Source organism: Rhipicephalus microplus, unplaced genomic scaffold, assembly GCF_043290135.1.
Source record: "Rhipicephalus microplus isolate Deutch F79 unplaced genomic scaffold, USDA_Rmic scaffold_16, whole genome shotgun sequence".
Taxonomy (NCBI): domain Eukaryota; kingdom Metazoa; phylum Arthropoda; class Arachnida; order Ixodida; family Ixodidae; genus Rhipicephalus; species Rhipicephalus microplus.
In genome coordinates, this window is record NW_027464589.1 from 10,081,204 (window position 1) to 10,152,500 (window position 71,297).

A 71,297-nucleotide genomic window follows, 5' to 3' on the forward strand; every position below is an offset into this window, starting at 1 on the left:
TGCAATGGAGTGATACTAATAATCGGCAGCTAAGGAAATTTAGTCTCGCTACTTCTCGCGCTAAAAAAGCCGGTCTCGTGGTCAATTAAATTGTGTGTTTGCCGAAAACACGATGTGCTTCACCGCAGCACAGTGTTGACGCGCGGGCAGCAAACTTCATGTCTCTCGCAATGTCAGTGCGTCGTGATTTACTCATTCTTTCTAAGATTCTAAAAAAATAATGAAAGGCAGTTTGACATAATTCGTGATGTATGGGAACCTGCGAATGCCGGTTGCCCCAGCAATTGGCGCACTTGCTCTGCTGTCGGAGTTCTTGCCTGCAAAACCTACTCCCAAAACCAAGTTCGAAAGCTTCAGTGGTCATGTTTTTCGGCCTAAATGCATCGCGAGTTTCGTGACACTGGCCATTATTGTCTTCTTTATTTTATCAGAAACAATGGTCGCATGGTGACGTGCTGACGCAGCGAGATGCTGGCGACATGCCACCGGCGTGTCACTACCGTTTTGCAGTGAAGATGTCTTGTTTTCCGCAGGTGCGCAATTCAATTGATCAAAACAGCGTCCTCTTTTTGTTTTCTCAGTGGCAGCTGGGAGGCCCATCATTCCCCCGTGTTTGCGACAAAATTTAGACCAGGTATTGCTGGAAAATATAACACTTGGAGCTGCAAACTAGCCTGCAGAGCAAACAACCTTTGTTTCCAACTTATTTGTACATTCTGTTAATTCTAAAACCCACTTAAATCGAAGGCTTTTTGTGGTTACAGTCACTTCAAATTAGGGAGAATTTACTGTATAGCGTCGATCTATATATTACAGGTATTGTATGCCAATAATCTGTTCTTCATTGTGGAAGATTCAAGCTTTCTTTTAAGAACCTACAGTTTCCGAATTGGATTCATGCATATGCTTGCAATGTCACCTGACCGCGTAAATGTTTTTGTCAACGTGTCTTCTAAAATTTTTGTATTTTTCTACATCTTTGAGGAGGGTGATCCAAATACACTAAGTGCAAAAACTGGGAGCTTGCTTTCTTATTATCTTCATAAGAAATGTTTGTCACTATTAAATTGAATACCCCAGTTCTGACACCATTTGTCTGTGATTGTGAGAGATTGCTTAAGTAACATCTGCTGATTTACAAAACATATTTCCTTGAAATAGACACAATCGTCAGCGAATGATCTAATAGATATGTGCTTATGTATGACATTCACTAAATCATTGATCATATTAAGAATATTGAGGGACCTAACACACTACCTTGTGGCATACCGGAAGAAACACGTAGAGAACCACAACCTCTGGCCTTAAGAAATTAGCCTAATGTTTTTAATACGCATGAATCCAACAAACAATACTTCAAGAAAGCGCAATATATTTTATCATGAACAAGCTAGATATAGAGGTCTTTATCAGGTACCTAGTGCAGAGCCTTACCAAAAGCTCAAAGGAATAAGTCAGTGTGCCCAGATATATCTAGAAAATGCGCGGATCCATGCACTTCAGACACGAAGTTGAGTTACTAGCTGAGTTAGTAGACATATTTTTCAGAAAATATGTTGATATGACGACAAAAGGTTTTTTTCTGATAAAATGTGTGGACATATTTGGCAAAAACCTACTCTAATATTTTACAGCAGGTACTAGTGATAGAAACACGACATTTGACATGGAATGGCGAACACTTTTTTAAAATATCGGCACAACACGAGCTGTATGCCGATGAGCTGATATCTCACCAAATTGGAGTGATGCATTGAAAAGGGTGAAAAGGAAGTCGAGGGCCAGGGACCCTCCAGAAATGACTCTAATTTCCCGTGAAATCCGCAACCTTATCACGATCACTCCCATTCCACGAAATGTACACCCCGAGTACAACAGAGGTAGGCGCTTTGCGCAGCCGACCGGCCTTCTCAAGCGCATTGACACGGAAGCGGACAACGTCTCGTTCGTGGACGCCGCTGCCTATCACAACCGAGCCTTCGCCGCAGTCGCGGTATCATCCGGGCAGCAGACTCTTAACTCTGCCACAATCCTCACCCGAAACCCCGAAGTAGCAGAGCAAGTAGCTATAGCCATAGCTATGCTCGACAGAAAGGGGAATTCAACTACATCGACTCCAGGCCGGCCATCAAAGCCTTCGAACGCGGAGTCATCTCCGACCAGGCGTTACGTATCCTGCGCCAAGCGGACCCGAGTGCCCTGAAGCACCACACTGTCATCTGGTTCCCCGCGCATCTCGGCCAGGTGCCGGGTGCCCTATCCAACCTCAACGAGATCACCAATAATGCAGCACGCGCTTTTACAGACCGCACCGCCACAGGCCAACCCCATCTTGCTGAGTTAGATACCAATCGGGATGCACCCATTACGTACAATGACATAACAAAGCACTTTTACCTGGAATGCCGCATTTTCCACCCCCACATCCAAAACTTAACAAACCGCAGGCATTAACACTACGCCTATTACAGACACACACGTACCCAAACTTTGCCACGCTTTACGTTTATTATCCTCATGCGTACCCCAGCGACACATGCCCATCATGTGGACACACAGCGACACTGGCACACATGCTCTGGGAGTGTAGAACAACTCCTCCCGACTCTACCGCAAGCAAGTGGGAGAGGTCCCTCAGGAGGTCACTTCTCGCCGACCAGCAATGGGCCGGGCCGTCCAGCAGACCCAGGAAGCGGCCGCCAGGTACTCCCTGTCGGTCCCTACGTGGGAGACGCCCGCTACGCGCAACGCGCGTCCTGCAGGACTGAAATAAAGTTTTTTTCATTCCATTCCAAAAGGAACTCAGCAGTTTGTGCAGCACAGCATTGTAGGAATGAATTACTAATACCGTCAGGCCCTCACGATTTACATTACGTAACATTTGTATAACACCTTCACGAGTTATCAGGACATATCTGGGATTGCAGGTATCGGGCCACACAGTTCGTAATACTGTGGTTTAAAAACACTTTGAAAGTATTTAATAAATTAGTAGCAGTTTGTGCCAAAGCTGTTATCATGACCTTCTCAACTAGTATTCTATGAACGTTTTGATTACTTTGTTTAAGGTATTGCCAAAATTTATCTGGATTGGACTTAATGAACTTAGGTAGTGTGTCGTTAAAAATTGATGGCTAGCAATACTAACACTCTCTAACAATTTTTTGGGTACGTAAAATGTTATGCACTTGTCTTGTATTTTTCTTCTTAATTTGCATAATCTCACGATTTATGTATGGGTTATGATACCGCTCGTATATTCTCTTAAGAGCCACAAGCTGTGCCTCTTAACAAAATATGCGAGCGTTTTTGTGCTGAAGTTCACAATACCACAAACTGTTGCTAAGTGCGGTCAACATCACTAACAGAAGTGGTTAGATGTGTTTTAAATTATCAGGTACTGCAACATCATCCTCTCGACTCAAATCTTTTACTACACTTTCCACTGGCGTTGTCACTAATTTACATTGACCAGACCTATCCCAAACAAATTATATTATATTATGGTCAGAAATACCGGTTTCAACAGCGATAGTGGTTCTGGTAAAGAGTTACACTGTCAATAGCAGATCAAGTATCGGACTCCTCATTGTGAGGTGTCTTTATTATGTTCTCGAGATCCAAATAAAAAAATATGTGTAGAAGTGTGTCAGATGAAGAAGTACCATATCATCTCAAATAATGGCTGGAAAGAAAAGTTGAGACTGCCATGAAAATAGGTTTTCTTCACAGACATAGCAGTTCATCATTCCAGGTACTCACAAAATAATTCTCAACATTGAGACATCAATATACCACAAAGAGAAAAAAATGGCGTAAAAATGACATCTTTAAAAGCACACTTTACTCTCAATGGAAAATGCTTAGCAAGAGATATATCAATGCTATGCTTAATAATGAAAGCCAATTCACCACCACGAGAACTGTAATCCCATCGAAAGAGTTGATAGTTAAGTAGAACTAACTCAAACCTCGATATAAAGAGTATGAATATAACAAAATATCGGTTATCACAAACTATACAAAAAAGAGCCTTGCAATAGATGTGGTCTTAGGAATATACCTTTGTAACGTATTTTAGATATAACGAATTTATTTTTGTGTAAGATGCAACTTTGTTGTAGTGAGCTTTGAGTGTATGTCTTTCACCAATGGCTCGTACTATGCTCCAACAAATCAATTCTTTTTCCTCTAAAACCTAAGCTGTGTCTTCTTCTCTCCATGCCCTCTCACAGCAAATGTACTCAAAAATATTTCTGCAGAGTCTTACAGCAAAAGCTGTTATGAGATCACAATAAGAGTCGCGTGTGCAGCAGCCCGCCACTGCCAGTGTCCATGACCCCTATCACGCAAAAAAAATCTAAGTAAACGAAAAACGCCAAAGACACAGTGGAACTGCAAACAGGGTCTCCTGCGTACCAGCCCAGTATTCTACGACTAAACCACGCCAGTGCTTGAAACTCCGTTGTGAGGGGACCTTAGACAGGCTTGATGTCGGGAAATTGGATTGGATTGGATTGGATAAACTTCTATTTGGTCCTCCAAAACACAGATCACTGTGCTGCGGGCAGCTCCCACGCGGGGACTGAGATGCCAAGCTCCTCAGCCGCCTCGCGGGCTTGGTGGACAGCCCAGAGCTGATCTGCCAAGGATGAGCTGCGGATTGCCGCCTCCCATCTGGCAGAGGTGATGTTCGATATATGAGCAAATTTGGTACACTGCCAGAGCATGTGTTCTAATGAAGCTATTTCCCCACAATGTGGACAAAGATTGCTTGGGTATAGGTCAGGGTACATGATGTGCAACATTTTTAAAGTAGGGTACATCCGCGTTTGCAAAAGCCTTAATGTAAGTGCTTGGGGCCGGGTTAGATTTTTGTGAGGTGGAGGGAAAATCCTTCTAGACAGGTAGAAATGTTTAGTGAGCTCGTTATATGTTGTAAGAATTTCCCGGTTATCCCCTTCACCGGTAGAACGCATCCCCGGGGAGGCGCGGTTGGAGAGTTCTCGCGCCGCCTCGTGTGCTGCTTGATTGAGATTGGGAGGGGAATCGTTGATTTGCCCAAGGTGAGCTGGGAACCAACTCAGAAGATGATGCGTTATGTTCTTGCCTTGCAGTATTCTCAGCGTTTGTTCAGAGACCGTCCCCTTGGCGAACGCCCGTAGTGCTGCCATGTAATCACTGTAGACGACTTCAATGTTATCCATCTTGAGTGCTAAGGCGATGGCCACCTGTTCCGCAATGATTGGGCCCTTCGTCTTGACCGTCGCTGAGTTGACGACATGGCCAGCCCCATCGACCACCACTGCCACAAATGCTTTCCCATTGGCGTAGGAAGCTGCGTCAACAAATACGACCCCTCGTTCCTCGTTTGAGACTTGACGAAGTATAGTCCTGGCCCTGGCTACTCTTCTTCCGACGTTGTGTTCTGGATGCATGTTTCTTGGTATAGGAGACACCTTGATATTCTCCCTGATGTTGTCGGGGATATCATTGTAATTGTGCCTGATTGCCATTGGGTGTTGGCCCAGCTCCTGCAGGATCATTCTACCCGACCTTGTGGTAGACAACCTTGCAAACTGTGCTTTCTCTTAGGCTTCTGCTATTTCTTCGAGCGTGTTGTGAATGCCAAGCTCAAGCAGACGCTCGGTGCTGGTATGTATGGGTAGGCCCAGGACCTTCTTGATAACTTTCCTGAGGAGCACATTCAGTGTCTCGGACTCTGCTCTTGACCAGTTGTGCATTGCTGCCTCGTACGTGAAGTGGCTTAGAACAAACGCATGCATCAACCTGATGAGGTTGTCTTCCTTAATCCCATTTCTTTTGTTGGCCACTCTGCGTATGAGGTGCACCGCACTGTCTGTTTTCCAAGTTAACTTGGCTATAGATTTGCTGTTGGTGCCGGTAGACTCTATCAGCATGCCCAGGACTTTGATGGAGTCGACCCTCTGGATGGAATCCCCTTGATTTGTACGGAGGTGGATGTCTATCTGGTTTAACGGCTTCCAACCCCTGGGTTTTGGTCCCCGGCGTGCAGTCCTATACAGTAAAAGTTCTGACTTACTCGAGGAGCACTTGAGCCCAGAAGGACGAAGGTACTCTTCTACGGTGTCAATCGCCTCTTGCAGGGCGCTCTCTATCTGCCCCTCGCTTCCACCTGCGCACCAGATGGTAATGTCATCTGCGTAGATGCTGTGCTTCAATCCTTCAATGCTCGATTATTTCTTTGACAGTGCAATCATGGCAATGTTGAACAGCATTGGTGAAATCACTGCCCCTTGCGGCGTGCCCCTTGCTTCTAGTTCGATTGCTGCGGTCTTGATATCTGCAATCTTCATCACGGCTTTCCGATCTGTAAGAAAGGACCATACGTAGTCATAGAAGGTTTTCCCCAGACCAAGCTTGGAAATTGCTTCGAGTATGAAGGAGTGATGGATGTTGTCAAACGCTTTTTCTAGATCTAGGCACAGAATGGCTCTCACGTCTCTCGTTTCGTTGTCGATGACCTGGTGTTTGATAAGCTTCAATGCATCTTGTGTGGATAGCCCTGCCCTGAATCCAACCATATTGTGTGTATATATGTCGTTATCTTCCAAGTACTTGTTTATCCTGTGCAGTATGGCATGTTCTGTAACCTTGCCGATACATGATGTCAAGGATATTGGACTCATGTTGTCCAAGTTAGGGGGCTTTCCTGGCTTAGGAATAAAGATCGTCGTGGCCAGCCTCCACTGCTCTGGCACCCTGCCTTCTTTCCATGCTGCATTGATCATATCCTTCAGGGTTTCAATTGAATCATCATCAAGGTTACGAAGGGCCTTGTTTTATATACCGTCCGGGCCAGGGGCCGACCTGTCGTTGAGATCATGCAAGGCTCTTCTGATCTCCTCGATGTTGAAGTCACCCTCAAGACCTGGATTGGGCCTGCCCTGGTACTGTCTACTTGGTGGTGCCAATCCTCTTTTGATTGGGAGGTACTTATGCACGAGCCGCTGCACAACTTGCTGTTCTGTAATGCGCCCTATCTCTTTGTGCAAAATTTGAGCGATAACATGCTTTTGATTTGTTTTGGTGGTGTTTTCGTTGAGGAGATGCTTTAACATATTCCATGTCTTTCCATTGCGCATCTGACCATCGACAGAGTTGCAAATTTCGTCTCATTGCTGCCTGGATAGTGCGCGACAATGTTCCTCGACTGATCTGTCTACCTCAGCTATCTTCTTCCTCAGTCTTCGGTTCAGGCGCTGACCCTTCCAATGGTTCAGTAGTGCTTGCTTTGCCTCAAGAAGATGAGCGAGCCGGCTATCCATTCTTTCAACCGGAAAATCTGTGGTAATGGTGGAGGAGACGGATTTGATGTCATCTTTAATCTGTTTGACCCACTGCTCCAAGCCTTGTCTGTGGCCATCTTGTTCCCTTTCCATCCTTATCTTCCTGATTTTATCCCAGTCTGTGAAGTGGAATTCTCTCTGCTTTTTACGCTCCACGGAGAAGGTAGTGGCAAGAATGCAGTGGTCACTCCCTAGGTCTACAGCAAGGTTCATCCACTGGGCCTTCTTGATGTTCCTTACAAATGTAAGGTCCGGGGTGGAATTCCTGCAGCAAGATGTACCAAGCCTTGTTGGTAGGCTGGGGTCTGTGATTAGGGTGAGATCAAGTTCACTGGCACTTTGCCAAAGTCGATTTCCTTTCCCAGTGTTGTACTTGTAACCCCATGTATGATGAGGGGCGTTGAAATCACCTGCTATGACGAGTGGACATTCCCCGGCGATATTAACAGTTTTCTTTAGAACCGTCTTGAACCCTTGCTTTTGTTCTTTTGGACTGCTGTATATATTAAGAATGAAAATGCTCTGACGGTTGCTGGTACCTGGCACGATCTCTACCATGACGTGTTCCAACCGGCCTGCTTCTATCTTGAGGTCGTGGGTTACGTGCGTTAGTTTGTTGCATACGAAGGTGCAGACTCCCCTCCCTTCAGTATCCCCTATTGCAGGCCGGAACCCAGGCAACGTTGCTTGCGGTGAAAGGGTTTCTTGTAATATTATAATATGAGGCTTTTCTTGGCTGCTCCTGATATACTGCTGTAGGGCTGCCTTCTTTTTAAGGTAACCTCTACAGTTCCATTGCCAGATACGAAATGATTCACGTAGCGCTGTCATCATGGTTATTACATGAGCGGCCAGAGCCTGATGCTGCACCTGTCGACAGGCTTGGTACCACTAGTATTGGTGGCCGAAGGGGTGAGTTTGGTGCATGAGGAGGCCTTGCTGTATTGTGCATATATGCTTCGACCTTTGTAATGCGCAAAGTCATATGCTCTTCCAGTGCCGCCACGCTTGACTGTAGCCTACCCATCTGCTCGCTAAGATTGGCTACTACTTTGCTGAGCGTGTTAAGGACCTCCTTCATATCTGACATGCTCGTTTGGCTGGCTTCCACGTGTTCTGCCATGACTGCCCTCATTTTTGTGGTTCTCGAGTCCCCCATGTTTTCAGCCACAGGGACATCGACTGGCTGAGGCATTGGCTGTGAAGACTGCGCGCTGGTTAGCTTAGTGAGAAGAATTTTCATTTCCTTTAACTCAGCTGATAGCCTCTCATTCGATTTTGTAGGTCTCGCGTTTTCTTGCTCTAGCTGTGCAATTCTATCATGCTCTGGCAGCTTACCTGTCATCACCTCTGCCGCGCCGTTGCGCACTCGCTCAGCCCAGCTGCCTTTCGATGCAACTGCAGGCGTCCTCCCCGGGTGTGAAGCCGTGATCTCGAACTGAACGCCAGGTAGCTGGCCATTCGGGTGCCGCCCAGGCTGATCTCGACCCTGATGGTGACCTTGAGAACTCGAGCGCTCCCGTGATTGGGAGCGGGCCTTGGGTCTAGAAGGCTATTTGGGTTCTTGATCTCGCAGCCACTGCAGATCGTTTCAGCTGGGTTCGGACAGACGTCAGACCGATGTCCCAGCTTTCCACAGACGTAACAAATATCGATGTTCTTGCGGTAAAGGAAGCACTGCAATAGTGAAGGTCCATATCGCACGAATCTGGGCACCTTGTGTCCTTCGAACGCTATGATGATTGTCCCGGTGTCCTTGATTCTCTTAACCTGCAGCGCGAGCGGGTTGTTCGCGTTCACAATCTTTCGGGTCAAAATGTCCAGAGTATCGCTTACGGGGATCCCGCGAATCACTCCTTTACAAGTATCGTGGGGTGCCGTGGCGTACGCGCTAACCTCGAAAACTTTGCTTCCAATGTCAATTTGCTTGACCTTGAGGTATCTTGAAGCTCTCTCTTGGTCCGGAGTGCTCGCCACCATAATGTTCTGCTGCAAGTTGGAACAGATGATGTCCTGCATGGCCTCCTCCTCTTTGATGCCGGCCGCCAGTACTATCGCGTCTGCCATGGCTCCAGTGCCAATTCTCGAGATATTTAATCCTCCACAGGGTCGTAGCACAATTTTGCTGAAGTCCTTGGGTAGTGGCGGCATGCGTCCAGCTCGCACGATTGTATGCTTGGTATCATACCTACTACGACTGGTTCGAGCGTCTCCCGCAACGCTAGCCTCGGTCGAACCCTTGGCCGCAGGAACGCTGACCGTGGCTTGCTTATTCCTTGAGCGTCTCGTTTCGGCTTCCTTCCCGCCCATGTCTTCCGTGCAATCCTCTGGAGAGATGTCCTCTCCCTCTACTTGGTATTCCATTCTCAGTTGCAGGTTCTGGAACGCGCAGAGCGTTGCGTCACGTTGGCGCCGGGTCGGTGCATTGGCGACAATCGCCTCCTTGGTTGTTAGGCTTAAATTTCCCGGTGACGTTCCCGTGTAGAAATGCCCCAAAAACGGTTTAAAAGTCCACTCACCAGCACAAAGATGGTATCTGCTGAGTTCTTGAGAACTTCGGCACACGATGGGCTGAAAACTCGGCGACAAATTCGTGAATACCACAGGAAGGCATTCTTGAAAGCAGGAGCCGATCTTCGCGCGTCCACACTGGTCGGCACCTAGAGCGTCTCCTGATGTCGGGAAAAGTATCGTGTTAATATGGGTCATAAAGCGCTTTATAACAGCAAAGAAAACACCAGAATTTACACAATGCGAATTGCATAACGAGTGGGTCATTTAATGCTCCAAATCGTTTCGAAAACTTGAGGGAATATAATTCTTCATCGTTCTCAGCTACAGCATCAAAATGCACAAAATTTTTTACAAGTGGGTAGCAGGTACCATGATTCTTCAAAAAATGACAAAGGATGGCATGGTGAATGCCTCCTTACTACACAAAAATTATGATGAATAGTGGGTGCAGTGCAAGTGCGCTTGTAGAAGATACCCCAAGACTGTTTAAAAAAGACTCTAAAGATCCGCTTTTACAGCTTTCGCAGTGACTGTGCTGTGCGTTCAGTGCAGGCCTCGCAGCTTTTCTTTTATTTAATTACCCCATAAAAATAAACCAATTGTCGAGCCACTGTTTTTCTCGCCACATGCACGCATAAAAATGTTTATGACTGAAAAGAGTGAGCAAATAAGGATGATCACTTCATGTTTTGTTTGAAAGGTTGAAATCACCCTGGAGTCAGATGGGTTATAATAAAAATCACATGTGAACAATGTTTAATACTATCGTGCAAGTAATTAAAAAGTTGGCGTTGTTGATAGTGCACAATAACACGCGATAGTATAATATAACACTTTTTGAACGAAAGCAAGGGCAAAGTAATTGATTACATTTCTGTTATTGCTCATTTATTGCGCTGAGGCTGTATATGATCTGTAATCGGTTACAATTTAAAGTAAATGTAATAGCAATCGGTTACTTATATTTAGTGACGTATACCTGTCTGATTTGAACAGTTCATGAATACTAGTGATAGAATCGAGCATGCTTTCATGATTTGAGTAGGATGTCTATCTTTAAATTGAGTTTGGAAATCACAGCGAATCATTTTATTGTTGTATCTTGTTTGCTGCCAATCAGACAACCAATAATGAGGCTTAAATTATGGTTGGTATACAAAAGCGCATCGCCAATTTTTCTTTGCTTTTTGCGCAGTAATGCGAGTTGTCACTGGGAATTAAGTAGCTCTTCCTTCACGAAAACTTAAAACCTCATTTAACCGCGATTGCATACATACAAAGCCTCTCAAGTGTTTCATGCTTGTGCTCAGTTACGCCAGAGTCAGGCGCTAACACACCCATTGTTTATATGCTACTGTTTCAGCATGTGATCCTGTGTATAAGCAGAGTCCTTCTATAAGACTTGATTGGCAACAAGTTTTGACATAGTGAAATGTTTCAGCGCCTTTTCGGTGCTGCTTGTATGGTTTCCAGTGCAATAAAAAAACAAGTAGAATAAGTCGGTTGTAGGACTCAGGAAGGTACAGCAAAAGACTCCTAGACATTTTAAAAGCAGAAGTACATCATTTGAAAGAAATAAGGAGGTCCTTTAAAATCTCAGAACTCTTAAGACAGGGTAACTAGTTATTGTACAGTTAGGAAAGAATTTTTTCTCGAGTAAAAGAGTCAGCTGCGCACTACATGAGCTTTCATGTCTTTTCTGATAACGCGCTAGCTCGGATGGAATGTATCATACTGTTGAATGAGCTTTCTGTTTATTTCAGAGCACTTAACATTTTGAAACATCAGTGAACAATTAAATTTTTTCAGTTTTACGAATAATCTTTACTGATTAGAATACATCAGTATTCAATTCGATATGCTTCATTGGTGAATATTTGCACATCCTAAAATATATGCCATGTTGAAATTTTCCTAGTGCATATAAATCTCGACGTTGCTTCACATTTTTCAGAGAAGGCTGCTGTGTCATGGTCACAAAATATTTTAACAAGGCCTTCATACAAAGCCATTGTAAGATTTATGTGTATTCATGTTTGACAACTATAGTTGTGTGGATGCGCGATTAATATAATAGCTCACATCGGCCTTATGATCGATGGTAGGGTGGAGAGGGGTTCTAAAGAGTGAATTTACAGTCGGTTTGGAGTGGCTGAAAAAATCTAGCTTATTGCTGCGTGAGTAGCGCAGCATGTCAGTTGAGATCAATACCAAGTATGGGATAAGGATTCCAGCCCTGGGTTTTGTGTATCTTGGTGACACATTTGTTGGCAGAAATGTTTGTTCAGCATTGGTTCGTGATGTTTTGATGTTAAATTATTCCAACATTGCATCTTGACATATTGTGAATGCGTCTGGTTGCTTACATACCTGCTATAAAGCCACAAATGAAAAATTTGGACAGATGGGAGTTGACTATTGTCCTGGGTTTTTTGTTTTATGTGAGTCACTTCTGCACATGATTCTCGCTCTGAAGCTGTACCATCTTGTGAAGCGATAAGCTTTGTGAAACTATTGAATGGTATGTGGCATCATTGACACAAGATGACAACAGAGCATATACTAAAGCTCGTGCAAGATGACAGGCCGAGTATAGCAATCAGTTTACCTTTATCAGGACTAAAACTACTGAAGTGCCGAATAACAATCCAATAATATCATGTAAGGGCGTCAGTGCAGTCTTGTGAACTTAAAAATGTGCTGCTCCTAAAAGGAATTTCTAATCCAGCAATTTGTACAATCCTACCTAATTCACAGCTCTCTGTATTCCCACCAATTATTAATTTACGAGGTGTTTCAAAAAGTGACCAGCTAATTTAAGGTAGCTGCAAGCCTTAGTGGTAACCTTACTATATGGAAGCTTAAATAAGTACTGCTGTGTGCTAAGCCTGTCAAGAAATTTTGAGCTTGGCCCTTCATAGCAATGTTTTTAAGACTTGATGACCAAGAATTGAATGCGTCTCCACACCTGATGGCAGACACTTCCCTAATGACTACCCCATTTCGGCAATAAGCAGCCCCTGTAACATGCATGAACATGGTCACCATAGATTTGCTGAAACAATCTTGCTTTTAGCTCTGGCAGAATGTGGTTTTCAGAAACCAATTTCTTGCAAAGGTCATCCTGCTTCATTGACAAACTGCACATATTATTTTGACCACTCTTCAGTAGTTATTTTTATTACTGGAAATGACATCATAAAGCGAACCACGAGCTGCTACACTTAAAAGAAAGTTCATAAAACACGGATGGTTATCTTACATACTAAGCTTGAGTGCATATATGCTTGATAATCATTTCCTATTCATAGCATATATGCGAAAGCAGCAAATGTGGAGTACCACTAAATTATATCACAGGTTCTAGCACTTCTTTAGAGATGCCATGCAACAATTTTGAATTAATTTTGCAATTAACTAGCAGTGTATTGCCTTACAAACTGCTGTCACAAATTGTTTTAGCAGGGTAAATTTATATGGGCTGGTTACAAAGGCTGAAATCGGTGGCGATGCTGTCTATCGTATCACCAATAATTAGACAGGAGACGACGAGTGTATATTTAGGGCACACACACGAGGCCTAATGACAGTGCTTCATTTCCATTTTACCAACACGTGCGCGCGCCTATGTATGTTGTACCTCAGTACACTGCTACATACACCTCATCGCACAACATAACTGCGTTGCGGCAATGTTGACCAAGAGAGAGATAAAGAGAGAGAGAGAGAGAGAAAGGAAAGGCCGGGAGGTTAACCAGAATGTTGACCAATTTTAGAAAAGATGTTTGGGGGTCGGTGATTTCACCTGGACAATGCTCCCAGCAATAAAGATTTCTTTTATTTGCTTTTTCACTTGTATACACCAACCTGAACAGACAATGCTAGAAAACCGATTGTCATTATCGGTGGCAGCATAACTTTTCGTGGACAATAGCGTCGAGCACTGAACCACTGTTCACAATGTGATTCTTATAAGATTCTTATGCAATTTTTACACAGAAAAAAAAAGAGAAAAGTGAGCCCCGTAACTGTCTGCATCTGAATGCGAAACCTTAACAGTAGCTCACGAGGGATGGGGGTGAGGAGGGATTAAAGGGATATGATTAAAAGGTATATATAGAGAGAAGAAAGAGAGAGCGAGGCGCAGAGGCAGTGAGCGACAGAAGTAAAAAGGAGATAGCAAAGATGTACAAGGGCGTGGGATTCCAAGGACGGGGCACCACTTAGCGAGAGCTCTTGTCGGCATCAGGGGATAGCGTAGGGAAAGCCCAGTCGGCCAGAGCTGTGCTGTCGTCGGAAATCGCGGGGGCGCAACCGGTTGGCATGAAATCCAGTGAGTGAGTGACCCCCCCCCCCCCCCCCCCCCATTGCTTCCACCTTGCGCTGACGGTTTCTTCCTCGCACACTTACGCAAGGCCAAGTTTAAAGAAAGAATCAAAAGTGTTAGTCCAAGTAATTCCCCCAAATGACAGTTCAACTGATACCCATTGACCCCCAGTAACACAAGCACCACAAGTCCACGTAGTACGTACGCCACAATAGTTGTGCATCCAACAGGTATTCACAAATCACATAAAACATGGTCTTTGATTCACGCTCGCACAGCTCGTTATCATTTCTCATAGATTTCGCGGGAAACACTTGGAGAGATTTTGTGTTTTCTAGTAAGCACAGTGAAGCTCCGTTCGCCAATCATCATCATCATCAGACTTACTACGTCCACTGCAGGACAAAGGCTTCTCCCATTATCCACCAGTTCACTCGGTCCTGTGCTTGCTGCTGAAAATTTATCCCCGCAAACTTCTTAAATTCATCTGCCCACCTAACCTTCTGTCTCCCCCTAACCATTTTGCCTTCTCTGGGAATGCAGTTAGTTACCCTTAATGACCACCGATTGTCCTGTCTACGCACTACATGCCCGGCCCATGTTCATTTCCTCTTCTTGATTCGAACTATTATATCCTTAACTTCCGTTCGTTCCCTAATCCACTCTGCTCTCTTCTTGTCCTTTAAAGTTACACCTACCCTATTTCTTTCCATTGCACCCTGCGTCCTCCTCAATTTGAGCTGAACCCTCTTTGTAAGTCTCCATGTTATTGCTCCGTAGCTAAGTACCGGTAAAATACAGCTGTTATATACCTTCCTCTTGAAAGATAGTGACAATCTTACTGTCATAATTTGAGAGTGCTTGCCAAATGTGTTCCAGCCAATTCCTATTCTTCTAGTTACTTCAAATCTCAGGGTTCGGCTCTGCGGTTATTACCTGCCCTAAGTAGACATAGTCTTTTACAACTTCAAGTGCCCTATTACCTATATCGAAGCGCTGCTCCTTTCCGAGGTTGTTGTACATTACTTTCGTTTTCTGCAGATTAATTTTAAGACCCACCTTTCTGCTATCCTTGTCTAACTCCGTAATCATGAGTTGCAATTCGTCCCCTGAGTTACTCAGCAATGCAATGTCATCGGCGAAGCGCAGGTTACTAAGGTATTCTCCATTAACTCTTATCCCTAACTGTTCCCATTCTGGGCTTCTAAAATCCTCCTGTAAGCACGCGGTAAATAGCATTGGGGAGATTGTGTCCCCCTGTCTTACACCTTCTTAATGAGATTCTTCGTTTCCTGGGAAAGCTTGCCAGTGTCCTGTCTAACTACCCTGCCTTCAACTTCCACTGCACACTCCATAATGATACTTGTCAGATTAATATTTATTGTATCTACGCTAAGGTTGGATTCCTCAGCTGAGTACCTGTTCTGAAGCGAGACCCTGAATTCCTGTACTTTCCCTTTCGGTGCTACCTCATTGATTGGTTTCTTGCGTATCAGTTTCGGTTGTTCCTTCTTCAAGTCTAGGCGAATTCAAGACCATATTTTTTATGGTCATTGTGACGTACCTTGCCAAGCACTTCCACATACTGCACGATGTCTGGATGTGCACTCATTAAAAAGTCTATTTCGTTCTTATTTTTGCCATTGGGGCTTCTCCATATCTGCTTGCGATTTGCTCGTTGTCGGTAAAAGGCATCCAAAATGCGTAAATTATTGCGTTCTTCGAACTCTACTAGTAGCTCTCCTCTTGCGTTTCTAGTACCGATGCTATATTCTCCTACTGCCTGGCCCCAAGCCTGCTTTCTCCCTACCGTTGCATTCAGGTCTCCCATCAGTACAGTATTCTGTGTTTTTACCTTACTCATTGCCGATTCCACGTCTTCATAGAAGCTTTCAACTGAAGCGTCATCATGCCTGGATGTAGGCGCGTAAGCCTGTACCACCTTCATCTTTATCTCTTATTGAGTTTAATTACGATACCTACGACCATTTCAACAATGCTATGGTATTTTACGTTGCCAGCTATGTTGCTGTGAATTAGGAACACCACTCCAAGTTCTCTTCTGTCAGCCGAGCCCCGATAGCAAGGGACGTGCCCATTTTGTAGCACCGTATAGGCCTAATCTGTCCTCCTAACCTCACTGCGCCCTATTATATTCCATTTAACCCCCTCTAGCTCCTCGAATAGTACAGCTAGACTTGCTTCCCTAGATCGGGTTCTAGTGTTAAACGTTGCCAGGTTCAGTTTTCAATGCCGGTCTGTTCGGATCCAGAGATTCTTAGTACCCTCTGCTGCGTTGCATATCTGACCGCCACCGTAGTCAGTTGCTTCGCAGCTGCTGGGGAGTGACGGCCGTGAGTTAATTGACGTTTGTATACGGGAGGTAGTGGCCAGATTCTGCACCAGGGTGGCCAATCCTTTTCTGGTGAGAACCCCCCCCCCCCCCTCCCGCGCGGTAGCTCGGTTCCGTGGTGTCGCTACACACCAAACGCCTGCTTACGCAGACGCCCCTGCGGTGGCGCTTGCATCAACGGATACATAATTGCATGCCAGAAAATTGTGGTAAATGGCAGTGAAACAAAATTACCTTATAGAGACGCTCATATTGAAAAATGTACCATACGCCACAAGAAGCCCAAACTACTACAGTGGGAAACTTGTGATGCAAAAGGGATACCGGCACCAAAGTTTCAGCTTCGTATTTAAAACGGGCGCCTATGGCGTCTTTCAGTTTTCTTATCGAATCAGCTTCTTACCGCAAGTTTAAGAAAGATTGAGCGAAAAACAACACGTCACTATTGCAAACTAATTGAACTAAATAACTTAACTATATGTTGAAACATACTTACATATTTACTGTTAAAAAGTTGCTAGCGTGTCCACGAGATGCACGTGTCCTGTTTTAACTATTGAGAAACGAAGACGACGACGTTGATGAGAGGCTCACGCGCAGTTCTCCTGTGTGGCGTTGTGTAGCCTGTGGGGCATGTGCGTTCGTCTGAGTTTGAAGCGAAGCATCCTTCGTTTGGAGGCGACACTCCCCATGCCATGGGTCGGGCGTCCGCTATGTATGTAATGGTACTAGCAGGTACAGCCACCTCCACGGCCGGAATAGAAGAGCAGCACGCGTGCATCTTTTTCAGTTGTGCAGGAAGCCAGTGCACGGTAATCATAAATAAGATGATAAATGTTTCTGATGAAATAACTTACGGAGAAGAGTAGAGGTGACTTCAATAAATTTAGCCCTGAGTTCAATGCTTACTGAAAAAAAATACGTTGTTTGCAACAGCGCAAGATATAATAAAAGCGGCAGCGACTTGCACGTGAATCACCATTTATAGCACTTTCGTACACTCTTTCGCGGTAACCACCACAAAGGCAAAGGTGGTTCTCGCTATTGAACGCAGCTTACAGTCCAAACCAACACCCACCGCGGAACTAAATCACCACAGCAAGCCTAAAGTTAGTGAAAAGCTCCCTGGTAGCCAGTGGTAACCACACTACCTAAGCCACCTAAAAGCCAAGCGTTTCTGCCAGTACCTACTTATACAGTTCCAGCCAGGTCAAGTCGGTTTTAAGCGGCTATATGGGGGATCGAAGCATTTTGTGCCTCAAAACGCTCGTTCCACCCGGGATACTGAGGCTAGAATAGGGAAGTGTGATTAGCGGCAAGCGGTGCCTACAGAGTGCACTGAAGCCTCTGAGGAGGAGCCGCGCGGGGGCGCGCACCGTCGTTTATTCGTTATTTGCACGTTTCCGACAGTTTCGTCGGGCGCGTTCGTCTTCGTTTTTTTTTATTCCGGTGTCATTATGACACCAATGCTTTTGTATGCACTCTCATGGCTTGAAAACAAAGTCATTGCTTCGTTCCATGGTACATAATAGGCTACAAGTCAGGTTGCTCGGCGTTGTAAAGGACGAATCTCTACGCAGTGGTGGAGAGCAATTTCGCGCGCTGAGAAGCTGCTTCAAAAAAACTTGGCTGTGTGCAGGCTGCACTTAGACGAGAGGTACATCACCCGGCACTTCAAGCTCACTGTGAATGGCGAAAGGGTCCGCATTGAAAGGGTAAGCCCATAGGCATGCTTGCTGTTCAGAGGGGGGGGGGGGGGGAGAAGGTTCGTTACAGTGCTCCTCCTCCCTAATAATTCAGTGTATGAGGCAGATGTTGTGCCCCGCCCCCTTTAGATGACTTGAAGAGTGCCCCGCCGCCTAGTCAATGTATAGAGCAGATTTAGAGTGCCCCTCAAAGGGGATGGGGGGGGGAGGAGCTCGACCCCTTTGCCCCCCTCGTGCGGACGCCTATAAGTAGGTCTTTCGGAGAAGCTCTTCGCATTTGTAGACGCCCTTGAAATCCCTTTATCAAAGTGGTTTTGCTACAATGAGCTTCACAGTGACAACTTGAAAGAGCCTGTTTTCTAATTGAAAAAAAAAAAAAACAAAAAACAAAGATGTCACACTGGGCTGCGCATAACATTGTCGGAGCCTCACCAACCAAATAAAGAAGGTTTTTTTTTTCTGCCCACCCATTTGCGTCTTTACACAAAGGCACTCCACAAGGAATGAGCACCTTCCCGTGAAAAAAAGGAAGTACCTGAAGCTCAGGCGCGTCCCCTAGGCTGTCGGTCCAAGGGAAACTTTGTTCTATGGAGCGCTTGTGAACTATAAACCATTTTTTTTTTGGAGAAGAAAAAAACGCGTGACCAATTATTAAGTATGCATTGTTGTAAACGGATAGTGAGTCACATACCGGAAATGCTTTGTATGACCAGTGTGCAGAAAACAAAAAAGGTTTTTGAACCAGATACCACACGTGATTCTCGTCTCTGAAATGACGGTTCACCGTAAAAGGTGTTGCAAGCAATGGTTTACAACTTAGTTCATTGTTTCACCCTTCTACCACTGCACATCGATAAAATATTTGAGTGCCGTTACGTACTCACTTTCGGCACCCTGTCAATATTGCAATTCGGTCGCGCACCCGCATAGGCATCCTGTAATTCCAGAAGCTTATTAACATATCTTCTCGGTCGCAATTTGAAACCATGCACGAGCAACAAAATGTATTTTAAATGTTTCGCATTGCACGTGTGCGTGGTTGATTCCCGTCTCTGCGCAGTGCATTGACGGCTTGGGTGACATTGGATTGATTTATATGGCTGTACCCTTTCGATAGGGTGGTGGCTAACGCCACCAAACTAGGTGGCGCTGGCACACGTAGATGAATAAATTAATTTATATGGCTATACACTTTAGATCGGGCGGTGGCTAACGCCACCTAGCCGTAATACTTAGTGAACCGATAGTTGATTTTTTTCCTTTAAATAGTGAGGTTAAGGACTCGTTCTTTGTAGTGAAGGGTTTAATTTTCACTCGTGTCTTGACTTCAGCCACCAGTCAGATAACCTTTTTCTAGTTAATTCTGCCCGCCTAAAGCCTATTTTTCCCTCCCTGTCCCTAAACCCCAGTGCTTTGAGAAACTCTGTGCCATCATCCTTAACTATATGGTGAAGCCCTTTACAGAACATTGTCAAGTGTTCGGCAGTTTATTCTTCCTCTTCACACGCACTGCATACCGTGTCTACCTCTTCGTATTTGGCCCGATATGTCTTGGTTCGCAATACTCCCGTCCTGGCCCCAAAAGGTAGAGACCTACCCCAAGTATTATCATAGATCCTTTACTTGGCCATTTCCTGCTTAAACGTTCGATAGATCTCTTGTGCGGACTTCTTAATAATGCCAATTCTCAACATATTGATATCAGCTTCCTTCACCTTCTTCTTAACTTTTAACTTAATTCTTTTTGGTTTGCCCCCTGGTGTTTTCTAAGTATTGACGAGTCAATTTTCTGGTTCACTTCCTCTTCCTCTATTTTGTATCGACATTCTTCATCTAGAAGTAGCTGAATATCATCCTAGCCCAACACTCTTCCCCCATTTCTCACAATCGCTTCTCAAATTTTATCTTGCTGCTAGCTTCCCTGCCCTAAAATGCTGTCCATCCCACATCACCCTGTACTCCCTGATTTGATGTATTCCCGTGAGCTCCTAAGGCAAGCCTAGAAATTCCACGTTGCTTAATTTCTAATCTTCCTTGAACTTCTGTTCTCATGCACAAGACTACATTGCCGAACGTCAGACCAGGAACCACGACTCCTTTCCATACTTCATCTCACAACATCATACCTATTGTAGTTCCACAATGCCCTGTTTTTCATCACCGCTGCATTCCTGTTATTTTTAGTCGTCACGTATATTTCGTGTTCCCTTAGGTATTCGGACCCGTTGCTTATCCACACGCCCAGATATTTGTATTCATCTGTTATCTCTATCGTGACCTCCTGTATTCTAAGCTCACTTCCTTTGTTATCATTAAAACTCATGACTGCTGATTTTTTCTTACCGAATCTGAAAACTAAACTATCTCCCTCCTTACCGCAGATGTCCATCAATCTCTGCAAATCTTGCTTGTTGTCGGCCATTAGCACTATATCATCTGCGTACATCAATGCTGGTAGTGCCTGTTCAATGAGTTTTCTTTGTTTGACGAAAGAGAGGTTGAAACCCGGTCCACTTCCCTCTAATTTGGTCTTTATTCCTTGTAGGTACAATATGAATAACAAGGGTGACAGGGGACACCTCTGGCTAAGCCCCCGTTTTACCTCTGCAGGCTTGGATACCTGTTTTTCCCAATTTATAACTGCCTGGTTACCTTTATAGATATTCTTTAAATGTTTAGTGAGTCCATCTCCCACACCTAGTATGTCCAGTATTCCCCGTAAGCCCTCTTGTACCACGCTATCGTACGCTACCTTGATATCTAAATATGCTAGCCACAGGGGCCATTGTTCCTTTTCTGCTATTTCGATGCACTGCGTCAGAAAGAACAGATTGTATTAACCTCCTGTGCTTCCGAAACCCATTCTACAGTTCCCCCAGCACTTCCTCATCCTCTATCCACGCCTGCAGTCTTTCCTTTATAATCTGCATCGCCAGCCTGTAGACCACTGATATCACTGTTATAGGACGGTAGTTGTTTATGTCAGCTTTGTCCCCCTTTCTTGCTCAACCTTGACAATGCTCATCTTGCCAAGGTTCCATCCTTCGGGTACTTCACCATCGATTACTATTTTGCTCACTGCCTCTCTCAAAGCCTGCTTAGACTTCGGACTAAATGTCTTAATCAGCATAATTGGAATTACATCGGGGCCTCTTTGTGTACTTCTAGGAACCCTTTTCTCAGCCCTTTCCCACTCTCGTTGTGAAAATGAAGCCAATGCGCCACTTGATTTATCCTTATCTATTGTGGTGCATAAACCATTTCTTTGTTGAAATATTTCCGTCACCCTTGTTCTTATATATTCAATAGCTTCGTCCCCTTCTACCCTAGCACCTTGGGCTGTAGTTTTAAACCTCTGCTCTAGACTCGTATCATTTTTGAGGGAGTTTAGATGGTACCAAAATTTCGCTGCTGCCTTTCTATCTTTTTATGTACTTTTGCTAACCACTGAGCTGCCTTTCTTCTAATCTTTTCATTGATCAGAAGGGATTTATCTCTTCTACAGCTTAGAAAGATATCCCATTTCCTTTCAACATCATCGGTCGGTTCATCCCGCTGCTTAGCATGTCTGTGTTTTCTAGAGGCTTCCTGACGTTTTGCTAAGGCTCTCTTAACTTCCTCATCCCACCAACTCTTGGGTTTGTGTCTTCTTTTTCTGGGTGACTTGTCATGTGCCTTGGCAAGCTCTAGCTCAAACAGTCTAATTAGATTCATGTATGTCCGCACTGTTTTATTATCCTCAGTGATTACTTTCTCAATCTGTTTGGTAGCTATTTCTATTTGTCTTTCTGAGTAATCATTTTCCTGTAGTTGCTCATCTTGTCTCGTTCCCACTTTCACTTCTCTTCCAAAACTTAGCTTGATACATCTGCGATCACTACCCAGACTTCTGGAGCCACTTTCATCATGTACATTCACCTGAGCTTATCATACATCCTATCTGACATCAGTGCGTAATCTATCGTCGACTGCAGCCTTCCTACCCCCCCCCCCCCCTGTTGTTTGCCCTTCACACTTCCCGGTACTCTTGCAAATGATGAAATGATGCCTTTCACACATTTATATGATCATTTTGCCTGTTGGGTCGGTATACTCATCCATATCTTCTATGTGCGCATGCTTATCTCCAAGTTTAATGCTCTCACACTCTCTTCCTAACTCCTCAATGTTCTCTGAGACACACTCTACCATTGCCTGGTTTTCCTCTTTGGCATTTGCTCCGGTCCACAAGTACACCAAACCAAGGAATGTCATTTGCCCTGCCACTTTCCCTTTTAGCCATAAAAGTTCCTTGAACTACTGCTTGACCTTTTGCCAGTCTGTACTTTTATGAACGAATGCCCCAATACCATCCCCTTTTTGCTGCCTTATGTTCTATTACAAGATTCTCATGCGTAGTCCGGATTATTAGGAGGTTGTTCCGTTTCCCCAAGATGTGTTTTTACAAAACCGTATACCATCGACCTCTCCTCCCTCAGCTGTTCTTCTATCTCTTCCACTTCAGGCTGTTTCTGCCACCCTGCATGCTTATACACCCTATGTCTGAATTGGCTCGGCGCTCGTGCCTGCGTCTATTTCTGCCCCGGACTCTACCTATCTTAGATAGTGGTGCCACTTTGGGATCCTATCGGTCCATACCACCTGTCAAAGGGTCTCCCTGGTTGTTTCTCTCGTTTCTAGCTATCCTGAGCCCCGAAGGGCTCGCTTGCCCCCCCCCCCCCCAAAAAGTACTGCGCGTCCTGCAAGTCACCAACCCACATCATGACCTAGCGACCCATCGAAGTGAATTCTGTCTCGTTGAAAACCACCCCACCTATGCACCTCTCTGTTTATTTCCACCACACGAAAGCCTTTCTCTCGACTTATCCACCATATCTATTGGTTTGTGCTGACGAACGCTTTTTACATGTTGTCATCACGCACCGGTACATTCGGTATTGTGCATATCACTACCTGTACCTGAGGAGAAGTGGCGCTCATGTCATCGACCCCTTTCGCCGGTGTGGTCACTAGTCCTGCCGTATCTTCATTAAAGACATCGCTTAAACCGCCTGAAATTATCACGAGGTTTCGTCTGTGAGCTGTAGTTTTGAGTTTTGCGCTCGTTGGCCTCATGACTGCTTCTAGCTTGCGTCCTGGGAACGTCCCTACTGCAACCCTCTTGTCACCACTCTCTTTTATTGCTTCTGCGCATTGATTCAAATTCGAGTCCCTGGCGATTATCACATGCTGTGACTTTTCAGCTGTAGCGTCCTGCACCTTGGGGTTGCTTGCACCTGTCACGCCGGCTGCTTTGTGCCCTCCTTGCCCCACCACTACTTCGCTGAAGCTGGGCCTTGCGACAATTGAACCAGCTGAACCTGTTTTTTCAAAACTTGCTTGCTCTTTCTTCTCCACCATCCTGGTTGCCGGTCCCGTACTGTTCTCTCCGTCAGCTGCTCCTTTGTTCACCTTGGCTAGTGCTCCCTCAGTGGACTTGAGCCTTTCTTCGATTGCTCTCTTTATCTTTTGCTCTGTTGCCAACGCAGTCTCCAGCTCGGTGATTCTCATTAGCAGTTCACTCTGGGCAACCATTGTTTTCTCCATTTTTTCCTCGACGTGACATTGCCTACACTTCTCGTCAGCCTCCTCTCTATTCACTTCTGCATTTGGGCCCATTTTCAAACCAGCCCCGCATCCTGAACACTTTACAGCCTTTTTAGCCATGTCTTTATGACGCAAATATCCTAATGACATGTCTCTTTCAATAATTACGAATTTCGAAATCCCTTCCAACAATAAAAGAGAAAGTCTAAGCTCCACTACAAAAATTTGCGTGTTCAATGTACGTGCACCTCCCCTATGTGGAGGAAAGAAAAAAAACAAGAAGAAACAAACCCACACACACACACACGCACAAAGTAGTAATCACCTTGTGACTGACCCATGGAAAAGTCGTATGATGTAATAGGTTCTATAAAGATTTTAACTGCTGCTTTAATAATTATAAAGGCAAGCTCAAAGCATGCAAAACCACTTATCTGTGCAGTCAATCAGTAGCACTCAAAAAACGTGTGCAAAACGAGTGCAAAAATCGTGGTCTGATGGATGGATGGATGAATGAATGGATGGAAGGATGTATGGATGGATGGATAGATATGGCTGTACCCTTTAGATCAGGCGGTGGCTAGCGCCACCAAGCCGTAATACATAATTAACCAAAAACTAGATTTATTTTTTTTTCATAAAGAGTGAGGTTGAGGATTCGTACTTTGCAGCGAAGGGTTCAATTTTCACTCGTGCCTTGACCTTAGCCACTAATCAGATAACGTCTTTCTATTTAATTCTGCCGGTTTGAAGTCTATTTTCCCCTCACTGTCACCAAACCTCAGTGCTTTGAAAAACTCTGCGCTATCATCCTGAACTATAGGGTGAAGCCCTTTAGAGAACATTATCAAGTGTTCGGCAGTTTCTTCTTCCTCTCCACACGCACTGCGTACCGTGTCTACCCCTCCTTATTTAGCCCGATATGTCTTGGTTCGCAATACTCCCGTCCTGGCCTCAAACAGTAGAGAACTACCCCGAGTATTATGATAGATCCTTTCCTTGGCTATTTCCTGCTTAAAAGTTTTATAGATCTCTAGTGCGGACTTCTCAATCATGCCAATGCTCCACATATCGGTCTCAGCTGCCTTCACCTCCTTCTTAACCGATAATTCTTTTTAGTTTGCCCCCATGCTGTTTTCCAAGTATTTACCAGTCAATTTTCTGGTTCGCTTCCGCCATTTTGTGTCGGTATTCTTCATGTACAAGTAGCTGAATACCTTCCTAACCTAACGATCCTCCCCCATTTCTGTCAATCGCTTCTCAAATTTTATCTTGCTGCTCGCTTCCCTGCCCTCAAATGATCTACATCTCATATCACCTAGTACTCCCTGATTTGGTGTATTCCCGTGAGCTCCTAAGGCAAGCCTACCCATTCCACGTTGCTTAATTTCTAATCTTGCTTGAACTTCTGATCTCATGCACAAGACCGCATTGCCGAACGTGAGACCGAGAACCATGACCCCTTTCTATATTCCTCTCATAACATCATACGTATTCTAATTCCACAGTGCCCTGTTTTATTTCACCGCTGCATTCCCGTTCCCTTTAGTTGACACGTATATTTCGTGTTCCTTTAGGTACATGGCCCAATTGCTTGTCCATCCCCCAGATATTTGTATTTATCTGTTATCTCTAGCGTGACCTCCTGTATTCTAAGCTCTCTACCTTCATCGTCATTAAAAATCATGACTGCTGATTTTTCCTTTCGTGCAAACGTGTGCCAACGCCACCTGACGGTTTCCTCCCAAGGCGTTACGCGCTAGCCGGTGCGTTCATCACACTTCCCTATTCTAGCCACTGTACCCGGGGGTAGCAGTCATGGCCTGAGAAGAAATGGACTGCAGGAAATACGCATCGGTCACACCTAAACTGAAGTTCATCGGGGACAAATTTGGCGCTGCAATGCAGAGCACTTAGCTTCACCTCCATCGCTTTCCCTTCATGGCCACAGAAAGGCACAGAAAGTTGTCTCTGTGTTTACATGGGTTGCGAGAGAACCTAGAACCATCAACAAATCAGCTACCTAGAAGCGTAGTCGGGAGCTTTGCTGTGACAAAATCTTGTTTTCGGTCACGCTACCGGCTCCAGCATGACTGGTTGTGCGATTTTTGGATGCAGAATATCACCCGCCACAGTGGTCTGACTAAGGGACTAGGCTGCTGACCCGCAGGTTGCGGAATCGAATACCGGCCGCGGCGGCCGCCTTTTCGGTTCAAGCGAACATGCTTGATGCCCATGTTTTAGGCGCACGTTAAAGAACCCTATGTGGTCAAAATTTCCGTTGCCCTTCACTATGGCGTCTCTCATATATACACTGGTTTTGAGACGTTTATTCCCAATCTGTGACTGCAGTCATCACATCACAGGTAAGTGTATTTTCGAGTTATGTCTAAGTTTGCCACGTTTACTTTTGTGATCGCGTCACTTTTTCCTAAATGCCACCTAGATTTTCAGCGATGTAAAGGTCGACCTTTTCAATTTAATGGCCACTTCTCGTGTTAAATGAGGTTATAAGTGCATCATATGTGAACGTGTTTTCTTTTTACCCAAAAATTTAATGAACGAAGCCAATCGCGACTGAGCACCAAGACTACTAGTTGCTGGGCTACAGCCGTTATGATCCGACTACCGCCGCGGCATAAGCGCGTTTTTACCGCTCACAAAGCGACAGACGAACACGCGCGATGCATTCACTGTGGGCACGCCGTCCACGGGATCAGAAACATTGCTCGAACTTCCTGCCCTAGACACAAAACCACTGTGTGATGAACCCTTAGCAGTAGATGCCACGAAACCGTAGCTAATCAGACGAAAATAAACCAAGCATTACAACACTACTGAAACGAGCACAACTGTGGTGACGTCTGAGCATGGACGTAGACAGGAGCGTGCAAAAGGGGCACTTTCGCCTCCCCAACAGCACCAACATTTTCTCCACCACCATGCAACACGGGTTTGCACCCCTCAGTACAAAATTTCAAAAAAGCGTCGTAACTATTCTTGATTAGAACGACGACACGATGTGATGGAAGCTGCTTTGCTGCTATGCTCTTCACCCATCGCTCCATCGCTAGTGAAGCAGTTGTGGCCGTCCAGTGACTTGTTGGCACTTATTTGTTGCAGCATGACGTGACTTGTCGAAAGCGCTACTAGTTCACAATGTCACCATGTGTCACGCAAGGCAGTAGATTGACGTTCGGTGTACCATCTTTACCGATGAACAGTTCGCACGGGTTGACATGCAATCGCACATTTTAATTTTCGCTCGGTTACGTACTAAAGTCGGTCCCACAAGCTCTTGGAAGTACGGCGGGAAAAGCGCGTGCCAAAGCGAACGAATGACTCCGACAAGCGCGCATCCGGCGGAAAGCTGCACACGCAGCCTGGCTAGCCCGACTCAATGTAGACAAACATGGTGGTCGCTCACTTTGCCAGCCGGAAATCATGTCACGTGCAACTCATGTGTAGCTATGCCCTGTTTGAAGCACAGTTGTGACGAATCGGCATCTAGATGCAGTTAGTCGAACTTAGTTCGAGATGACATGCGGGCAAACTGAAGGCGCAGATTACTCATTTGGAATGTCCTGCGAGCGTGAGACAATAGACGGATGGATGGATGTATTCTATGAGCGTCCCCTTGTGACTAGCGTGCAAGTGTGCCACCAGGTTCAGACTGCAAAAACTGTCCGTCAGAGGCACGAAAAAGATCGACGTAAAGCCCACGGGTGCCTCTCAGTTCGTGGGAAGAAGGAGAAAATGACTGTGGATGCCGACAGACGTAGTGCTGTTATTGTAAGCACGGAGACAATGCCCTTCTTCAGTGAACCTTATGGAGAAGTCTAGAAGTTGGCTGCCCTGATTAGTTGTTTTCTAGCTGAAATGCCACTACCAGGTCACTTTGTTGGGGGGCACGATGTGTTGACAGAGAGCCTGGGTGCGTGTAACTAACATTCGTTTTTTCATAGTTTCTCTTTAATCTTTATACTGTGATATGAATGCTCTTGACGTGTTTCCGATATTGGAATCACCGTCACGCACCATATAAAGTCCGAATCGATAACAGCTCCCAGAAAATCGTGTGTTCTAGCCGTGGGTAAATGAACGCGAGTGAGCATTACGAACGCGGCTGAAGTAAAGGAGAAGCAAGCTGACCCATCTCAGTCACACGCAGGGCGCATGCAATAAATCCCCTGCGTGTGAAGTATGTCGTCGATTTATACTCAGGCAGAGAGGAAATACCTTGTCTGTCTTGAGGAATGCTGAGGCCACGGGGAAGAAGAGGGAAGCTGCCATATAACCAATTGGGAAGATAGCCGCCAATCGAAAACTTCAAAAATTAGTTTCTTCCTTGAAGCAAAAATTTTAATGATAAAACTTGGGATATCAAAAGAACTTCTTACTTGCTTTCAAGTTAGATATGAATGTTATCTTCAATTAGACCACCACGTGGAATAAATTGGTCTTAATGTGGACAAAGTTGATGATTTGGGGAAATTTGGGATTTTTTCTTGTAAAGTTTTTTGACTTGAGGGGTGAAAGGGTAATTTTTTGCAAAGTATTCCTTCTATTGAGCAATAAATAATTTCTCAGATTTTCATAAAAGAGCAGGCATGCGATAGGAAAACTGCAAGCATAACCCCTTTCGGCTAAATTCTTGTAGGTATATGTGGCTAAGACATTGCAATAACAATGATTAGCTTAAATACTTTGCACAGTCGCGATTACCTAGTATATAAACTAAGTTTGGTACTGAAAGAGGAAGTGACACTTCAAAAAAATAAATTTTTTTCACGAACAACAGCCATACGGCATTTGGATAAACTCGGAAGCACTCATATGACCACAATTTTTTCCTTTCCGAAACATTCTAGTGATTCATTGCTTTCAATGCAGTAAATCAGCAGGATATTTTTTGAATCGATTTGAGGTGGTCGCCAAAAAAGCTGGTATGTTTGGTGTGGAATGACCCCGCTACAAACAGTACAAGCAGCGAGTAATGTTTCCGGCTTGGAGCTGAAGCATCAGAGCTTTTGTGTAAGAAAAGAGTAGGATGAAAAGAGAGGTGGAAAAAACGGAAGAGAATGGTCTGAATACCTGCACCCTGCGTGCGCCTCGTAGAATGTGACAGCAAGGATCACGTGCTGCCGCCGCACTATGACAATCAACCAAAAATACAACCAAACTTCTAAAAAATATGTAAACTTTGTTTAGCGGAACATGCGCGCCTTCCTAACAGAACTTCCGGGTTTTCGTCAATTTTTCATAATTTTTACTCATTAGCTCTTAAAATGGCAGATAGTGAAATTTCTAGAGACCACTACCACACGGAGTCCCTCATAATATTAGACGGGTGGTGGGACGCAAACATTCATCGTTTTCTTCTTTCGTTTTGAAAATTACGTGCCACGCGCATTGCTCCCCTGCCCCCTACCTTTTTTTTTGGCACGAACACACAGCACCCACTCTTATTTGATATAAATGATAATGCGGCACAGCGGCATTGTCGTAAGCGGGTTGTTTTGCCAAATAGAGCATATAAACATTGCTGGTTCTATCTCATTATCATCCCTGATATGTCGTTGAAACCAGTATCGATGTAACAGTGAGTTCCACATGTTTTAGATGCGGAGCATCTAATACTCGAGGCTTGTAGTGCGGCGCCGTCCGCAAGCTTCCTCCTACTTCTTCCACTATCTGTGCATCCCTTCCTCCTCTACACACCGCGCGCGCTTCACTCCTCCACCATCTGTGCACCCTTCCTCCTCTACACACCGCGTGCGCTTCTCCTCTTCACGAACATTCGCTAGGTGTATAATGTAGCGCGCATGCGCCGTCACGCTTCGAGAACATCGGCAGCTGACGCGCGCGCATGCGCCGTCACGCTTCGAGAACATCGGCAGTTGACGCGCGCGCGCATGCGCCGTTGCGCTTCTCCCCCTTCTCGAACATTCGACAGCTGACAGTGCATGCGCCGTCGCGCTGTATATATACTCAAGGTCGGTGCTCGCTCGCTCAGTTGCCGCTCGTCGGTTGGTTTGCACGGCGCGTCGACGTCCGAGGTCGCAATGATCGACGTCCCTTCGACCAGCGCCGGCCAAAGTGGCATCTAAAAGCCATCGTGCTCAAAGCTCGTCGCAATAAATAAACACCGCCCTTTCGCATACGTGTCGTACGTGTTCACTCATTTAACACCCCTCCTACAACCACGTTAACCAATTTAGCCAGCGACCCAAGTAAGTCGCAATTTAACACCCCATTTCACAACCACGTTAACCAATTTAGCCATCGACTTAGGTAAGTCGCACTTTAACACCCCGTTAACCAATTATATGCTCCGCATCCTCCTCAGTGTTCCCCCGAGGGAAGCTGCGGGCAATTTTTTTATGAGCTTGCGGGAATTTTAGAATAATTGTGATCCCTCTGATGTGAAAATTTATATAACCTATCATCAAGCATTTCAGGGTCATCAGATTGCGCGTACAACAACAAATAAAACACCAAGTGCGTTGAAATTAACAGAGCTGGTGCCCAATGTTTTTTTCTAAATATTGGTAAGGAAGTTTTTCTCTGTTTTATTCTTTTCACAATAAAAAAAGTGGTCGGAAGTGCAGGCAAAAAATTGCATATACGTGCTTTGCACAACTGATTGCGTGAGTTTATCTTGTCAGTCAAACAGCACGCGCATATAATTTCGTGGTGTACTTTAATGTTTTTGCATGTGAAAGTTAACTACGACAGCATCACCATTTCTATGAACCGTCCCATTCTCAAGTACGCAGGTTATTGTACTGCATTGGAGGTGTAGCGAATACAGCGAGCTTATACCGCAACCACAAAGCATGGTTTTAATATTGTTTCAACAAGACACTCCTCAAGCGTGGGTCTCTTCGCGACACCAGAACACAGCCGCGCGCCGGCTCACGATAAAATCTCTCTGACGTGGTCACGTGATGTCTGTACGTGGGGCCAGCGGAGCCTCCTTGACACGGCCCATGCAAGGTCGCGCATTCCTGGCGCTCGCCAGGCAACATGAACTCTTGTCACGGCCGAACGTCACAGTCCAGGACTCGTTAGAAACGACCATGTTCAACGGTGATTTGCGACCCCAATACGTGTATTCGTTGTCCTATTCTCATCAGCTAACCTGTGGTTGCGTGAAGTCGGACAATATGCCACCAGAAGTTTGCACAGGGTGTCGTTAACTTCACTGCTTCGAGTCACCATTGTGTCGGAGCCTTCCCGCCAAGCTGACCAGCGAACAAGTTTTGTGGATTTCACCATCAGGCAAGTCCTATCTTACGGCTCTCGTGAATTTTTCTCTCCTTGGGCCTCTTCGACTGTCGACAAAATGCTCATGCCTTGAATGTTTACGCTGCTTTGAAGTCGCATAGAGGCTTACTCGAAAGCAGCTTTTTTTTTTGGGGGGGGGGGTGGCTTTGGCATGCTTGCGAATTTTGTGTAACGGTGTTGCGTGTCCCTGGCCGTGAAGTTGGTTACCAGGAGTTAAGTGGTGTGGGCTTGATAGTGTCGCGAGGTCAATGTCTCGCGGAAAACCTTGTTCTTTTTCAGCTGCAGCTGGAGCTTGTTCTTTGCCAGTTGCCCTCGTTGGCGGCGCCGTTTAGCTTGTCTCGGGTAGCGCGCCTTGAGGAAGAATGAGTGAGCAGAAAGGGCCGCGTCTGGTCGGTCACTGTGAGCTTCGCGCCGGGGCAGGCACCGCGCCGTGCTTTGAAACGGACAGCAGAAATTAGGTGCCTTTCTTCTCCTTCTATCCGCTGAGCCCCCGCGCTTCAAACGAGCGAGCCGCCGCTTCGGTCCTCCGGGGACAAAGGGCACCTAAATTTGAGCGATCGTCGGCACGTCAAGGCCGTTTCGGAGAACGCGTCCGTTTCCAGAGGCTGCCACAGTTTTGTCGCGAGGCAGGTTTCAGGCAACCACATGTTGATTTGATTATCCTCGGCGTGCCTGGTTGGTCCGCGCCACTGGGGACGCTAACAAAAACCCTATTTAAGCAGCGACTCGGGCTCTTTTGGAGGAGAGCGGAGTCGGGGTCAACAGCGGATCTCACCACCGAAGACCAGCCATGCAAGCCGCGGGGTATGCCACCATTTTCTATGTTTTGTCTTTGTGACCTAGTGCATTTTGTAAATTGAAGTTGCGTTCGCTAAATAAACCCCAAAGAGTGCTCCCCGAAATCATCGTGTTGACTTCTCATCGATTGCCTCCGCGGAGTTTCACCCACTCTTATTCGTCTCCCTGGTCGTCCGATGCGCCTAACTTTGAACAACCCCGACGTTTCGCTACAATAGTTTCTGTCACGTGTAATGTTACATTACGCATTGCGTTATAGTTGTCGAAAATTCCTCTACGTCCCGGGTGATTGACCGACAAAACTGTGAATCCCATCCTCTTCGTTGCAGTTCTGTTATCAGGCGACATGACCGAAGTTCAGTTGGCGTGTTTCGTGTAGATAAACAAGCCACTTCGATTAGCAGGAGTGTGACAGCTGGGCTGTATATGATTGCAATAATTCGCTTATAAATATTAGCGCGGCATATTCTGCCCGCAGCGTTTATTTTACCGTTTGCAGGTCTTGTGCCGGCAGTAGTAGCTTAAGTTACGTCCACCTTGTTGCCCTTTTCGCTCTCGCTATTTTCGCAGTGTTCGTTAGTGATTTTCTCGTCTCAGTTGGGCGCCAGTGACCTATGCTGTGGCGCATCGCGGCTCTCGCTATTCGGCTATGAGAAAAAAAATGTATTGAAAAAAAGAACAAAACTGAAACACCATACGGAAGAGATCGCCAGATTGGAGCAACCCTGAGGGGTGCACAGCGCGTTAGCCCAGGCGCTTCCCAAGCTCACAGGGCGAAAAGGGACGAAAAAGCTGCCTTCACTGTAATGGTTTGGCAAGAGCGCCGGCACATCAACTCCGAGTTGTATAGTCCCCGTAGCCGGGGCTATATCTATTTCCGTCAATGTGTGCACCTTGCGCCCGCAAGTTTTTAAAGGAAAGCAGCTCACTCGGTTTCTGAAGGGGTTCAAAGTTCACTTAGCGGCTGCCGCCTTTACCTGCAGCTCAATGAAAGACTGTGAAGGTCTCTGAGATATGCCGTTGACATTTTTCTAAATGCTCGTAGTGATATCGCTAGCACTACCTGGTACGATGTAGTATGACTGTTGCTGGTAAACATATTGCAATACTATACTTTAAAAATATTTAGCTTTTATCTCGATACCCAGCATCAGAAAGAAGGTGACACGCAGAAGAAATAACAATCGAAGTCGAACATTAAACTGAAATATACTAGCGTTTTTTATTCAAACACTTAGGTACTTAGCACTAGTCGCATGCCATTACTAAATTACTTCATTTGGAACTGTCACTTGGAGTTGAAGCCAGCGGTGCTTGTTCGACTGGGTATTGCCACGTTCCATTTCCCAAGTTTTGATTATCGTCCCAAAACACCACATGATTCTCAGCGAAAAACCGCGCCTACAGTTTTCGAGAAGGTTCCGGACTGTAGTAGATCATTTCGATAAGATCACGCCAACTTTGCGAACGGTACAGATTGTTCTGGAACCTACGCCACCGCCAGCGATAACGCTAGAACATTCGACGGCAAGAGTATAAATGCCGACACGCTTCGCCGCTTGTCAGTTGTTGATCGAAGGCCGACTCTCCGTTCGCCGCTATCAGTCCGAGACTGCTATCTGTGCAAGACTACTGCTGTAATTGGACTTTCCGCTTACCGGGCACAGGTTCGCCCAAATAAGCAGTTAAATTCCAACACGAAGTCTCCTGTCTTCGGCCACGTCACGACCCCGTGACATCTGGAGAAGGTGCTGGGTGAGGAGTAAAGCAGGAACTGCTTTATTCCTCACCCAGCACTTCACCCAGCAAATGCGAGGAGTAAAGCAGGAACTCTTCGCCGGGCTGATCAGAAACCCGCCTAAGACGGTCGCCGAATTCATTTCAGAAGCATCTACGATAGAGAAGACGCTCGAGATGCGCACGCGGTAATATAACCGTAGCTTCTCGTCTACAAGCTACGCCGACATTCAAGCGCTCGGAACCATTGACTTGCGTGAGACGATCCGAGCGATCGTGCAAGAGGAGCTGCGAACATTACTTCCTTCAGCGCAGCCTCGCGTGGAACCATCGCGGACGTCGTACGCCAGGAGATCCAGCAGTCGCTGGGCGTTCTTAAGCCTCAAGAGGCGCAGCTGCAAGTCATGAGCTATGCTGCTGCAGCATGCCGCCACGCCCCTCCTCCACGCGTACGCCAAAACGCCCCCCCATCGCACTTCCGTCGCCAGACACCACCTCCGCCACCACCCCCACCGACGACCTACCGTTCGCCAGCGGGCCAGCGCAGTGCGCCGAGAAAAACCGACATTTGGCGCACCCCTGACCACCGCCCACTGTGCTACCACTGCGGCGAGGCCGGGCACACTTACCGCCGTTGCCAGTACCCACAGATGGGACTGCGTGGCTTCGCCGTCGATGCACCACGTCCGCAGCCAGGGGAACGGCCACGTGACATCGCCGACTACCTGACAGGAACTCAATGGACACCCCGAAGTCCTTCCCGTTCGCCGTCGCCCTGCCGCCGCATGTCACCGCACCCCCGGCAGTACTCCAACCCCACGCGTGACCGGTCTCCTAGCCCGTATCCGGGAAACTAAGGGCAGCAACCGGTGGAGGTGCGGTTGCTGTGCGACGAACTACCGAAGATCTTCCGACGACGACGCCGCCATGACGGAGCTTTCCGAACACAACGCCAACCAGACAAAGCCCTGACGGCGAAAGCTCACTTACCGAAGGTGGCCTGGCGACGCAATATAGAAGCAGCGGAACAAGCCGACGCAGCTGTGACCCGACGCCACGCCCTAACTGTAATGCGAGACGGTGAACTAGCGACCTCGACGTTTTTATCGACGGTCACAGTGTGACCGCTCTCGTCGATACTGGAGCCGACTACTCTGTCATCAGTGGGTCGTTCGCCGCGAAGTTAAAGAAAGTTGGGAGAGCTTGGAAAGGCCCTGAAATCCGCACAGCCGGAGGTCATCTCGTAACGCCTGCAGGAATCTGCACAGCGAGAGTCACCATTAACGGCCGTATTTATCCTAGACTTCGTAGTCCTACAGCGTTCCTCGAGAGATGTCATCCTTGGCATGGACTTCTTATGCATCCATGGTGCTGTCATCAACCTAAAAACAAAGTTGATAACGTTATCCACAGAAGAAGCACTACCGCCGCGCACGCCGTCAGGACACCATGCCTTGAATGTGCTGGAAGAACAAGTCACCATTCCGCCTCGCTCAAACGTCATTATTTCAGTCGGCACTCCTAAATCACCTGCCTTGGAAGGCGTCGTTGAAGGCAGTCAGCATCTGTTGGTCACCCGAAATATTTGCGTCGCAAGAGGAGTTGCAGAGCTGCGGGGAGGCAAAGCAACGGTTATGCTCACGAATTTCAGCAATGAGTACAAACATGTGAACAAAGGAACAACGGTCGCATACATCGAAGAAATTGTCGAAGCCACCAGTGCTTTCGCCCTCGCCGATTCTGCGGAACCTGCTCAGAGGAACCAAGCCCCTCCCATAGCTTTCGACGTCAATCCCACACTTCCGAACGATGAGCAAGAACAGCTCAAGGCCCTGCTCCTGCAATACGAAGATTGCTTTTCGTCGTCATCGAAAATTCGGCAGACCCCAATCCCGAAACATCGCATCATATCCGAAGAAAATGCCAGACCACTCCGTCAGAGTCCGTACAGGGTTTCGACGCGAGAACGTGAGGCCATGAAGAGACAAGTTGATGAAATGCTGCAGGATGGCATTATCTAGCCGTCCAAGAGTCCATGGGCATCCCCCGTGTTGTTAGTGAAGAAAAAGGATGGGACCCTGCGTTTCGGCGTCGATTATCGCCACCTGAACAAAATCACAAGAAAGGACGCGTATCCTCTCCCACGAATAGACGACGCACTTGATCGGCTCCATAACGCCAAGTACTTTTCGTCAATGGACCTCAAGACTCGCTATTGGCAAATCGAAGTCGACGAAAGAGACTGAGAGAAGACGGCGTTTATAACACCGGATGGCCTCTTCGAGTTTTAGGTGACGCCCTTCGGCCTTTGCTCAGCGCCTGAAACTTTTCAACGCGTTATGGATACAGTACTGGCAGGATTGAAGTGGCAGACTTGCCTTGTGTATTTGGACGACGTCGTCGTGTTTTCCTCGAGTTTCGACGAGCATCTTCGGCGCCTTGAAGCTGTACTTCAAGCCATCAAGACGTCCGGACTCACACTGAAGCCAGAGAAGTGCAGATTTGCGTATGAGAAGCTCTTGTTTCTAGGGCAAGTTATCAGAAAGTCTGGAGTTCGTCCCGATCCACGGAAAACAGACGCCATCGCCGACTTCCCGCCACCCACTGACAAGAAGGCCGTGCGCCGATTTCTGGGCCTGTGCGCCTAATAATATAGGCGGTTCATGAAAAACTTCGCCCGCATCGCCGATCCTCTCACTAACCTTACTAAGGCCGACATGGAGTTCAAGTGGGAAACGCCACAGGAACACGCTTTCCAGGAGCTTAAACATCGCCTCCAGACGCCTCCGTTACTTGCCCATTTGGACGAATTCGCCGAGACAGAAGTATATGCTGACGCAAGCAGCGTAGGTCTTGGCACCGTTCTTGTGCAGAGGGCTGACGGACTTGAAAGGATTGTTAGTTACGCCAGCCGATCGCTATCCAGAGCAGAAGCAAATTATGCCCCGCCGCAGTTGTCTAGTGGCTAAGGTACTCGGCTGCTGACCCGCAGGTCGCGGGTTCAAATCCCGGCTGCGGCGGCTGCATTTCTGATGGAGGCAGAAATGTTGTAGGCCAGTGTTCTCAGATTTGGGTGCACGTTAAAGAACCCCAGGTGGTCGAAATTTGCGGAGCCCTCCACTACGGCGTCTCTCATAATCATATGGTGGTTTTGGGACGTTAAACCCCACTTATCAATCAATCAAGAAGCAAATTATTCCACAACAGGAAAGGAGTGCCTCGCCATCATCTGGGCTACGTCGAAATTTCGCCCCTACTTCTCTACGGCAGGCCCTTCATAGTTGTGAGCGACCACCACGCCTTGTGTTGGCTAGCCACCTTGAAGGACTCTTCAGGTCGCCTCGCACGATGGAGCCTGAGACTTCAAGAATATGACATTACTGTCATTCACAAGCCCGGCAAAAAACACTCCGACGCCGACTGTCTCTCTCGTGCGCCTGTCGACCAACCGCTACCCGACGACCCGTATGACGACTACTTCTTGGGAACGATAACTACCGACGACTTCGCTGAACGACAGCGGGCCGACCCGGAACTTAAGGCCCTAATAGAATACCTCGAAAGCAGGACCGCAGAAGTCCCGAAGGTATTCAAGCGCGCACTTGCGTCGTTCTTTCTACGAAACGGTCTTCTACAAAAGAAAAACTTTTCACCGCTTCGAGCTAAGTACCTCCTTGTGGTGCCTTAAGCTCTGCGACCAGAACTCCTGCAGGCCCTGCACGACGATCCGACGGCATGGCACCTCGGTGTTTCTCGCACGCTCGCGAGGATACAAAAAAGGTACTACTTACCACGTCTTAATACCGATGTCACTCGTTATGTGAGGACACTCCGGGACTGTCAGCGACGCAAGACACCACCAACAAGGCCAGCGAGACTTTTGCAGCCAATTGATCCACCTTGCCGACCTTTCCAGCAGATTGGTATGGAACTACTGGGGCCGTTCCCGACGTCGGCTTTCGGAAACAAGTGGATTGTGGTAGCTACCGACTACCTCACCCGCTACGCCAAGACAAAAGCCCTGCCAAAAGGCAGTGCATCCGAAGTAGCCAAGTTCTTCGTCGAAAATTTTGTCCTACGTCACGGCGCCCCGGAGGTCCTTATCACCGACAGAGAAACGGCATTCACTGCCGACTTAACTCAAGCGATCTTGGCATACAGCCAAACAAACCGCCGCCGGACGACAGCGTACCACCCACAGGCCAACGGCCTCACAAAGCGGCTTAACAAGACGATCGCCGACATGCTGTCAATGTACGTCGATGTCGAACACAAGACGTGGGACGCCATTCTTCCGTATGTGACCTTCGCATACAACACGGCGGTGCAGGAGACGACGCAGATATCTCCATACAAATTGGTCTACGGAAGGAGCCCGGCAACGACGCTCGATGCCATGTTACCCAACGTCACCGACGAAGAAAACCTCGATGTGAGCGAGTACCTTCAACGCGCCGATGAAGCCGGACAACTTGCGCGTCTCCGTATCAAGAATCAACAGACGACCGACAGCCGCCGTTACAATCTTCGACTACGCTTCGTGGAATACCAGCCCGGTGAACGTGTTTGGATGTGGACGCCGATACGCCGACGTGGACTAAGTTGAAAGCTTCTGCGACGGTACTTCGGACCGTACAGCGTGGTTTGACGTCTCGGCCCACTTGATTACGAGGTTGTCCCCGACGGCATCACAAACTCTCAACGACGCCGATCGCGACCTGAAGTCGTCCATGTCGCGCGCCTCAAGCCGTTTCACGCGCGTTAACAAACGGAAACAGTGTTTTTTTGTATTATTGTTGTATCGTTATTTATTCATTGTACTTTCTTGCATTATTGTTGTACCTTCATATTTAGTTAAAGCATCGGGACGATGCCTTTTTTCAAAGGGGGGCGATGCCACGTTCCATTTCCCAAGTTTTTGTTATCGTCCCAAAACACCACACGATTCTCAGCGCAAACCGCGCCTGCAGTTTTCGAAAAGGTTCCGGACTGTAGTAGATAATTTCGATAAGATCACGCCCACTGTGCGAACGGTGCAGATTGTTCTGGAACCTACGCCGCCGCCAGCGATAACGCTAGAACATTCGCCGGCAAGAGTATAAATGCCGACGCGCTTCGCCGCTTGTCAGTTGTTGATCGAAGGCCGACGCTCCGTTCGCCGCTATCAGTCCGACTGCTATCTGTGCAAGACTGCTGCTGTAATTGGACTTTCCGTTTAGCGGGCACAGGTTCGCCCAAATAAACAGTTAAATTCTAACACGAAGTCTCCTGTCTTCGGCCACGTCACGACCCCGTGAGAGTATATTTAAATTTTGACAGACCACTTTGCTGTCTGTGCAATTTCAGGAAGTTTCGGAAGCATCAGCTGGACAGCGAAGTGAGTGAAATGCATTATCGTTTCACATTGGCCTAATAGTGTGCAAGTGTCAGTAAAATTCAGCACTTTGCATACTTTTTATAGATGGCAGAGAATATATACTGTAAAATCCCAAGTCAGTGTTTCTGCCTTCTTTAGAGAATTTCAAATATGCGGCCGCTTGTCTGCTCTAACCATTTTCACTCTTTTATACTGTTTATGCGCCAAACTAAAACAGTTAATGCATGTGTTTGTAGCTCATGAAGAACAATGCTGCACTACCCCTGTCCCCTCTCTATCTCCAAAGGACGAAATGCTGCTGCAATACTTGCTTTGTTTTTGTTTGAATGCCTAAAATTTTTGCTGGGTACTGCAGGTATCAAACAGATGTGCCCTGACAAACTGTGCAGTGCTGACCACATGGTGAGCCAAGCATCCCATGAGAGGGGTTTACTCATCATCTGTGGATAACTCAAAGGTAATTTAAGAAGTTCCATTTAATGAAGAAGAGTGTTGTTTTGAGCCAGTCATGTCGAAGTGAAAATATTGCAAAATTAGTGACGGTATACAGAGTAACAGCAGGGTGTAAGCTACCTGCCAACTTAACATTATTGATGCCAAAGTGTTATGTATGTGCAACCTATATTTGAGGGAGAAGTGCAATGGTTTCCATGAATTTACATAGTTGGAAAGTGCTGCACAACCAGTCACTGTGTATTTGCACTCATTAGTGTGTGGCCCTTATTCTTGTGACCTGCCACTGCGATGAAATTGCTTCACATAAACAACAGTAGAAAAGCTCTTGATAGCTATAATAAGAAATTATTATTATCATAGTTTTTAGTTCCAATAAATTATGCTTTAGAAAAGTTCTCCACCTATTTGTTACCATGGCGAGGGCAATTCTTCAGGAAACGAGACTTGGTTTGGCAAAGTGTTGCCTTTTTGTAGAATAGGGTACTGGCTAGTGGAATTTTGCAAAAACTGTAAATATTGTTTCTTGCAGCAAGCATTGTTATCTTTCTTTTAAATGCATGCATAGTGTGAAGAATAGTGATCCACTTTGAAATTTACAACCTTATCATTGCAGCGTCTTGGACTGCCTTTACTGTATGTGATTTGTTTCTGCAAAGATAAACATCATTTTCAAGGTCAATTGCCAATTTTTCTGTGTACATTTGCAAGCACACTTTGAACTCAGATGCTAAACGACAGGCTTGAGTTATCTGCCTGATTCTTGTCTATGAATTTTATAGAGTACCTAAAGTAGACTCTTCTACTTGGCGCAAGTATTGGATACTGTTTGCACGTTCTATGCATCTAGATATAAAAATGGAGAATGCAGCTGGTAGTATTGAATACTGTGTTCAGAAGCCCTTATACACTGCGAAATCTTGCTGGTGCCAAAATTTGTTGTGGGTGTATGGTGAAGCGACTGGTAACTAGCAATAATGCATTGTTACAGCTAATTGCACAACAGAGCATTTTTCAGCTGCTCACGTAATTCAAGCCGATGTAGATTACGTTCACTGTGGTACGACAAAGCCACAAAGTTCATGCATCTGTATCCTGCATACCAGGAAACCTTATGTGAAGCAACATGATGATTGGGGCAGCTAAGTGAAAACTGAGTTTTCTCCGTCTGTCAATATCATTACACAGGTTTGCTGAGCGCACTCGAGTAGATTCAGCAGGCACTTGAAGCTACAGAGTCAGTAGTAACAGCACATTTCAATTGCAGAATTACCTAGCTGTATATTGCATTTTCCAGCAACTCCATTATTTTGTGACACCTTAACGTCACAGCTTGCTTACTCATTTCTTGGTGGTGGGACTTTACAAAAATTGTAATTTCTTATATCATGCAAAATTATTCTATTATTTTTATATGGTATAATAAATTTAAGCTTTTCAACTGCTTCCTCCCCCACTAATGCTGTACTTCTGCTGGATTGTCTCATGGGTTAAAAAAGAAGCCAGGCCAGGGAAAGGAATAAGGTGCTCTAGTATAACATAAGCGAGAAATGCTGTGGTTCAATCTATAGCTGAACATTTTTAAAAGGCACCAATGTGGATACCATGTGAGTGTTTACAGAGCATAATTGTGTTGTGCTACTTTTTTTATCGCAGAAAGAACCTCCCGAAAGCAGTGCTACAAGGATGTGAGCCACAAGTTCTTTTCAACGAACGGATCAGATGCCTGAGAGCCATGGGCCGGCTGTTTCTGGCCTACACAGACAGTGCAGTCAGCACAGTAAAGTTCTTGCAAAGGTGTGAGACATTCCTATGTTGCATAGAGTGAGCATGTTAGTTGTCAGTTTTATAGCTTATAAGGACATGTCTACAAAACTAATTCCCTAAACAGTGTGTTTTACATTCTCGCAAAGTGCAATTAGACAGCTTTGGCTCTGTCTTTCTTTTTTATCCCCTTCCAGACCATCTTGATAATTCATGCAGAGTGCTGCAGCAATCGCATTGTCTGAGTATCACAGAAACTTCATTTCAAAAAACAATTATGGTGGCCCTTTCATGCCTGACCAGTGTATAGGTACTCTTCGCTAGCGAAGTGATGTGATTTTGCACTGACAGTCGGTTGGTTCTCTCTGCAATATGAAATAGTGTTTTGGCCTTACAATTACGCCGTATAGATTATCTGGATGGGAGGCATGCTGCATATCTCTTTATCTCACCTATGCCTTGTACAGTACTTCCACACCGTGCCGATGTAGCACAGCGGCACATCAACGAGGCCTTGCTTAGTTGATGGCTGCATGTTGATTGCACAATCACTGACGTCATGCTTTGTTGCCATGTGACTGTAGTCATGATGGTAACGTGTGCGTACCCCTCGTCACGATGAGAACGATGAAGAAGCCAAGTAAGAAACCTGAAACAGCTACACTGTGTGTTTTATTGGCTGTGACTTCTTCACTTCATCATGTGAACATGAAATTTGTGGCAACGTGCTCACATTTTACAATTTGGCAGTTATCAGAAATTTTAGACAGTGGGGTTGTTTAGTAGCTTTTCACATTTCAATTATGAATGGTCCATTGATGCACTGCATGGATTTGTTGATTTATATTTTGCAATGCTCATCTGTGAAATAGTCTGCAGCTTCTGTCAATATCTATGTGCTCATTATACGAGCCATACTGTATGTTCAATATGTATCATAACCAGCAAAAGTTTGCGGGACACGAAATGTTCCATGAAGCTATATTGTCACTTTGTCTAAGAATGTAATTTTGAAAGAAATATCTCATACTGCACTTCGCATTGCGACCTACGCAGTCGCGAGTCTAATTACAAGTGTTAACTACCGACGTAGCGGAAATTCGCATTTGTTGTGGATTCAACATCTACCAAGCTACCAAGCTTTTCCTGTTGATAGTACTTTCATGGATTTTTCATGGCACTAGAGCCACCTCCTTTCTCCGGTTTTGCAGCTACATAGCTGGCAGTTAATTGCTTTGCTGCTTTGTTTACCTAATACCTATTCAACCAATGCATCTAAAACGGTGTTTTGGGTGTACTTACATCATTAGGTGTTTAATATTTTACTAGTTGTGGAGCTTTTTTCGGTCTTTTGGCTTTTACTTTTTGGAAATTAATTACTGTTTTCAGAGCAATCTGTAGACATCAATATTGACTCTACTAAGCTTTGGTTCAGAAAGAAAAGCTGAACAGTTGCCGAGGTGCATGGCCTGCGCCACAACATTCTGGGTTACCAGAAATAGATTCTAGGCCGGATAATATGTGGCTCCTTGCTAGTTGCGCGTCTTGCTTTTACTTGGAGCTTGTTTCATTGTCATAAAATTTATCTCACGTTGCTTACAGCTATGCTACCTTGGGAACAACCCCCCCACTGAGTGGATTTGATCTTTAGAGCAGCAGTTGCACTTAAGAAGGAGGCAAAAATCCCTGAGGCCTAAGTGCTTTGAATTGAAACTCACATTCAGAACCCCATTATTATTGTAACATCAAGTGAATAAAGTGGTAATTCTAGATTTTATACATATTTCAAATAAGAGAGATGAGCTGCTCTGTAGGTTGGTATTCACGTTAAAAGACAGGGCATGCAAACATGGACTCGAGAGAGTAGTCAAGACACCGCAAACACCAAGTGGAAAAGGTGACATTAAGCTACAAACGAAACAAGGCAAGTGGAGATATCGATCAAGATGGCATGCCTGTTGGTCTATGTGAGAAAAACCGGTGTTTTGATGCCAAATGTAGGAAGAAGTTGTTCCAGCACTATTTTTGGGGAAAACTTTCTAATACAGCAGAGACCTTTCAAACCATGTTTTCCGAAATTGAGTTATGGGAGAAAAATAACTGCCACAGGATTGTTGCCACATGCTTTTACCACAGTCTTTGTTTCTTTGTCAGCAAAGTTTTATGGCTATGGTATCGAAATAATTATTGTTTGAATTAGCGCTAATGTTGGTCGCGAGGAAACATGGCAAAATGGTACTCGGCTGTTGACCCGCAGGTCCCGGGTTCATATCCCGGTAGTGGCGTCTGCATTTCCGATGGAGGCGGGAATGTTGTAGGCCTGTGTGCTCAGATTTGGGTACAGGTTAAAGAACTCTAGGTTGTCGAAATTTCCGGAGCCCTTCTCTACGGCGTCTCTCATAATCATATGGTGGTTTTGGGACGTGAAACCCCACATATCAATCAAATCAAACATAGAAAAACGAAGTGTTTTTCGTATATTATTTACAAGAGTGATTTTTTCTTGTCGAATAAAATATACATTGTTTGTTTAAAGGCATTTCGCAAGAGTTGAAAATACTTACTACTCTAAAAACTGAAGACGTCTTCACACATTTTTACCCTGGGTTCTTTTGCTGATAAGACAGTCGTTAAAGCATAAACGTAAAGGGTGAGCATTAAATTGCGAAAAAAGCCTTACTGTTCATAACCTAAAATTCAATCAAACACTACATGACAGTTGTCATGTTACGGCAGAAGTTAAGATGATGATAGGGAGGAGGGGGGGTTGAATGAGAGTCAAATTGTTAGAGAAAGCTTGTGTTTGGAGCCAATCAAGGTTTTTCAAGATTAGGTTGTTTTGAATGTTTGAACATAAATCGTTTATGTAAGTCGTGGCAGTAACCTTGATACGGTTTTCTGCTCTGGAAAATAGATGTCCTCTCATCGAATCACTCATTTTTAGCATCACGGACATAGTGTTATAAAACTGTTGAGCAGCCAGATCCCTGCTAAATGCCTTGTGCTCTGCAGCTTATGTTTTTCACACAGTATCATTACATTAGAAGCAATTGTTAAAGTGGAGGATTTGTAATGCATGTGTTGAGATGTATACCTGATCATAAAAAATTATTGAACGAATGTTAGAGCTTGGTATTCGGCAACAGAACCTTTCTTTACTGAAGCAGCAAACTGCGTCAAGGTTGCTGCCATAACTTAGACCAATTGTCTTATTCAAACATTGGCTCGAACAACACACTTATTTAGCAATATGACACTCATTCAAGCCCCCATCTTCATGTTAGCTCCTGCCCTAATAAGATGTACAATTGTCATGTAGTGTATATTGTATTTAAAAAATATATATGCAAGCCTTGCTTCTTAATCAATTGCTCACCATTTGTATTGATGCATTATTCATTGTCTTCAACAGGCTAATACCTCCTCCATGAAGTTATGAATAATGGACGTCTACCCATCCAGAACTCTGTCACGCGCAGTGACAGAGTGCTGGACGGGTGGAGACAACGGAAATGACAACGAAGTCCTGATCCTCTTACCTCAACAGCTCCTGTTTCTTGCTCCAAGGGTGCCATTACAATATGTTCACTGCCGCACGTAGGCCTTTGCAGTGGTCTACAATATGCTTTGTCCTGTGTAAAGTTGCATAATATAATGCAAACATCTTATGTTCACCCCACATAACTCTTCCTGGTGTTAGTAGTTACAGAAATTGTAACTGCCACACCATGGCCCTAGTTAAACAGAATTTGTTATGATAGTCTATGAATTCTTTTGCAGTTAAAATATAGTGTGTTTAACGTTGTTTTTTTGTCTACTATAGCAATAGGTCTTCATAGCATTCTTCTGCTTGTTCTGCATGTGATCAATTCTTGTGCAGAAATGCCGTCTGCTTTTGTGATTCATGAAATAGTGGTGTGAACAGAGGTGATGTATGTAGTAGGCACCATAGTGGTTTAAACTCTGCACAGTGCTGCTGCAACAATAGTTATTTTTTGTGCTTCCTTTTTAGACATACAGAAAGGAGCCAAGTGGAGCTGTTCATGGGCCATGTATACAGTTTTATAAGCGGGCTTTCAGCACTTTTGACAATTATGTTTCTGAATAAACCTGCCAAAGTTGTGTTTAAAAAAGCGTGTAGTAGTGCATTTCGTTGTTCAATTGGCATGCTGCAGCAGGTATGACTCATACATCTGCAAGATAATGCAGCACAGTGCATACACACAAACTACCCCCCCCCCCCCCCCAATACACTCTGGATTTGTGGATTAACTCTAAATTGTTTACTCTGATCTTGCACAACAATTATTAACAAAATGACAAGACAGCTTTGCCATCTGTGGAGGTAGCGTTGTCAGTATACGCTGGCAATAAGTGTGCAAAGTTCAACCGCTCCACTGTTCACATATTTTCTTGTAAACATTCAGAGATAGAAGGCCGGGGTTGTTGGAAGCTGATACAAGTAACGAATGAACCACGACTCCAGAAGCTTTCTGTTTTCTCACGTTTGTACACGATGTGGCATAGTCAAATTGTTCAGGCTGCAGCTGTGTCTTGTCACCTAGCTGCGTTCAACAATCTCTGTGTCAGAACATGTGTCATGGAAAACTTAAGCAACATCCTCTTTACGTTCTTTAAGTTTCGGCGACCATTTTTCATTTGTTTTGCTCATAGAAGTTGCGTCGCAATTTCCACTTTATACTTTACCGATGACCTCACTCGAATCTTCAGTGCTTTTTGGTATACTTTGGGATATACGTTCACGGACCGCACAACTGCGCATGATCGAAGGAAGGTTATCAACTGTGCACACGGGGGTATTGCAACACCACTACTATTGGCAAAATGGTCAGAAAGAGTTCAGAGGTTTAAAGACTGCAAAGAGGGGATGCTACTATTGCCACCAGTGCAGCTTATTCCAAGACTTAGTTTAACTGAAGTGCCTCTACTTCATAAAAGTAGTGCCAACTGCTTTCCCCTCCGCCGCCTCCTCTCCTGCGCGCCTTTCGCGAGCGACGGTGGCGCCCCCTCGAACGCTCCATGTGTATGCGTGAAGCTTTCAGGGCGGATGCGCGCTGGCGCTCCTACTTTAGCCACAGCCTTTCTAGTCCAGCCGTGGCCGCGTGCCATGTCTCGCATACGGCTGCGTGTAATGATTCTTTTTATTTCTGCGTTCATTTTCCCAGTCGGTGTCGGTGTGCGCACCATCTAACTCTTTTATAGTGCGCCAGGAGAGCTGCACGCCGTTCACGGTTCTTTTCGAAGCGTAGCGTTTTCCTGTATATCTGGCGCGGATATCGGTAACTGGGTTTACTTTAAAAAGGTTGAGAAAAAATACTGTAAGCACGACGCGCTATTTATTGCATCGGTAAAAAATATTTACGTGGCAGACGCCGTTTGGGAAGGAATAGTTCGTGTATCTCTATCATATTTAACTCCAGCAATGTCTGCGATTTCCAAGAAGGTGTTCCATCAAAACTTCATGACGTTTCATATATGTTATTTTTCCTCGGCCTGCGGTGATGTAGCGGCGCTTACCTGTTGACCCGAAGGTCGCGGTCCCGGCCACGGCAATTCAATAGAGGTGAAATGCTAAAGACCCGCGTACTGTGCGATGTCAGTGCACGTTAAAGAACACGAGATGGTCAAATTTTTTTGAAGGAGCTGCACGTAAATGCACGGCCTTCAATGAACTCTGCGCGCAGTTTTCTTTTTTTGCTATCGCATTTTCATTCTGACGCTCGCTCTGTCTTCGCCCTTCCATCCGCATATCACAGTGAAAGGTTAGTAGAATGTGTGAAACACAACCTAGTGTTCTTTCAGAGTTAATAATATGCGGGCCAAAACCGCGATATGATTATGAGGCACGCCATAGTGGGGGGCTCCGGAAATTTCGACCATCTGGTGTTCAAAACAGTCCCTTGCTCGAGCAAGTGACTGTCTTGGTGCATGACAAATTCCACAAACTTTTCCGTGGCATTGAATAAGTAATACACCACATATGTCACACGGCAAAGCAAGGCGCCTGTCAAGAGTAAAAACGCACGAGCACTTACCTCACAAAGGCGCGCCGATCTCGGCTCGTAGTTTACTCGACCTATTCCGTGGAGCCAAACTTTGCGACGACCTGCATTCTCTTTCACGCGCGGAATGGCAAAAAACTTTTTCCCTTGGGAGTCACGGTTATGGCAGCCAAACGCACAGCAACCCGGCATCGCGACAAGACGAGCGAGACGCACACATGCGCTTCACAATTCGTGCACTTAACATCGGGCGAATACACAGCAAATGGCACGTTGGAGCCTTCAACATGGCGCCGAGAGGTGAAGGAAACAAAATACCGAGAAAATGGGAGCTCGCTACCACGTGACCGCAGCCGCCCCATCAGAGGCGTGGAGAGGAGGAAGCGGCGTAGATCAAGAGAATGCTGTACTTTTCCGAAGGTACAGGGGCTTTAAGTTTAACTGCTGGACAACAAGGAATAGCTTCTATACAAACAGTGCTTGAAAGTGGCTTGTAGACAAATTGGGGGGGGGGGGGGGGACTTGGAATATTGGTTCATTTGTTGTCAACCATTAACTTCCAAGAACAACATGTTCACGAGAATGTATATTGCTAAACAACTGGTCAACCTTCACTGACTTGTTGCCAACATATGCTGCAACTGCCACCTGCTTAGGTGGGGACACTTCTATGCAAGTTTATTATTGCTATTCCAAGTGAACTTTTTACACTAGTTAATTCGCACGTAGTACATCTTTGCGTGTACAGATTAGCTCAACCAAAAGAAATCTGCAAAATGGGTAAGGGGAGGAAGTCATGTGAACTTAGGACGGGTAAACTTTTGTCCTTGTTGGTGTAACATTTTCATAAAGTTCAGCGTAGCACTTCAAATCTCAAGGAGGGGACAGGCTTGTGTATGTTCAGCCTGTTCCGTCTTCGTCATTTCAGTGCCGTGATTAGCTCTATAAACATGTCATGTGCTCATTGTGCCTTTGTTTGCTGCACATTTCATTCTTGTGTTCTTTGTGTAAAGTTTTGTTCAATTGGACTCCTGTTCGATTTGGTGTAGTGTACATTACAAACAGGTACTTTAGGGAGCTAGCCATGAATGACTGCATTCATTCCACAAAATCATGCTACCTGTGCAAAATATATAGTTTGTTGTGATCATTCTATGAACCATGATCTCACTTGCAAATGAAGGTGTGCCCAGAAACTAAATTAACAGCGTGTCCAGCCAACAAAACTCTCGGTCAAACAACACAAATAACTCCCATTCACAGGCACGCAGAACATAAATAAAGTTCTCTAATGCTATATTTTGCAAGCAGGCTGCATGGTACAGCTGGGGTGCGGCATTCTGGGGTGCGGCATGCTGTTGTGCGGAACAAAACAGCAGACTATTGTGTTGAACAATACAAACGTTTTTCGTATTAGTTGCAATAACTTATAGAATACGTAAAAACACCTTGTTTGAAGGAAATTGTTGTATTTTGATCATGGAATAATATCTCCCGCCTTAATAGAGTGACGGCTTGTTCTGTAGTAACTAGGCTGAAGCATGACTTCTGTGAAGAGGCTATGTCTTAAGGAGATAGTTTTATTCTTGCTCACGGAATTGCTCGGCACCGCTATTCCTTCAGCATTCTCCGCGAAGGAGGGTCCTCATTTTTCACTGTGCAGAACATGTTCCATCACTTCCTAACCTCCCTCACAGAATGTACATCGTTCTTCGTCTTTACTGAATTTCGCCAGTTCTAAGGCAACCGGACCTCATTTCACACAGTAAAGTGCTTCCCATTAAAATTTTCACACCTCTCCCACCTTATTTCATTCTTTCCGTTTCGGTAGTTACTGAGAGCTGGCTTCTTTTCCATCGCTGTCATCCCATAAATCCTCTCCGCCTCTCTGACTTTTCGCTTAATGCTCCTTGTTGCTGCGTCGCCCACACTGCCAACCGTATATTTACTGGCGAGCCTCCTTGTTCTTTTACTCCACTTTGTGTCCACGCACTTCCTATACAAATACCTGAGCACTTTTGCCGCCTATCTACTATCCTTTATTTTCCTAAGCTTCCTTTCAAGTCTTTTCTTTTTGCTCCGAGCTTCCCTTACTTCAAAGCCTGTCCATCCCATGTCCCCCTTTAAAGCCTCATTCGTCGTCTTCCCGTGAGCGCCCAACGCGAGACGTCCCTCAGTTCTTTAATTTACATACATTCCTGATTGCACCCCTGACTTTATGCACACTACTCAGTTCCCAAATGTAAGGTTAAGGTTAAGGTTAAGGATGTTGTAAGTAACTGGCGGATCTAGCCTTGCATACTTTGCAGGTGATGGTCCCACCCAGTTTCCTCTTTGCTGATTGTAGCTAATGTCCTTTGTTTGTTTTTACCTAAGCACAAGCAGGCCCTTAAAATACTCTGCGCTATTCCACATGCAATATTGTGCCGGTACTTTAGCTCGCTGCACCTTACCCCAAACGTACTTGTCACTTATTACCAGTCACATGCGTTGTCTGTAGCATTGAAAAATTTCAAGAGAAGTCCCGGCACTTCTTTTCTGAAAATTGGGAGACCACGCGGAAACACAATATCTGTCACACAACACGCTGTCATATGGCGAGCCTAACCGTTGTAGTTTCTCAAATAAACCTTGCCGTTCCTTCTTAAGCTCACTACACTTAAGCAAATAGTGTTCTATATCGCCATTTCCCTTTGCGCTTTGGGCACAGAGCGTCGCGGAGAGTGTGATCTTGTGGAACCATGCTGGTGTACATGCTGATTCCGTTTGGATACGATGAAACAAGCAGTTCTCTTCCCTTGATAGCCCTTTTCTCCCACATATGGCTGAGGCATTTGGCATAACGAGTGAAAATGCTTATTGACAGCTTCTCGCAAGATACGCTGTCTTCGGGAGCCTTCTTAGTTTTTTTGTACACTCAGTAAGGACAAGCAGGTTATCGTTTAACCACTTGTCGATTCGGAATTCATTCTGAAATAATGATGATGATGATGATGATGATGACGATGACCTCTTATGGATGGCGCTCACCCACAGAGAGGGATGGGCCAAGAACCGGGCGGCAGGATACTTAAATGAAACTAAAATGAAAATGAAGCCAATCTGAAAAAGAAGCTCAAAAATAATACTACCAAAAACAACAAAACTATTTATTGAGCAAGTGGTCAAACCATCTCTAGTTTTTGATAGATATAACTACGAATTATAAACTAAAAATCTGAAAAGGTTGGGGTTCACTAGCACGGTAATCTTTTAGTTGCATTGATGTAATCAAACACAGTGGAGCGTACATCCCTGTGGCAGTAACCAAATGAAGTTCCGCCAAGTGATAAAATTACTGGTAGATTTACTTGTATTCCTAGCTTTTGTAATGGGGCTACTAAAAATCTTTTTCTCTGATAAAAATAACGACGGCAAAATAAGAAGAAATGTTCAATTGTTTCAATTTCGTTGCACCAAATGCATAGCGGTGACGCCTTGAGTCGAGCTTTGTTAAGGTAATAATTTAGTTGTGGAGCTGCACAGCGCAATATAGTATAAGTGACCTCTAACTGGCCACTGTTTATTCCAGCAATAGCTCAAATGCTCGAAATCTTTAAATTTATCCAAATTACATTTTCCTTAATGCAGGCAAGCGTTTCGGAACCTTAGCGCTGTCACGTAAGCCGTATCTGGCAAAACTGGGATGGTGGGACCACCCAGAGATACTGCTGCTAAAGAGCCCGCCATTTCGTTCAAATATAATCCGCGGTGGCCCGGTACCCATAGCAAATGCAGTTTTTTTACGTTTTTTGGTACTAAATGCCGAAACGTATTCATCAGCTCTTCATTTACTGCCACAGAAAGTGGATTACAAACTGATAACGAATCTGCAATGATAACTGTTAATGATTCGCTTGAGGGCAATTTGCGTGGGGCAAGAACAATGGCCAATAATTCTGCAATGAATACCGGGGTATAATCTGGGAGTCGAATTGAAAAGGACCAGTCCAAAGAAGGAGAGAAGATGCTAACCCTAGCCTTTTCTTTTGACACAGATACATCAGTCGCAATGATATTGCTTATTTCTAGGTGAGCTAGATAATCTGCTAACTGGTCATTTAAATACCTATGTGCCAATTGTTTCGCGTTATGAGGAAATATATCATCAAATTGTATGCTAAGCATTGACTTTAGGTTGTGTATTGGACCAATACGTTTAATTTTTACATTCAATTGCTGTAGTAGCGCTTGTGCAAATACTATTTGCGGGGTGTGTAGTCGTGACCAATGGGTTTCGAAAAATATTCTGAAAATTCTGAAATTCTTCCTAAATATCATTTTGCTCTGCCCATGTTTCTACTTTTAATTTTACTGCCTGCATTGTCAACCTGCATAGCACAGATGTAACGGGTAGCGGTCTATACGAGCGAAGTTTACCCTTTTCTCCCTTGCCTTTGTAGATTAGGTTCATTCTACTCTTCCGCAAAGTATCTGGTGTTTCCTTCTCCTATAAGCACTTTTCTACGCATAAACGGATGGATGGATGGATATGGCTGTACCCTTTAGATCGGGCGGTGGCTAGCGCCACCAAGCCGTAATACCTAACGAACCAAAAACTATATTTATTTTTTTTCCCTTAAAAAAGTGAGTTTGAGGATTCGTACTTTGCAGTGAAGGGTTTAATTTTCACTCGTGCCTTGACTTTAGCCACCAATCAGATAACCTCCTTCTTCTTAAGTCTACCCGCTTAAAGTTTATTTTGCCCTCCCGGTCCCTAAACCCCAATGCTTTAAAAAACTCTGCGCCATCATCCTGAACTATAGGGTGTAGCCCTTTACAGAACATTATCAAGTGTTCGGCAGTTTCTTCTTCCTCTCCCCACGCACTGCATACTGTGTCTACCCCTTCGTATTTGGCCCGATATGTCTTGGTTCGCAGTACTCCCGTCCTGGCCTCAAACAGTAGAGAACTACCCCGAGTATTATCATAGATCCTTTCCTTGGCAATTTTCTGCTTAAAAGTTCGATAGATCTCTAGTGCGGACTTCTTTATCATGCCCATTCTCTACATGTCAGTCTCCGTTTCCTTCACTTTCTTCTTAACCGATAGTTCTTTTTTGTTTGGCCACCTGCTGTTTTTTAAGTATTTACCAGTCAACTTCCTGGTTCGCTTCCTTCATTTTGTATCGACATTCTTCATGTACAAGTAGCTGAAAACCTTCCTAGCCCAACGATCTTCCCCCATTTCTCTCAATCGTTTCTCAAATTTTATCTTGCTGCTAGCTTCCCTGCCCTCAAATGATGTCCATCTCATATCACCTTGTACTCCCTGATTTGGTGTATTCCCGTGAGCTCCTAAAGCAAGCCTACCTATTCCACGTTGCTTAATTTCTAATCTTGCTTGAACTTCTGATCTCATGCCCAAGACCGCATTGCCGAACGTCAGCCCAGGAACCATGACCCCTTTCCATATTCCTCTCACAACATCATACCTATTGTGATTCCACAGTGCCCTATTTTTCATGACTGCTGCATTCCTGTTACCTTTAGTCGTCACGTATATTTCGTGTTCCCTCAGATACGCGGTCCCATTGCTTATCCATACGCCCAGATATTTGTATTTATCTGTTATCTCTAGCGTGACCTCCTGTATTCTAAGCTCACTACCTTCGTTGTCATTGAAAATCATGACTGCTGATTTTTCCTTACTGAATCTATAATCTCACCTATCCCCCTCATTACCGCAGATGTCCATCAATCTCTGCAAATCTTCCTTGTTGTTGGCCATTAGCACTATATCATCTGCGTACATTAATGCTGGTAGTGCCTGATCAATAAGTTTTCCTTGTTTGAATAAAAAGAGGTTGCAGCCCAGTCCACTTCACTCTGATTTTGCCTCTAATCCTTGTAGGTACATCATGAATAATAAGGGTGACAGGGGGCACCCCTATCTAAGTCACCGTTTCACCTCTGCAGGCTTGGATACATGTTTTTCCCACTTTATAACTACCTTGTTACCTTTATAGATACCCTTTAAAAGATTTGTGACTACATGTTTAACGCCTAGTGTGTCCAGTATTCCCCACAATTCCTCTTGAACCACGCTATCGTACGCTCCCTTGATATCCAAAAATGATAGCCACAGGGGCCTGTGTTCCTTTTGTGCTATTTCGATGCACTGCGTCAGTGAGAACAGATTGTCTTCCAACCTCCTGTGTTTCCGAAACCAATTCTGCAGTTCCCCCAGCACCCTCTCATCCTCTATCCACGCCTGCAGTCTTTCCTTTATAATCGGCATCGCCAGCCTGTAGACCACTGATGTCACTGTTATAGGACGGTAGTTGTTTATGTCAGCTTTGTCCCTTTTTTCTTTATAGATCATGCTCATCCTGCTAAGTTTCCATCCATCGGGAACTTCACCATCGATTATTATTGTGCTCACTGCCTCTCTCAAAGCCTGCTTAGACTTCGGACCTAATGTCTTTATCAGACTAGAATGCCATCTGGGCCTGTTGATGTACTACTAGAAACCCTTTTCTCAGCCCTTTCCCACTCTTGTTGTGAAAATGGAGCCATTGCACCACTTGATTCGTCCTTGTCTATTGTGGTGCATTAGGTACTTTGTTGAAATTTTTCTGTCACCCTTGTTCTTATATATTCAATAGCTTCGTCCCCTTCTAGCCTAGCACCTTGGGCTGTAGTTATAAAACTTTGCTCTAGGCTTGTCTCATTTCTTAGGGAGCTTAGATGGCTCCAAAATTTCGCAGCTGCCTTTGTATCTTTTTTATGTACTTCTGCCAGCCACTGAGCTCCCTTCCTTCTAATCTTTTCATTGATCAGAAGGGATGCATCCCTTCTACAGCTTAGAAAGGTTGCCCATTTTCTTTCAACATCATCTGTCGGTTCACCCCGCTGCTTAGCATGTCTGTGTTCCCTAGAGGCTTTCTGTCGTTTTGCTATGGCTCTCTTAACTTCCTCATCCCACCAACTTTTGGGTTTGTGTCTTCTTTTCCGGGGTGACTTGACACGCGTCTTAGCAAGCTCTAGCTCAAAGAGTCTAATTAGATTCGTGTATGTCCACACTGTCTTATTATCCTCCGTGATTACTTTCTCAATTTGTTTAGTGGCTATTTCAATTTGCCTTTCTGAATAAAAATTTTCCTGTAGTTGCTCATCTCTTCTCCTTCCCACTTTCACTGCTCTTCCAAAACTTAGCTTGATACGTTTGCGATCGCTACCCAGACGTCTGAAGCCACCTTCATCTATGTGCATTACCCTGAGCTTATCATACATCCTATGTGACATCAGTGCATAATCTATCGTCGACTGAAGCCTTCCTATCTCCCATGTTATTTGCCCTTCACACTTCTCGGTACTGTTGCAAATGATCAAATCAAGCCTTTCACACATATCCATGATCATTTTGCCTGTGGGGTTGGTATACCCATCTATATCTTCTATGTGCGCATTCATGTCTCTTAGTATAATTATCTCGCTCTCTCTTCCTAACTGCTGAATGTCCTTTGATATACACTCTACCATTGCCTGGTTTTCCTCTCTGGCCTTTGCTCCCGTCCACAAGTACACGAAACCAAGGAGTGTCATTTGATCTGCCGCTTTCTCTTTTCAGCCATAAATGTTCCTTGCACTCCTGCTTGACCCTTTGCCAGTCTGTACTTTTATGAATGAATGCCCCAATACCACCCCCCTTTCTGCTGCCTTCTGTTCTATTACAATATTCCCACGCGTAGTCCGGATTGTTCGGAGGTTGTTCCATGTCCCTGAGATGTGTTTCTACAAAACCGTATACCATCGGCCTCTCTTCTCTTAGCTGTTCTTCTATCTCTTCCCACTTCAGCCTGTTCCTACCACCCTGCATGTTAATATACCCTATGTCTGAATTGGCTCGACGCTCGTGGCTACGTCTATTCATGCCCCGGACTCTACCTATCATAGAGATTGGTGCCACTTTGGAATCATATCTGTCCATACCACCTGTCGAAGAGTCTCCCTTGTTGTTTTCCTCGTTACTAGCTATCCTGCACCCCGAAGTGCTCGCTTGCCTCCCAAAAAAGCTACTGTGCGTCCTGCAAGTCGCCAACCCACCTCATGACCTAGCCGCCCATTAAAGTGAATTCTGTCTTGTTGACCCCCCCCCCCCCCCACCTATGCACCGCTCTGTTTATTTCCACCACCTCAAAGCCTTTCTCTCGAATCATCCGCCATATCTCTTGGTTTGCGTTGACCACCGCTCTTTGCAGGTTGCTATCACGCACCGGTACCTCCGGTATCGTGCATATCACTACCTGCACCTTAGGAGAAGTGGAGCGCATGTCATCGTCGCCGTTCGCCAGTGTGGCTGCTAGTCCTGCTGCATCTTCATTGAGGACATCGTTTAAACCGCCTGAAATTATCACGAGGTTTCGTCTATCAGCTGTCGTTTTGAGCTTTGCGCTCGCTTGCCTCATGACTGCTTCCAGCTTGCGTCCTGGGAACGCCCCTACTGCAACCCTCTTGTCACCTCTTACCCTCTCTTTGATGGCTTCTGTGCATCGATTTAAATTCGAGTCCCCGGCGATTATCACATGCTGTGACTTTTCAGCTGGGGCGTTCTGCACCTTGGGGCTACTTGCACCTGTGACGCCGGCTGCTTTGTTCCCTCCCTGCCCCACCACTACCCCGCTGAAGCTGGGCCTTCGGACAGTTGAACCGGCTAAACCTGTTTTTTCCAAACTTGCTTGCTTTTCCTTCTCCACCGTTCTGGTTGCCGGTTCCCTACTGTTCTCTCGGTAGGTCGCTTCTTTGTTCAGCTTCGCTAGCGCTTCCTCGGCGGACTTAAGTCTTTCTCCCATTCCCCTCGTTTTCTCTTGCTCTGTCGCCAACGCAGTCTCGAGCTCGGCGATTCTCATCAGCTGTTCACTCTGGGCAACCATCATTTTCTCCATTTTTTCCTCGACCTCACATTGCCTACACTTCGCGTCAGCCTCTTCTCTATCCGCTTCTACGGTTGGGTCCACTTTCAAACCCACTCCACATCCTGAACACTTTACAGTCTTTTTAACCATGCCTTTCTGACACCAATTGTCCCTATACTCGATAATTACTAAACTCCAGCCCTGCGCTTCAAAAAAAAAGAAAGTCTAAGCTCTACTACAAAAATTTGCGTGTTCAATGTACGCGCACCTCCCCCACGGGGTGGCTAAAGAAAAAAACAACAACCAAAAATTCTAAACACACACCCGCACTAACTAATAAATGTCTGGTGACTGGCCCCCGAAAAAACCGTACCATAAAATAAGTGCTACGAAGATTTCAACCGCTGCCTTATAATAATAAAGACAAGCTCAAAACATGCAAAAACACTTATCTGCGCAGTCGATCCGGAGCGCTCAAAAAACACGTCCATCCACCTTGACAGCCCGAACTGAACTCTATGGCTCCGTCCGAAACCTTGTCCGAAATTGCTGCCATCTGTCGGCCGCTGTGTGCCTAGCTGGCGTTCTAGAGGCTCAGCGCGCCGCATTACGCACAGGTCGCTCAGGTCCACGTTTGTTTACGTAGACGTATACGTAAGGGTATAAATTGGCAGGAGCCAGCACAGGACCGAGTTGGCTGGCGGAACATGGGAGAGGCCTTTGTCCTGCAATGGACGTAGTCAGGCTGACGATGATGAGGATGATACGTAAGGCGTATCGACGTTAGGCGTCAATGGGCTCATGACCCCAATGCCGACGTATTTCCGCGTCTCTTGCAGTGAGCAAAGAGGAACTCAGAATACTTTAATAAAAAGGGTAAGCCGAAAACTTTGTTTCTTGTTATTTTTTCCATCTGATGGCGTTTCCAGTACGCGCTCCGGCTACCCCTCCTGAAACACGTTTTTACGTTCTCTTTTCTAAGAAAATAAAAAAGCGCAATAACATTTGTATTAGTGCTCCCATAAATTGTTGCGCGCCGCAGCATGAGAAGAGTTGAATGTTTTCGCCAGCAACCGTTTACCAAGTGAAGGTGACAAGTACACTTTACGCAGACGCCACGTTCACGTAACGAACTTTATTGCAGCTCATTTCGATTGCCTATTTTCGTTGAATGTGTTTTGTTTGTTACGTTTGGGTAACAGCGCACACTGAGATTAGAAACAACTGCACGTCATCGGTTCATCCTAAGAAAGGCGCAGTGGTGCTAAAGCGTCCTTGTTTCATGTTCTTTTGTTGTCCCTCGTGGAGTGTTACAAGCTGTCGTTTAGTGGGATGACTTTCGCATGATTGCGCACGTTTTTCAAGCATTAGATGTACACGGCACGTGTAAGTAGCCGCGCTAAAATCTCGTTGCGTGAAGGAGGCTTCTGCGTAAAGCGTACGAGTCGCCTTCAGTTGGTATGCGGCTGCTAGCGAAAAAAATTGCAAAAACTGTCTTGATTAGGCATGCAGCAATTCGTGCGAACACAAGTACAAATGCTTTTGTACCTCCTATTTGCTTAGAAAAACGACTGCAAGGACGTCTTCGTGGAGCTGTAGCCGGAGCACATTCTGGAAACATTTGATTCATATGTGGGGTTCAACGCCCCAAAATAACCACATGATCGAGACATGCCGTAGTGGAGGGCTCCGGAAATTTTGACCACCTGGGGTTCTTTAACGTGCACTCAAATCTGAGCACACGGACCTACAACATTTCCGCTTCCATTGGAAATGCAGCCGCCGCAGCCGGGATTCGATCCCGCTACCTGTGGGTCAGCAGCCGAGTACCTTAGCCACTAGACCACTGCGGCTGGGTCATTCTGGAGACATCGTCAGCTTAAAAACATAAGAGGCACTGTTCACGGCTTGCGTTTTTTTTTATTTGGGTACTTTGATTTCTTTTCTGTGTGCAGCAATACGTTAGTATTGTCAGCCAATACTCACCTCACGTTTCGCGCAAACACAGGTGGACTCTGCATAGTGCGCCGCACTTAGCTTTATACATGGCGGTGTGTACCCGGCGGCCGACAGATGGTAGCAATTTTTCATAAAGTTAGTGGAAGCGCAAGACATTGTACACGCCCAATCCAGTGTTTCGTCCGCATGCAATCAGGACCTGTGCACTACTTATACGTGGTGATCCCCATCTAGTCCAATTGTCAACTTTGCTGAACCTGCCACCCTATTGATAGGATCGTTTGTTTAATATAGCATATTATTTTATTTCATCTGTTGTGCTTTCCCCTTTCTTTGTTCAATGAAGGTTGCTTAACGTATGAGGCCCAGTGTAAAAAGCAATTTTTTTACATTCGGAGCATGTTATACCAGGGGCTAGTCATGCGCCATCGCCATCCGCAACCTCCCATCCTCCTTCGCCAGCCATTTGTGCATCGCTTCCTCCTCTCAACACACCACGCGCTGCGCTCGCTTCTCCCCTCCGTGCGCCGCGTGACCTTTAGTTTTACGTGCGCCAGCTGTATGCTAACGCGAGCATGCGTAGGCCGGGGCCGGCGCTCGCTCTAAATAACCGAGTCTCGGGGCGCACCACCCTTCGTCGGTTGGTCTGTGCGGTCGCTCCACGTCCGATGCCACTGGTGAAAATGTATGCCGCCGTGGAGAAGTACGTCGACGAAGCCGTGGAAGAATACTTGAAACAACGACCGCAACGACGACCCTTCGTGATAGTTAGCGACTTCGACGTCATCAAGAACGATTGGGTGGTCGACTACATGGAGTCGCGGCACTCGCTGAAACGAGCAACGCACGACGGCAAACATCATCCGACCACGGTTCGCGGGACATGCATCGACGACGTCTTTGCAAATTTCGACCTTCGACCGCTGCTACCAGACCCATGCACCCTTCACTTCACGCACCATAAAGCCATCTTGCTCAAAATACCCAAAGCGTCTTATCAATAAACATCGTCTTTCGCTGCATACGTGCGTGCGCGTTAACTCGTGTTCACTCATAACCCACACGCTTGTCGCAAATTACAAACCACATTTATCGCAGTTCAACATATGTGCTCCGCTTGCTAACCAGTGTTCCCACTCGGGAAACTGCGGTCATTTTTATATGTTCAAAAAGCCGTACTGTGGCTTCACGTGCACGTCATTTTGCTGCATAATGCTTTCGTCTACGTATTTTTTTCAAAGATACTAGCAAAAATGTCACACCACCCATCACCTACGAAACCGAAACTGAAAGTGCCCGTTCTGTGTACATCAGGAGATCTTGTCAACAGTCTGCTCCCTTCATCAACGTCATGGCCCCGTGACAATGTGTAGTATTTTGTTGAACTTCCAGCAATCATATCAAGCGCCAACAAGTCATAATGCTATAAAAGTAATGTCAACACAATATTTTCAATAATTAAAGTAACACTTCTCACTAGGTCAACGCGCAAAGCGGCCCATGTGTTGCAAGGTAGGTACAACTGGTAGCGAAGGTTCCATAGATCTCCATACGTTCAAAAAATAGTGGTTGATCACCTGATCATGGGGCTTAGTGTCAATTCTGTAGGTATAGAGAGATCTTTCGGTGGAACAAAAAGTAAAGGGGAATGAACGCAATATCAGGTGAACAAGTGGCGTCATTTTGTGTTCACTAGCGCGAAACTTGATCTCAAATTACTTTTCATACACCCCTGATCACTAAGGAGTCGCGCTAAGGCAATTGTCAGCGAGTCCTCCATGAGTGCGCTTCAAGTCAACGGCGGGTATAGCCTAATACCAACTCTTGATAATGATGTTGAGGATACTACCGTTCACTTTTCTTTAGTTTTTGAAGGAAACTTATTCTTTGAACATTTATTCAGAGTTCGTGGCATCTTCCGCTGTCACAGAACGAGCGCTAAACAAGAGCGCGCCGCCAAATACTTGCGACAACGGGCGGCAGAAACGCCGCGAGGTAAAAAGGAAAAAAAAAAGAAAGCAAACATCCAGGGCTCCCGGGCGCGCGCTCTCCCCGCAGAAGCACGGCTTCGCAGACGATCCTCCTCACCCCACATCGGCGGCCCAGCAAGACCGCGATTTTTCTCGAACGAACGGGGCGGGGTCAGACCGAGCTGAGTCATCCGACGCGGAGGGCAGACAAACCGTCTCGCCTCTCCCCAGCCTTCGCTGCGTATCGCGCCGACGAAATGACGAGAAAGATCTGGAAAGTCGCGCACAAGGTATTTAACCGAGCAGCCGAGACGAGAAATCAGGAGGAGACGGAAGTTAACGCCAGAGCGCGTAGGGATTCCGCCGTGGAGTCGGCGAAGGTTCTGCCCGTAGTGACAGAACAGGAGGAGACGGAAGTGAGCGCCAGAGTGCGTAGAGAGTCCGCCGTGTAGTCGGCGAAGTTTTGGTCCGTAGGGACGGCTCGAGCTACAGGCAAGAGCGTGGGTTTACCGCTATCGAGCGAAGACGCGGGCAACAGCTGCGTGTGTGAAGCCGACGGATTTCCGGCGAAGAAGTTGAAGTTTGAAGAGTGGCCAATTGAAGACGGGAGGTTTCCTGGGAGAGAACTTCGAGAGCTGCGGAACGACAACAACGCTGGACTTTGAGTGAGTGATTCTCGGAAGAGTATCATTCAGACTTTTGTTCCAAGGACTTTGGACTGAATAGGTTTTATATCTCTTTAGTCTTTAAGTGTCTTGGTTGTTCAATGCATGCGACTGCATTGTAGTGCGTATTGTTGTCTGTGTCCGTTGTTTCAAGTGTGGTTGATTGTACTGTGTAGTACATTGTCTGTTTGGTGACGTATTGTATGTAACTATTGTGGAGTGTGCATACGTGTGTATTGTTTTTGATCTGCTGTTAATGAGAATATAATTTTGTTTGTTTATCAACTCTCGGCTCTGTCTTGTTCTTTGGGCCACAGCCGGCGTCCGCTGGCGCACCAATAAGGACCACTTCTAAATTGTCCACGCTTTCGTGGTGCGGTTCGGGGGGCCGATACTTCGGCTCTTGGAATTAGCCCGGCGATCGCCTCCCTAATAAAGGGGACAGGTGTGACAATTAATCTGGCGTCCGCGACAGGACCTTTTGGTGCACAGTGTGTCCAAAGTAGTGAGAAAGAGCCTCGAGTTGTTGATAGTGCTATCGGAAGGATTTTGTGTGTTGTTCAGTGTTCTCGTTAACGAGTGCAGGGGAGTGCTCCGATAGACTGATCTAGGCAGATACTTTTTGCACGCGGCAAGGTTTTATTTGCGAGACACCATGGATCTCGAAAAGTTAGTTGCTCTTGGTGAAAAGATGGGTCTTTCTGGCGCCGAACTACGGAAGTGGGTCACCCAGAGGGAAAAAGAAGAAAAAGCAGCCGAGCTGGAAAAAGAGAGGTTGGCGGTCGAAAGAGCCAAAGCGGAAAAAGAAGCTGAGGTGGAGAGAGAGAGGTTGGCGGCAGAGAGGGCCAAGGAAGAAAAGGCAGCTGAGTTGGAGAGAGAAAGGCTGGCCGCTGAAAGGGCGAGAGAAGAAAGAGAAGCAAAGGAGCGACAGCTGAAAGAAGAAAGAGAGGCAAAAGAGCGACAGCTGAAGGAAGAAAGAGAGCAGCAATTGAAGTTGGAGCTGGAGAGAGAGAAGTTGGCAGCCGAAAGGGCGAGAGAAGAAAGAGAAGCGAGGGAGCGCCAGCTGAAAGAAGAAAGAGAAGCGGAGATGGCTGAAAGGGAACGGCAGCGGCAGCACGAAATTGAACTCGAGCGGCTCCGTTTGCAACAGCGAAGCGAAACTCCCGTCCAAGCTAGAGTTGAAAGCAGCGAACGGGAAGATCACGGCTTCCGCTTGAACCCAAGCAAGCTGCTCATAGCGTTTTATGAAAGGAAGGACGACCTAGACGCGTACCTCCACAGATTTGAGACGATTGCGAAGAGCCAGAATTGGCCGGAACATCAATGGGCAACTGCTTTAAGTACCTGCTTGAGTGGTGAAGCGCTCAGTGTGTACGGTAGGCTGACGCCGACCGATGCAGCCAACTACGCAAAGGTGAAAGCTGCTTTGTTGAAGCGATTTAGATTTACCGTGGAAGGATTCCGGGACAGATTTCGGACAGGAAAGCCAGCTGATGGTGAGACAGCTACGCAGTATGCTGCCCAACTTTGCCATTATTTCGACAGATGGATTGAACTTTCAGGGACAGCACAGGAGTACGATGAGCTTAGAGAGCTGCTAATTAAAGAACAATTTCTTACTAGTTGCCACCCAAGCCTGTCGCTGTATTTGAAAGAGAGGAAGGCGGAGTCATTTGAAGGAATGCTTGAATTGGCTGATCAATTCTTGGAAGCGCAAGGTGGAACTAATTTGGCCAAGGTCAAGAAGGAGTGTCCCGATGATTCGAAGAAATTGGTTCCCGAAGAAAGGAAGCGTGCACCAGAGAGCATGCAGCGATGTTTTCTGTGCAACCGAGTAGGTCATCGCGCGAAAAATTGTCGAACGATCTTTACGAGCCCTACGGCAGTAAAATGTTTCAAGTGTGGTCAGACTGGGCACAAAGCAGATGCATGTCGGAACGGAGTGAGTCAAACTCACCAGGTATCCTGTGTGCAAGCAGCACCGAAATCTGATAATAATGCCGTCACTGATGGATTCGTAGAGTTGAAGAATGGGGAGAAAATTCCTATTGTGGGGGCTGTAATGTCAAAACAGCCAACCGGTGTTACGAAGGGAATGACAACGCTTCCTGGAAAGATTGCAGGCAAGAAGATTACGGTTCTAAGAGACACCGGTAGCTCCACGGTTATCGTGAGGAGAAATTTGGTACGGGAAAGAGAGTTGACAGGCAGAACGAAACCGGTTTGCCTAATTGACCGTACGGTCCGTATGCTTCCCGAAGCAGAAATTGAGGTTGAAACCCCGTACTTCAGCGGGAAGGTTACTGCGTTATGCATGACGACCCCCCTGTATGACCTTGTCATCGGAAACATCGACGGGGCGCGAGGGCCAAGTGATCCAGAATGTTTGGGAGAAGACCCGAAGATAGAGCCCTCGCCAACACAGCGGCCGCGAGATACAGTGGAGGAACATCCCGTGACGGAGCTCACTAGAGCCCAAGGTGAAACTGCGGCGCAAGAGACAGCGAAGGAGAAGACGATCGTGTCGAATCAGTTCACGGGCCGAGCAACCGGACGTACGTCGGCACGACCTCAACCGACTGACAGTGTAAAGGAGACGGAGTTGGCCAGCCGGGCAAAATGTAGAGGCATGATCAAGCGGGTAAATAAACAGACAGGACCCGTCGAATGTAATGACGCGTTAACGGTGTCGGAAGAGACAACGATGGCTGAGACGACGCCTCAGATATCGTCGTGGGAAAGGGCTCGCCGAAAAAGAACGTGGAAACACAATAGATCGAGCGAGCACCGCAAAAAGGGGCGCAAGCGCTGTTAGAAGTACTCAAGATAGGTGCTGAGGTGGAATCAGAATGTGTTCGGCAGGGCTGAGTAACATATGTTGAGTTAATGTTCTTGTTATCCTGTGTCTCAAGTGTATGTCGAGTGAGTCAGTGTTCTGTGCGATGGTGTGATGTATAGTGTTGTATAATTGTTGGATAGACAGAACTTTGTACGTTTGTATTGTTTAGAATGTGTGATGAAGTGTTGTAGGCATGTACCTGTGGTTATATTTCATGTGTTGTGGAATTGAACTACAATGTACGTTTGTATTGAGTGATATATTGTGAATGTGAAGTGTCATGAGCGACGGATTGTGTTACAGTCTGTGAGAATGTGTGGTGACTGTTCGCGCTCGTCTGTGTGGTTTTTGAATATTATGAGATAATATTCTTAAAGTGGGGGGCAGTGTCACAGAACGAGCGCTAAACAAGAGCGCGCCGCCAAATACTTGCGACAACGGGCGAAACGCCGCGAGGTAAAAAGGAAAAAAAAAAAAAGAAAGCAAACATCCAGGGCTCCCGGGCGCGCGCTCTCCCCGCAGAAGCACGGCTTCGCAGACGATCCTCCTCACCCCACATCGGCGGCCCAGCAAGACCGCGATTTTTCTCGAACGAACGGGGCGGGGTCAGACCGAGCTGAGTCATCCGACGCGGAGGGCAGACAAACCGTCTCGCCTCTCCCCAGCCTTCGCTGCGTATCGCGCCGACGAAATGACGAGAAAGATCTGGAAAGTCGCGCGCAAGGTATTTAACCGAGCAGCCGAGACGAGAAATCAGGAGGAGACGGAAGTTAACGCCAGAGCGCGTAGGGATTCCGCCGTGGAGTCGGCGAAGGTTCTGCCCGTAGTGACAGAACAGGAGGAGACGGAAGTGAGCGCCAGAGTGCGTAGAGAGTCCGCCGTGTAGTCGGCGAAGTTTTGGTCCGTAGGGACGGCTCGAGCTACAGGCAAGAGCGTGGGTTTACCGCTATCGAGCGAAGACGCGGGCAACAGCTGCGTGTGTGAAGCCGACGGATTTCCGGCGAAGAAGTTGAAGTTTGAAGAGTGGCCAATTGAAGACGGGAGGTTTCCTGGGAGAGAACTTCGAGAGCTGCGGAACGACAACAACGCTGGACTTTGAGTGAGTGATTCTCGGAAGAGTATCATTCAGACTTTTGTTCCAAGGACTTTGGACTGAATAGGTTTTATATCTCTTTAGTCTTTAAGTGTCTTGGTTGTTCAGTGCATGCGACTGCATTGTAGTGCGTATTGTTGTCTGTGTCCGTTGTTTCAAGTGTGGTTGATTGTACTGTGTAGTACATTGTCTGTTTGGTGACGTATTGTATGTAACTATTGTGGAGTGTGCATACGTGTGTATTGTTTTTGATCTGCCGTTAATGAGAATATAATTTTGTTTGTTTATCAACTCTCGGCTCTGTCTTGTTCTTTGGGCCACAGCCGGCGTCCGCTGGCGCACCAATAAGGACCACTTCTAAATTGTCCACGCTTTCGTGGTGCGGTTCGGGGGGCCGATACTTCGGCTCTTGGAATTAGCCCGGCGATCGCCTCCCTAATAAAGGGGACAGGTGTGACATCCGCAGAGGGAATAAAGCAACGAACAGCGTATACCAGTCATATCGGCACCGGTGATTGTGTGCTTAAATTTTAACAGCAAAGAGTTACGCCGACTTATGCCAAAGTTATGACATTTCAGTTTTATTTATTGGTCGCAAAAACTCCATTCTTTCACAATGCACAATGATATATATAATAAGCACAGAAAAGTCTGCGTACCGTACTAGAGTTATGATTTCTGCATTATCCTTCAATAAATTACCGCTACGTATGCGAATGTAAACATGCGAATTAAAGCGTGATAAATAATTTGGCGATCTGCTCGCCGACAACGCGAATATTAGTAGGCACTGCATGCTCAAGAAGGAAACTGGGCCGCAAAAATACTTTGGCATGAAAGTCCAGCGAGCACTGTATTCCGAACCATGAATCTCATACATAGATCACGAGACTTGTTGCTATTGCAACCTTGCACGGCACATAGTTTCCGCAGGTATCGACAGAAGCATTCGGTGTTAAATGTCGTTCGCTGCCTGTCGGCACTTAACACACGACGTTCACCAACGATAAAAAGTTGACCCCGTATCTGCACGTTAATCTGCAAATGTCGTTGAAAGACGATAGTCTTGCATGTGGAGAAAGTGAACAAAACATTTATTTGATGTTCTGTGCAAAGAGAACTGTGAATGGTATTCTGGGGGTGCTGCGTTAGAGGGTCTCCAGCGTGCAGTGGAAGTGAACAAGCGCATCAAGGCACGTAACACGTGAGACATGAGCGCCATCTGGCAGTTTTTTTTTATTTTTTGAAAACAAAGCGCATGGCTCTCAGACGGGTGTGCGCGTCCGTCTCCGAGGTAATAAGGTGTAGAACGCCAGGCGACAGTAGGTGCCACCAACGTCTCGTCTTAGCAAAGCGTTGGACACACTCTCCTTTACATGCAAACGTTGCATGGTCACCGCAGCGTGAGAAGCGTTACGGTCCCTAAAATTACTTATGTATGCCTTTTCTAGTAAAAAACGCACATACAGAATATATGTGTAAATATGGTGCCCCAGACATGCGCAATTATTGCTTTTTAATCGACAATTGCACAAGTATGAACGCTGAATCTTGAGCGGCATTTGTGGCCGCTGCTGATGGGGTCGGCCGTTTTAGGTCCCCGAATCTGTTAAAAGTGGACAAACAGACAAATGTGCAGACAGACAGACAGACCAAAATTTTCGCTTCGAAGGTCCCCAAGAAAGACTATCGTCTTTTAAAGCACTCACAACTTCACGCACAGTAGAGAACGCAAGCGAGTGCGGAACAAGTGCGGGGGTTTATCATCTCAAATGAATTTTACGAGCTCGCTTTTCCACGCAATGAAATGTCTGCACTTAGTAATAATAGCGTTGGCAGAAGGCGCTAGGTTAAGTATTTTGTAATAATAAAAACTGATAACTTATTCGGTCATTTTACCTACATAATATTGTTGGGGGAAGAAATGTTATATGTAACACGTAGTGATTGCTTCGACTTCAAATGAAACTTATTATTAGTGTTCATTCCTTCTACACATACTCGCACTTCGAGCGCAGCTTAGCAAGAAAACCTAGTACGAATGACAAAGTGGGGCTCGAACCCGGGTCCGCTGGGTGCCAGCCCAGTATTCTATCATTGAGCCAGTTGGAGTTCGTTGGCAAACTTGCCTTAAGCAGGCTTGAAGTTAGGAAAGCAATCGCGGTAATACGTCTTATAAAGCGTTTTAAAACAGTGAAAGAACCAGTAGTCCTCGCAGAATGCGAATGGCGTACCGAGTGGGCCATCCAATGCTCCAACCCATTACAAAAGCTTGTTTTTGTTCAGCTATTACCTGTGGCGCATACCCACTTTAGGCACAATTCCTTATCGTCGTCAGCCTTGCATGAACAATTGGCACAAAATTCCCCGCAATAGTTGAGCGAATACCACACTTCTCAGCACAATGACGAAAAATAGCACAGCGAATTCCAGCCTACTGCCCTAAAATTTTTATTATTAATGCCGTAGTGTGCCTGAAGTAGTTACCTGTTGAGTGTTTATAAAAGGCTCTGAAAGGTCACGCTTCTAGTTTTCGCTGTGACAGTGCTGCGCCTTCTGTGCAGGCCTGGCATTTTTTTTTTCATTTGTCACGTTATTTCTGCGTGCTGCTTAGCACAGGCATTATATGATTATTTGGCCCCACGTGGACGAGTTGTCGACGTTGGTGTTTGTATAGCATAGGCATCAGTCCTGAAGAACTATACAGGCTTTGGTACACCTTCATCCATAATAGTGTATTGCTTCGTGGTCCCGACAAAATCGGGGTACACAGTGGTTCTGTGCTAATAGGAAGATCTGAGGGCTCCATGACCGCTAGGGCGCCGCCACCTGCGTTAAGCACCTTTGCGCAACACTGTTGTGTGTTCGACAGCCGTAATAGTAACTGCTCGGGTTGAATCACGACCACGAAGGGTTCTTTAACGTGCACCCAAACTTTAAATACATGGGACTGAATCATTTTCACCTCCATTCAAAATGCGGCCGCCGTGGCCGGGATGCCATGAACTTCGGTTCAGCAGTCAAACTCCACAATGACTAAAATGACGCTGTGGCGGAATTCAGTGGCCGACCGGTAGTCGTCTAATATACGATAAATGCGGAGACCACGAGGGGAGTTCTACTGTATTCATGCCAAACACGCTTCTCGTTGGTTTTTTCGCATATCGGGTTCCCATAAAACAAGAGAAAGTAAATGACGGGTGCTTAGTTGATGTCGAGCTTAGGACGTTGGTCACTTTGAACAAACAGATACAGGAATGCAAGTGGGGACGAACGGCAGACATAGCAGCGCAGGGCGTTCCGTGGAAGGCAAACTTTCAGCGCGAAAACGCGTGGCTCCGCGAGGATTAAACGACGACGAATTAGCAGAACTTAGCGCGAAGTCCGCCGCAGCCGACAATAGTGCCGAGTAGCCACCGTGTGCTTCAACATTTCATTAAGGAGTGAACAGCCCAGTACAAACAGTGATAACAAGTGACACAATAAACAAATCCCCACAAAAAAGAAAAGAAATAAAAATCGAGCCCTTGCCTGGAACATTCGTGATGAAAAGTTCACTGCCCGCCAAGAATGCTGCACAATATACTCCCACGGCATGGCAGAGCCTCGACTTATTCATTTTTGAGAGCATACAGCCGCTTTCTTCTTGAAGATGCCTGACTAACACACATTGTGAGAACGGCATCTATGATCACACCACGCCCAAAAGCAACCACGTGTACAAGTTAACGAATCGTATACGCGTGAGCAAGAACCCCAAAATACCGCACGACACCACGGCTGCCACCGAATCCAAAAATGTCAAGGGCGTTGCTTCCGGCAACCCATGTGCTTGCGCATCATTTGACAAAATACATCAACTTGACGGTATTTTGTTCTGTTTTACGGAATTGAGCCCAAGAACTGAAAGTTTGTTTGCTCATTTACGGTCTTCCCCACCGTTTCATTAAAAACGCAGCACACTAATGTTGTCATACGTCCACTTCCACCATTTTTAAACAAATTACTTTCTGCAGTTTTCGCGGTCTGTTGCAGCGTTGAAAGAAGGATACATTTTTTAATATATAAGAAAGCTGGTTTTGACTGCAGACACTACGGGCGCACACAAAAGATGTTCTTCCTTTCCAGACGGCTCTGGCTGCATACACTAGCAGGCAATTTTAAAAAGCTGCAATCATGCCCGAAAAAACTTGCGTGAAGTGATTTCACAAGTGGTAGTCGAGGGCCATTGTAAAGAACGGTGCAAGTGAAACACTAGCAAAAGGGTACGAGACGAACTGCTTCCTGGATATCCACATATTTTAGCACATGTTTCGAATGATAGTTACCGTGTGCTGAGATTTGGGTGCACCTTAAAGAACCACAGGTGCATGAAATTTCCGGAGTCCTCCACTACGACAGCTCTCATATTCATATGGTGGTTTTCGGATGTTAAACCCCACATATCAAATCAAATCAAATGAGTGTTAGGTGTTGTTTTTTTCATTCTCTCCGAACACACGATACCGTAAGCATGCTCATCAAGTGTTTCATATCTTAAGCAGCGTTGTGTGTTCGTGCCATGAGCCCTATAGTAGAAATATCGCAAACGTTTAAGGTTTATCATGCACACAACATATCAAGCTATCTTTTAGTGCTGGTAGGGCTTCGAGGAGCCGTGCACTGAAAAGAAACTTCTGACTGAGATTATAGCTTTCGCCAATGAGTTAGGCTTTTTGATCAGAGGTGCCAATTTGTAACCGATGTAATCGCCTAGTCGTCAAAGAGAGGGTGCCAACCAAATCTGTCATCGCGACAATTCTGGGCACAACATGTCCGTCCGAAATAAAATTATTCCCATTGATCTTTCGTGTAGAGCCCCTCGCTTCTCGTCCGATTCAGTGCAAAAACCACTGGAGGTTCGGTCACAGTGCGGGAGGATATAAATCTAACGTTCGTTGTAGCACTTGTGGAGAGAGCCATCCTTCAAGCAAGTGTACTGCAACAGCGGAAAAGTGTTGTCTCTGTGGGAGGAGTCACTGTGCCGACAACTCTGACTGTTCCGCTCGTTGCTGGAAGGCTCAAATTCTAGAAGTTATTGACCGCCACCGCTGTTCTTGAAGGGAATACATTGACATAGTTAGCCACAGGGCCTTTGGATACTCTGGCCTTACAGCGCGCTATACTTCCAGTATAGACTCAAATCTATTGCAGGCTGTTGAAACTGCTGTGGAAAAGGCAGTGAGTAAAGCAATGAATAAATTCATATCTAACCTTTCCGACTGTTTGGTGCAAATTCTTTCAAATCAGATTGGGCAAAGAGTGCAGACTAGTACAGAACCAGCAGTATCGGACATTACCTGCGATGCCACTCAGCTACGCAATGTAGTGTTGGACGAACTTTCTGCATCTGCAGACACAGTTGCACTTGGACCGACATACGCCTCAGCCGAGCACAAGTGCTGCAACGGATATGGAACTCAATATACGAGCTAATAAACGTACCAGATTCCCTATCTTCACCGATCTAAAGTCAAAATCTAAACGGAATAAATCAGCTATTTCGCGTGAAAATGCTAACAAGGGCGTGGCATGCGCCTCTGCGGTGCGCACAACACCATAGGTCAGTTGACGGTACTACAGTGGAACTGCCGTTCTATATTCTTAGCCTCAACTGACCTAGAATTCTTTTGCAATAACTTTAATCTTGATAATAGAATTCTCCAGGATGCTTGGCTTACACCAGGAAAAAATTTCCTTCTTGCAGGTTTTCGTTTTCTTTATTAGATCGCTCATCACGAGGTGGTGGTTTAACGATCCTTGCATAAAGTAAATTATGCCATAGGGCTTGATTGATTGATTTGTGGGGTTTAACGTCCCAAAACCACCACATGATTATGAGAGACGCCGTAGTGGAGGGCTCCGGAAATTTTGACCATCTGGGGTTCTTTAACGTGCACCCAAATCTGAGTTTATGCAGTAGGGCGAAAATTTCTTTCAGAATGTTCGATTCGGATTGTGAAATATTAGCATAAGACTTGTGTCTCCCCGGATACCACCATTTTTCAATTATAAATTGTTACTTCCCCTCCGGTATGCAAACTACGCGTTATCTTGACAGTGTTTTGGTAGCAGGTAGAAAAGAAATTGTACTCACAGGAGATTTTAATTCACATCGTTTGTTTTGGGGTATAAAGACAGATTCTTGTGGTAGGCGACTGTGGGAATGGACTATTGATCAGAACCTCTCGTGTGTCTGAATAAAGGTCATGTAAAATTTGTCCGAGGTCACACTTGCTCAGTATTAGATTTAGCATTTTGCACCAATGCAATCAAGGTTTTGTCATGAGCTGTTCTGGATTCGGCAACTAACACCAACCATCTTACTGTAGTTTTTGACATTACTTGTCCAACAACAACCTCAGATCAGCCAAAACGCACATACATCAACCTCAGCAAATTTCAAGCCTGCCTATGTTCTGCCATTTATAAGCTTGGAAATGCCAGTACTAAGGAGATTGCATCTAGGATTGGTTCAAAGCTGGAGGGATCTAGAAAAAATTCCGAACTTTTTATTCCATCGAGAAAACGATCCTCTTCTCGTTAGTGGAACGATGAGTGTACGCGTGATTAT

The 71,297-nt window shown here is 45.9% G+C and overlaps 1 long non-coding RNA gene across 2 annotated transcripts; it reads left to right on the forward strand.

Moving 5' to 3' along the window:
- Positions 1-38,788: 38,788 nt before the first annotated feature.
- Positions 38,789-45,366, forward strand: LOC119166671 (uncharacterized). Of its 2 annotated transcripts, none has more exons than XR_012888788.1 (4): positions 38,789-39,022; positions 39,378-39,479; positions 41,132-41,272; positions 44,652-45,366. It is a non-coding gene; the product is annotated as an uncharacterized LOC119166671 (long non-coding RNA). The 2 variants fall into 2 exon arrangements; XR_005109116.2 differs by having other exon boundaries at positions 45,252-45,366.
- The last annotated feature ends 25,931 nt before the right edge of the window (positions 45,367-71,297 follow it).